Raw genomic sequence first — 60,948 nt, 5'->3', positions numbered from 1 at the left:
ACGTTATGTGGCGCGATCTGAAACTGAATATGTTTATGGTCAGTAAGTGCAGTAGCAAGACAGAGTTTTGAGATGAGCTGGCTGAAAGTTGGAGACTTAAAATAGAACCAAAACCAAAAACCAAAGAAACAAAGAGGAGAATACAAAAGAGTCCAATAAAACCAAAACCAAAACCAGAATTCTCAACATCAACCTTTGTCATGGCTGCACAGGCATAAATAAACAAGGAAGTCTGAGGTACATTTCTGTTTATTGGAATTCAGCAATATTAAAATAGAAATCTTTGGTACTGGTAATTCCTCAGACACCCTGGAGAGAAGCCAGTCTGTCGGCTTTTTTTACACTCATTATATTTACAATTTGCTAACATAGTTTCAATTTCTCCCAACGAGCACTTTGACAAATCAACAGATGTAAAACACGAGGCTACAGCTAAAGACACTTGGTGATGACAGAAGGATGACAACACAAAGGTGTTAATATCATTAGGAATAATTACACCACAGATTATGAATAAACTGTGTGCACAGGCGTTTTCTTTAAAATTCACATTTTTTCATTAAAGCGAGCCTCTGTATCTGAATCAGCCTCCTCCAGCTGATCTCAGTCAAGTTGTCAGGATTGTGGATACAGTGAAAGGCAAGACACTTGAGCCATTAGAGGGCGATTAAAAACAGGAAGAAGAGGTCTAGTTTCTAGACACAAAATGTCTTTGACACTCCTCTTTTTCACAACACAATTCCCAATTCTGTGCACAACTGCAACTGGGAAACAATTGCTGATGGTCGGACCCATGACGTACGTGCTCAAAGCTATTTCAGCCCACTTGGAAGTAATTTTGGGTCTATGAACCAGAAGGAGACATCCACCCCCTGTGAGGAGGTACTTACAATCAGAGTTGTTGCATACTTGAAAATCTAATCTGACCCCACACTCTGGAGTCATAGACTTCGATAACCCCACATAGTGTCTTTAAGGAGCCGTCACCGCTGGGGACAGGTGACCCGGGTGTGTCCTGGCGTGTGGCAGATGCCGCAGCTACGAGGTTTCTTTGCAGCTGGAGCTTTGTTCATGGTGGCGTCTCCCATTATCTTCCTTCCCTTCTTTCCTCCGTCTCCACCTCCATTCAATCCACCACCAAAGGCACCTGACACGGGGCAACACAGGTCACACACAACGTCAGACGGTTAGAGGCCACCGGATAAAAAACACCAAAGGTTTTTGCGTGTGCGCTGAGACTGACGGCACCATGTCAGCCCGGTAAGTGGATGCCTCAAGGTCTCAGTGGGAGTGTTTGTGAGTCGTGACAGCTTTTCTTTATCATTAAGTGCAGATGCAGGTGAGAAGGAAATCTTTCTCTCTGGTGCTTGATCTCGGTGTGTATCTATGGCTTTGCACGCTTATATTACAATATTCTTAGTAAACATGGTGTGTTTTAGAAAGCCTACAGGCAGCATTAGCTGACTGCAGGCTCACGGTACAAATGATTTGACAGCACATCAGTCAAATGAGTCAAATGAAATGCACTGAAAATGACTGTACTGTGTTGTTTATGTGAATGTATTTATTGGTGCATTTCCCTCTAATGTGAAACAGGGTCTGCTTGTGACGCGAGGGAAATTTCAGAGGGAGTGAACGGTGAAGAGTAAGTACCGGAGATGTACTGCAGACCAAAACAAAAAGCAAATGAAGGTGGAATTTCTTGAAGTCCCCTTTTTGGTCCAAATTAAATCCAGAAGAGAGTTACAGTGGTGAAACTCTAACTTTGAGATTTTCAAGGTCACTGTAGTCCTTTATGCAACAAAGATGTTTCAGTGATGTATTTTTAATACAGTCAGAGTGAGTAACCCTTTTTAAGTCGACCTGGCTGCTATCTGTTTCAAGAAATTAAAGAAAAACATCTCATTTAACATGAATAAGAGTCCAGAGCCACGTCCTCAAAAGCTAACGTTGACTGAGAAATGTCTCATTCACTGGATATTCATTTCAGACCTCAGGGTAAAAGCAGTGTTAAGGTTTGATGAGTGTGTGTATGAGTGTCAGTGTGTGTGTGTGTGTGTTTGTGTGTGTGTGTGTGCCTTGCCTGGTGGAGGTGCGTTCTCATCAGCCCACTGGAAGAAGCCACACTGCTGCTCTCTTGGTTTCCCGCAGGTGTGGAACATGCGGCCCTTGTTTGGACCGTCCTTCTGCACTGTGCGCGTCACCGCCGCCTCATTACAGTTACACATTATCTGACCCCCATTTCCTCCTGGACCCCCTTCCTGCCCTCTGCCTCCTCTGGGGGTGTTCCTGAACCCCACAGAAGGCCTTGGAGGCCAGGGGGTCTGCGGTGCCTGCGCTGGAGGCCCTCCACTCTGCAGCGCCCCCTGCTGACTTGGCTGATCCGCCCACAGAAAGAAGTTGCAGCTCCCGGTGTTGCACTTGTAGAACTGGCGACCTTGGTTGGGACCATCCTTGCGCACGGTCAGGAGGAGTGCATCCTGACCACAGTTACACACAATGACATCACTGCTGGCTTCTACACCACCGCCTCCACCTCCACCTGGTGGAGGTGGAGGATGCTGGGTCCACAAGGGGACAGGAGGAAGGGAAGGTCGAGGATGTGAACCTGGGGCTCTGGGTGGCTTTGGCCATGGAGCTGGTGGCTGATGGTCGTCTCCTCTTCCTCCCCCTCCTCCTCTTCCTCCCCCTCCTCCTCCTCCTCCTCCGTCTCCTCTTCCTCCCCCTCCTCCCCCATCTCCTCTTCCTCCCCCTCCCCCACCTCCTCCCACTCCCCCTGCTCGGAGGTATTTCAGGTCCAGCACCTCTCTGAGCGTCTCGTCACATCCACCAATGCAGCCAACAAACTCTAAAGGCATCATGGGAGGGAGGCTGCCCCTGCGGAACTTGAACCTCAACCTGAAGAATGAAGGACACACAGGAGACAAATGTTAGAGAAGTCAGCCTCAGTATGTGTGATGGAGCTGAACCAACAGCAGTAAAAACAGGAACCATGCTGTGCTGGGTCCGAATCCACCAGGGCTGTGACTGTTTGCTGATAAGAAAGCCAGAGAAGTTCAAATATTACTGTCTGATGCTGGGTTGTCATAAAAATCACACTCAGTATGCTACATATCCTGGTATGTGTTGTCTGACAGTACATGATGTACCAGCTAATTACAGTCTAATTACCAGCAATTCTGTGTGTTCTGTGTATTATGTAAATCAGTGACAAGTGGAACTTAAATACACTGAGTTTTGTTGGTGGTTGAGTTTGAGTGAGAACATAATTCACCAGCTTTTCAAATCCATTGTGTGTCAAAGCAAAGAAAGTCATCCAGGTTAGTCCGCATCGACTGCAGATGCGCTGGCTGGGAAAAGAGTTTTGAAAAAGTGAACTCTCTGTGTAGAGAAATGCATGAGCTCGACTGTAAAAAACCTCATCATTTCACACCGTCAGTGCTGTCAGTAAACACCGTGTCAAACAGTGGTTGAAGGAACCTGCTTTAATAATAATGATACAGTGCATCTGCTGTTAACGGCATCTGAAGTTATCCAACACGCTCAAACTGCTGGGTGAGATCTGATTAAAAAACAGTGATGCTGTTTTAGAGTAAGTGCTGAAGTTCAACTTTGAGCTCTCTACCAGATTGGTTGCTATGGTAACAGATGCTGGTGTGGAGCACTTTGGCTCGATGCTAGCGAGCGTGCCCTATATTTGGACTGAACTGAGGCACGTGCTCAAGGGGTTAACGCCCACTTGTGTAAACAAGAATTTGGAAAAGTTTCTCGCACTGCTGAGCCCACTGAGAGCTTCATCTGTGCTTGCTGTTGCATTTGCACAGCAGAGAGCAGCTACATGCACATGTACGACATGTGCTCATGGCAAAATGCATGTACTTGGTGTTGCAGTTACCATGGACAAGAACATGCTTTTAAAGTTAAATATGTGTTATTACGTTGGTTCTGAGTCATGCAGAGAGGAAATAATGTGGCCCAAGGGACTGAAGAATCTCTCACACAAAGTATTTCTAACTTCGTGCAAAGTAAAATGACCATGCAGTCTGAATGACTTCTCTATCTGGTTAATATGATAGCCAGGAACTGAAAAAAAGAAGCCTTTGTTGGGTGAATCAGTGATGGTCAACTCTGTAGGAGCATAATATTTAAATGTCCTGGTTGGAAATGTGTAATTTAATTTGGCCTCTGCTTTAAAACATTCTCAAGAGGCTATGTGACAAACAGACTGTCTGCTGTGGTTCTAAACCACTAATCTGTCAGTTTGTCATTTTATTTATTTGCTTTTTTGACAGTGACCATGCAGATAAACACTGTCTCATACAGACAAGCAATGCAGCGGATGTTATTCACTGTATATATGGGTCCAGCTAAGCCAATTTGCAGCCTCCTTTCCCAGTTAAGCTTTAACATCCAGCTTAAAATGAATGACAACACGACGTTGGAGGACTCACAAGAGACAGATAAAATACACTAAGAGTCTACTCGCAGCTTTGTGAGGCTGGACGTCATGAACCCGGTGAGGCTTTGAGCTATATGCTAATGTCTGCATGCTAACATGTTCATATTAAACAGGAATAGTGTTTACCATGTTCACCATTCTAGCTAAGTGTGCTAGCATGCTAACACTTGGTAATTAGCACTAACCTCAGAGTACAACTGTGCCTGATGGGTCGATCATAAAGTGTGCAGCTCTGTGACAGGAAATGAAGTACGGTCTACTATAAATTAAATACTTACATGTGAACGGGATGCGGCTGACAGGTGGGACAAATGCTGTCATCTCTGCTGACCTCCAGCACCATGTCAGGGAACCACACTGCTGTCTTACAGGCTGGGTATCCCGTGCAGGACAGGTACTTACTGAAAGGGGACGGGGGGGAGATGGGTGGAGCCGTGTTGTTACATTTAGCAAACATGGATATCTAAGAATAAGACCAAGAGGACTTAAGCATACAAGACATGCAGAATTAAGTTTCCAACCTGTTCCCCTCCCTCTTCTTCTTCAGCACCATGTCCCGTCCACAGTGAGGGCACTTCCTGACTGGCAGCGGGATCTCCATGTCCTGCTGCTCTACTTCAGCGATCTGCTGAGCGGCACCCAGATATGGAGACAGGGCTTCGTCTAACCTGAGGGAACAACAGAAAATGACTTCTTCCCTGGGTCACCAGCCTGCAGCCTGCAGTGGCTGACAGGTGTAACTAACACCTCATTGTAAACATGACACCATTCTGCTCATTTGGATCCAAATGAGGGCTTTTCTGCATCTTGTTCAGCTCAAGCTCTTCAGGCTTGTTCATGCCCCATCAGAAATACATAAATTTACTACAAGGCCAATGAAACTAACTTCTTTGCCTTCCTGGCAGACTCGATGAAGACAGTCTTATATTTCTGGATGTGGTGCTGCAGCACGCTCCGTTTGTCCTTCCTGCCCTCTGACACGAGCTTGAGGTCTGCCTCCAACTCAGCACGCAGGTTTGGTTTGGACATCTCGTAGCCCATGGAGTTGTAACCTAAACAAACACACACCTTGGTATGGTTGATATGCAACATACCTGATTGATAGGGACAATATAATCATCATCTATATATATGTTAAAACACACTGTGTAATGTGATTTGCAATGTGTGTGTACAGACCCTCCACCAGTCCCATGCCAAGCTCTCCAGGCAGAAACCTCTGATCAGCTGTCAGGCCCACATACATGCGACTCTTTATAGTCTCAATGTGCTCTGCGTGGGTTGCATCTGTGCCTGTAACATACACAGTTCATACAGTTTGCATCAGACACGTCTAACAGTTAATCCTGAACACACAGCAATTCTATGTTGACTTGACAAACGGGTTACAAAGTCAAAGTTGCTTTAGGTTAAGTGTTTGTGCGCTTTTAGCGAAAAAGGGACTGTAAAATCAGTTATGGCACAAACAGGTCATCAAACACACCCCAGCACACACACACACAACTGTTTCAGGTGTGTGTCGCATCCTCAGAATACTGTATACCATATGCTAAAACTGACTATATGTGCTCAGATGATTGGCAACTGGTCGAAACATTTCTGTCCCGCTTCTTTTCGTTCATACTCATGGTTGTATTTGGCTGTTGCAGGCAATGTTGCAACAACCAACGGTGCTTTATTCTAATAGTATTTTTTTGCATCAGTGTGATGAAGTTGATTTATCATGTAGTTAAATCACTAAATGAGTCCCATTTTAAATCTAAATGATTTTCTCTCTGTTATATTTTCCAGAACCTTTCATTGAGAAGTTTTAGTGAGATTTAATACATCACAATATGTGCCGACACTGTGAACTGTCTAACTACTGTCACAGCCAATTTGGTACTAAGTTTCAAGCAAATCTGCCAAAGGGAATGGGAGTCTACTGACTATTTTGGACATACACAAACTAAGACCTCATCAGTGTTCATAGATTACAGACATATGCTTTGTTTCTCTCTGTGTGTGATGTGTGTGTGTGTGTGTGTGTGCATTGTACCAATGCCGTGCTTCTCCATCAGCGATATGAGGTCGGCTTCAGTGAGCAGCTGCGGAGGACTCGTCTGCCCGTCCACCATCTCGATAGCGGAGGGCTGGAACTGAGAGCCTTGCTCATACACTGGAATCAGCTGACACGTACAAAACAGGTTTACAGTGAGAGGCAGCAGGCAACCGGAGCCACACACAACCATAAGAGCAAGGTACTTAAGCAAGTTAGCCACTTTGAAAGCTTTAGATGAGACTAGCAGTTCATTTTTTACAGTACAATAATTTCCAGTAAATGTGCTCAAATCAACAAAAACATCAGTACAGCGAGTTCACAGTCTGCCATCAGTCTTAACACAGACACCACACCTTTGTGCTCCACCTGTCGTACGGGTAAACGTCCAGGTAGTTCCTTGCAATGATCATGAGTCCCGAGGTGGAGAACTTCTCCTGTGCAATGTCTATGTCCACCACAGTCTCCTGCCCCATAGCATCCTGGGACACACAAGCCAGGAAGTGCCGGACAATGAACTCGTACAAACGTCCTTCATTGCCCTGCAAACAGAACAAACACAACATCATTATTTCACAATGTCTGTTTGTTTCCAAATCCACATGTGTGTGATGTGTGAAAATGCCCCTTCAAAGACTGGGTGCTAACACTGCTCCTTTTCATGGTTTGCCCTGATCAATGTTTATTATCTTGCATGAATACATTGTAGGTGATCTGTGAAACCTTTCAGCCGACGTTCACATTATGGCGGGAAAGAAAAGACACATTGGCACAAACTGAGCTCCAGTTGTTGCTGACCTACCTGCAGTGTATTGCTGTACTTGGTGGGGTGTATGGGCGGGTGGGCTTGGTCAGATTTCTTGCCCTGCCGTGGATTGGGACCCCCAGGCTGGTCGAGCACCCGCTGGGCGAACGTCCCCCACAACGGGCTCTGCGTCTGCTGCTCCACCAGGGGGCCGAGCGCCAGATTAGGAGGAAAAATGTTGGTCTCTGTGCGGGGGTAGCTGATATACCTGAGCAGAAAAAAAGAAATAAACATGTGATCTGAACACGGACAAACAAAGAGGGAAAGCTTTGCGAATGTGACACTGCTGGTAAACTCATTTATTAAACGGCTGAAACACACCACCCTGCCAGATGGCGTCTTTTCATGTACAAAAATAGGCTCGACTTTGAGGTGGCAAAACAACCTGGTAAAGGAAATCTACCTTTGACCGTTTCACTGAAACCACAAAGCCTCTAATAAAGTAGCTTCAAGCCAGCTATCTGAGTTCAAATGCAATCTCAAAAACACTGTGGGAGGAAAAACTGATCAGGACATCGAGCACATGTTCAGCCGAAGACAATATGCATGCACATTATCTAACATGCACTCACCCTTGGGTATAGAGTTTTTCTGCAGTTTTCATGGTCTCCTTGGCACTTATTTTTAGCTTGCGAGATGCCAGTTTCTCCAGTTCCTGTTGGTCAGATTAAGGGAGAGGACTGTTCAGAGTGGGACAAAGCAGGGAGGGGTTTCAATACAAGGACCCTGAGGACACTGAAGGGGACAAAATACAGTTTTTTTCTGTCTTGCTGAGAAAACAATTCTGCACATTTTATACCATAAACAGGTGTGTTTTAAGATGCAGTGTGTGTGGTTGTTTAACTTTATATTCTTACCACAGTGTCCAAAGGCAGCGGTCTCCACTTGCTCTTGGGTTTGCTGGTTACTGAGGTGATTGTTGCTATGGGATCCTGGAAATGAATGAAAGGATATTCTCTTGTGAACCTTTCTGCATGTGGCTTTTAGCCTGTTTTACTCGGGCAGATTGACAACACATTCAGATGGACTGCTGTGTCCTCCTGAGGTAACAGCCTCAGGCGGAGGAGAGGTTACATGTGTGGATGCACTTACACTAAAGGCACACGCACACACACACACACACACACACACACACACACACACACACACACACACACACACACACACACACACACACATACACACAGAGTTGTCCATGGTGCCTTTCTAGGTGGACAAATGGATAATTTCACTCAGTGGTAACAGGACCTGTCAACGAATACAGAAATCCAAGACTGATCAGCCCAATCTACGATTTATTCGCCAAATAAAATCAAAACCCTGAATCAGAAAGCAAAGTCAGCCCTATTGAAAAATCAGAGAAACAAACTTGCGATTGTCCGCTGCTTAAAGAACCCACAGAGTTTTTGACCATTGCTAGCATGGCGTGATGAGGCAGTGTTTTATGAGTGGGTCCCTATTTCGTCTAAAATGCTCGAGCACGCAGGTGACGTGATACACACTCCTGCCAGTGGTTTCACACAACGCCACTGATCAAATGTTTCAGCAAAGGTAGACAAGAAGAAGAATGGTAGCAAGGAAACACGGATGTAAACACAAGGGAAAAAAGTCTCACGTGTCCCTCTCTTGTGTTTTAGTCCTAATAATAATACTCATGAAGACACAGAGCTATCAGTGCCAGAGCAGCAGTAATGTCTCTGTGTAACCTGTTACCTTTTTGACAAACACCTGAACATGAATAACAGCATACATTCTGTATTTACACTGTGTCCTGCTCAGAGATGCAGGAACCATTCCTTCTTTACATTTGTATTTCTTGATCATCTGAATGTGAAATCATTGTTTAACAACCCAGACTATGAGAATATGTAGAGTAATAGGTATATTTTAACACTGGAAATCATTTATCACACTAAATGTTTCAGGATATAATGTAACTCCTATTCCCGACGCTCATCAGCCTCACGTGTGAATGGAAATGAGGATAAATGATGTAAAAGTGTTATTGGCTGACCGACAGTCTCTCCTGCTCTCTCTGACTCTACTGGTACTATCATGTAAGTGAAAAACACATTACATGTTCTGAGGAGCAACATCAGCTGACCAACAAAGCTTCCTAGTGCAGGCATCTTAGATATGCATATGCAAAACTCTATTACATTAGAGGATCTAAAGAGATTTCTCGGCCTGCTTTAATTCATCATAATGCTCAAAGGGAGCATGTGACACGGCATAGATGCACATTTGCAGACATTAATGCGCTCAGTGTAAAACGCAGACGCACAACCAGGCACATACCTCCATGCAGATCTGGTAGAGCACCAGGCAAGCTGTGTGGTTGAAGAGACGGTTTCTTTTCCAACTGAACTCGACGGTGTCCTCCTCCACCTCGTGCAGCACTGAGACAAACACAGACACAGACACAGACAACAGAAGGAATGAAGAGGAGTGAGAGTCAGTTTAAGACCTGAATACTTCTTCGTCTCTATTGGATCTTTGGGTCTGTGAAACGAGTTTGTACCTTTGATCTTATAGAAAGTTTCGGGTATGAAAGCCTGGATGGCTTTGAAGCGCTCCACCACAAAGCCCAGAGTTGGAAACTGACAGCTGCCATACGAGATCAGCTGATTGGCCAGAGACTCTGGAAAGATCTTCTGCAGGCGAAGCGTCTGGAATCGAGTGAAGGACGCACCTGAAGAAGAAGAGCACAGGAGAGAGGATGGGATCGTGACAGGGTTTTCCATTTTATGCAGCATGTGTTCTGGTAAACAAAGCCACTAGTGTTGCATCTTGGGTAAAGTCCAACCAAGGTCGTCACCTTTAAACTGTGATTATGCTGTATGAACCACGATGCCTTAATCCAAAAAGAATCTTTTTAACCTGCATTAGTGCATCCCCATGTATGATTCAGCAGACTAAGACCATACCTATCCGCAGGTCCAGCTCCTGACGGACATCGACAGCATCGCTGACGTTAGCGTCTGGCTCCGTTAGAGTCTCACAAGCTCTCCGAATGGAGTTGGGGGTGATCTCAGAAAACTTTGCTCGGAAGACTTGTAAATTGGGCTTCACTAAAAAAAGCATACATAAAAAAACAACCATACATACACACTATTAGCAGGACACAGAAACATTGCTGATTCTACGTCCTACATATGAGGATGTACATTGTTAAAGGAATAGTTTGACATTTTGGGATGAGAAGGTTAATACCACTCGTCTGTACAGTAAAATAACAAGTCTGGCACATATTCCTGGTAAAACTACAATTCTTCTCTATTTCTTAAACAATCCTCACATAGTACTATCATACCTGCTTTGCAGACATCTATGATCTCAAAGCCAATGTTTTCTCCCTCTCTGTCACAATCAGTCCAGATGACTAAGGCCTGGCACTGCCTGACCTCCTTCTCGAGTGTCCGCTAGAGAGACAGAGAGCAACGCAGAAAACAAAGAGAAAGGAAAGAAGAAGGGTTAGATGGAGCGTGAGGGAGCCATAAAACCTGCAGCCCATTTCTATTATCCATACATCCATAGGACAGGTGATAAACATACCTTGATTTGTGTCATGTTATCTGGACAATACTTCTCCACCTCAGCATCAAATAAGAGCACAGGATTGCAACTGTGCCTTTGGAGAGACAAGGTACAAATACTATCACTAACAGCGGTCATAATACTGTGTGATGCTGAATATACAAAAAAAAGAAAAGAAAAGAAAAGAAAAAGCATATCCCGTGTTAACTTACCATTTCTGGAACGGTGCTTTAAACTCCAGAGCCAGTAAATGGCCGGACACTGACGTCATCGTTACTGTGACGTTCTGGAGCGCAATGGAGACACAGTGAAACCAGAAAGATCAGAGATGTGAAGCACAGAAGAACAGACTCACAGCTGCATGCGTGCATATCTGATGAAGTCAGTCGATTCACTTACCTGACCAAAGAGATGATATTCATACTCATAGATTTTGTTAAACTTTGACATTCCTTCCCTCTAAAAAGGAAGAAGACAGTCAGTACTAAAATTAGGATTATGAAACTTCTGATCTATACACCCATTTCTGTTGGGTGTTTGGGGGAGCAGGTTAGACCAGTTTCTTTTTCAGACTTCCTGATCCATGTTGTACTTATGTTCAGCTCAAACTCCGTGCCTAACTTGGTGTTGAATAATTGATGATTTGTAAAGGTGGAAAGATTCAGGCACCATGAGGAGACAAACTGAGCTGTCATCAAAATTCAAGTCCCTGTCCAGTTCCCAGAGTCCCAGTTTAAAACCCATGGATATTTTTTTTTAATAAAAACAGGAAAGATAAGGGCAGCAAATCCCTCACATTTGAGAAACTGGAAACAGCAAATATTTGGCATTGTTGCTTGAAAGAGGATTGATGGATTATCAAAAATGAGATACATTCTCTGTCCATTGATTAGTCGTTTCAGCACTATGCTGACTAACATGTGACGGGGGCTTTGTAGTGTTAGTGAGACATGACTGACCCTCCTGGACCTGCCGCTGGACATGATCTCTGCGATGCCTTTGGCAGCATCGTTCTTCTCGGCTACGCAGAGGACCCGCTTGATCTGAGCCCGGTTGCGGATCATGTCTCCTTGCTGCGGTGTGTCTGCCACACAGAAACACCTCCGTTGGACCCCGAGGCGCTGCAGTCCCGATCGAAGCAAAGCTCTCCCGAATAGGTACACTAGCATACCTGGACGCTCTCACATGAAGCGGCCGGTTCTCCGGACAGCCCCACTGCTGCTGTCTCCACACTCTGGTAGCATGTTAACTGACGTAACACTAGCTAGCTAAAGCCATGGTATTCGCTCCCCAAAACTTTAACAAAGAACCAAAAAGTGGTCACCAGTCGACTGCCTCCACTCCTGATGAATGAAATAGTTATAATTTTGAAAAATAACGCTAATCCCATTAAGACTGTTGATTTAAAACTTAACCGAGGACCGGCATTGTCCTCTAAACACTGGTACTGTTAGCTATGTTTACAAATTCCCCGCTCGCCTGTCAGATACTGCCGTAATCAAGGTCGTACCACTGTCGTAAAAACCTGGAACTACCGAAACGTCCAAATAAAACAAGTTTATAATAATAGCACTATAAGTGTATTGACGATTGTCTACAAGCTTAACACATGCCGTATTATTAATAGTAATACTTTCTTCATTGTAATAACAATCAGGTAAATAATTGTTATATCGACGTTAAATAGGAAATCCACCCAAATTCAGAATTTGCATGTTGCCGTTTCAACATCTGCAAACCAAGGACACCATTGAGGACGCTGAGATCATATCCTGTGTTTTTTTTCTGGAAATTTTGTGTTTTACCAATATTGTACGATTAAATATATGTATGTTTGGACTAAATTTAAATTTAGGATTTTTGGATAAAGAAATTATATTACTTTACTACTTAATATTACTCCACCAAACGACAGAGAGCTCTGAAAGCCCTTCTTGTAAAGAAATAAATTTGTCACGTTTCATTTTACAAGTCCATGATTTTCTCATGATTTAGTAGGAAGACATAACATTTAATGCAAATTAAGTGGTAAAATAAAGACAATGCTGGTCTTGTAGGTGGACATTTTTGAGTTTGTGAATGTTTTTGATTCCAAGGGAGCGTCAGGACATCTTGCAAATGCTTCATCGTAGTAAAACTTGCTGCAAGCTACCAGCTACCCAAATACACATTATGTGAAAAATCTAATAATAAAAGCTGTTGAGCTGTCTGTGGGACTGAATCATGACCTTAGTTTATCTAAAATCCTGATAACCGTCCTGCTTCAATCATAAACAAATGTCGTCCTTAACTGGGAGACTAACAATAAATGAGTGAGTGACTCTAAAGGCCCATGAATCAAAAGCACTCATCGGTCATCACTGACAGAATATGTTAAATTTCCGTTTCAGGGTGGAATTCCTCCAGATGGGCAGGCGGATTGGTCACCTGACAAGACTACAACCAGCTGGGTAAACATGGCGTCTGTGTCTGGATGTGAAAATTACACATAGCGGTTCTGTCACTTAACGTAGCGTCTGTCGCACCGGCGGCCCGCAGTTCAGCCCGAAGCACAACTAGGTGATGGACAGGACGCGTGAAGGCGGGCTGAGGAGAAGCAGAGACGCGCTGCTCTGATGCCGCTCCACAATTTTTCTCTCTGCACAGCATGAATGGTCTGATGCCTGCCCGGATTCTGTGGTTGGGATAATTGCTTTTGTTAACAGATGCTCTGATTTCTGATTGATTTCTTTCTATTTTATCTGACACATATCCGGCCTCTGGTTCTGTGGACTGGCTCCTGTAGGGGTGCAGCTGAATTCTGGGCCCATTCTGCACTGGGACCCTCTTTTTTATATTACATAATCAGCTGGATTTTTTTTATTATTTTTATTTTTTTTGTGGTGGACAGTCTCTGTGTCCCTTGAATCTACAGCTCTTTTAACCTCACCCACAAATGTGCAGCAGAATGGGCGATCTGACCGCACTCTATGTGGCTGCCCTCCACCGCTGCGCTCTGACAGCTGCTTTATGACTGTGGATTGTGCTGCGTTGTGTGTTGTGTTTCTCATGCCTTGCTCGACAACACCACGATGATAGGCTCACCTGACCTGGTGGCTTTCACTAAAGAGGATGAGTATGGGGAGACAAATCCCGACCCCTGGGCTGTACCGGAGGAGTTCTCTGTCCCCCTCCATCCGCTGGCTGACTCCAACCCCTGGGCCAAAACCTCCTATGCCAAGTTCACCAAAGACTTCATCCTCATCTCTGAGTTCTCGGAGCAGGTGGGCCCTCAGCCTCTCCTCACCATCCCTGATGACCCCAAAGTCTGCGGCACCTTCGATCTCAACTACTTCTCCCTGCGCATCATGTCAGTGGACTACCAGGCCTCCTTCGTGGGCCATCCACCTGGCACTGGCTACCCAAGGCTCAGCTTTGTGGAGGACTCGAGGGTTGTGTTGGGCGACTCGAAGGAGGGTGCGTTCGCCTACGTCCATCACCTTACACTTTACGACCTGGAGGCGAGGGGCTTCGTGAGGCCATTCTGTATGGCGTACGTTTCAGCAGATGAGAGGAAAATAATGCTGCAGTTCCAGGAGCTGTCCCTCCGCTTCTCACAGGCCTCTGAGTGTCTGAAGGCCGGGAACAGGAGAGCATTTGCCAAGGAACTCCAGAGGAAGCTCCGGGACCTGGAGTAAGAACACCTTTCCTACAGTGTTCAAAGGGAGTTTCTCCAATCTAAATCTGATATTTTAATATGAATCATCTCAAATCTTTTGTTGAATCATTTTGGTGAATAGAATAGAAAATGACCAGATTATTCAGTTGGGGCAACAATTAGCTTGGCCCCTTATAGACCCCTCGTCCCCGTCCCTACCTCATACCAACTGCCATCTGTGTATTGTCCATGCACCAGTTGCCTCAGTGCGAACAGAAGACGATACATGGTAACTTGATCAAATACCCAGAGACCAGTCAGGGCTCTATACAGGAATAATACCACCACACTAGAGGGTTTTTGTATGTCAGTTCATTGGCAGAAATTTGATTAAACACAGTTTTATTTGGGGACATGCACCATGTGAGCACATTGTAAACCAAATAGTGAAGCTTTAAAAAGTAGAAGTATCTGTCTACCAGCCTGTGTCATAAAATGGGATAATAACAGTGCCGTTTCAGGAACTCTTCCCTCTGAAACTGAAATATTGTGTGATGTTATTCCTTGATGAAAATCCGTAACAAAATTACAGTTAATCAAATTACCAAAAGCAATGGACATGCAGTAAACATAAAACTTCTGAGCCCCAGTGGAAGTTATTCAGTTTCTAATCCAGCTTTGAGTAACAGTACTTATTTGTCTTTTAAAAATGTGTCCAAGCTTTTTTTCAGTGTTTTTTTTTTTTTTTTTTTTTTTTTTATCTTCAAATCACATCAACGTGTAAGAGACTTATAAATAACCAATCAGAAATTTGTTTGATCTTTGAGTTTATTGAATTAGGATATTTTGCCCAGAAACATCTGGTTGCATGAGACCAGTGCAGCCATGCTAACGGCTCTGTGATTCTGGACTTAGGCAAAGAAGTGCTTTGAGCTAAATGCCAACATGCTCACAATGACAGTACTCGCATGGTGATGAACAGAAGGTATGATGTTTAACCACTTTCACCATTTAAATTTAGTGTGTTAGCATGCTAACATTTGCTAATTAGCACTGAATGAAGAGTACAGCTGAGGCTGATGGCAGTGTTATTAGTTTCGCAGGTATTTTATTTTATGTTTCAGTTTATGGTAATCCATCCAGAGGTTGTTGGGATATTTCAGCCTTGGCCAAAGTGGTGGGGCACCCACCCAACTGACCAACATTACCACCCCTAGCATGGCTAGCAAGACTGACTAATGAACCCCAAACCTAATCTTGCAGCTCACGATGTCCCCTGTTGCAGGTTTTCAGTGTTTCTTGTGTAGTGGTTTCTCAGTTACGTTGGCGCTCCTCTTGAAGGATTTTGTCAAACTGTATTCCCTTTCCCTATATGAACACATGTGAATCAGTAACTCTGTTGTGTCCACCTCAGGTACACTCACTCTGTGCTGCAGAGGGAGGAGGGCCTGCAGAGAGAGGCAGGGCCTCAGTGCATGTACTCCGCTCATGCTGTTGAAAAGGCCAACGAGCTCGCAAACGTGGAAAAGAGCATCTATGAACACAGAGACCTGCTGAGACAGATCAGCTCCTACCATCACCGTCCCCGCCGAGATCCTCACGCTGCCACCTGCCAGAAGTGTATCACAGAGTGTTTGCGCGAGTGTGAAGAGCTGTTAGAAAAATACGGCAAGCTTGCCAACCCCTTCAGTTACAGTGACAAAGGGGAGAAGGGGGAGGAAGGGCAGGGTCAGAATGATGATGAAGGAGGAGAAGAAGAAGCAGAGGAGGAGGAGGATGAGGGTGTCAAACGAAGGCCGTCCTACACGCCACAGCTGATCAAAGCTAAGTCTCCAAAGTGTTTCGACAAGCGCCTGAAGACCCTGCAAGAGCTGTGTGACAATACTTTCTACGAGGCCACTGTGGGGCTCCTGAAGGAGACGGAGAGGAGTTTCCGGGGGGACCTGTGCTACCTGCACACACGACGCCTGGACAGGGCGCTACGCAAGAAACAGAGAGTTACCAACTTCCTGTTTGAGGAGGACCTCGGTGAAGATGATGAGGATGAAGGGGGAACACTAAGACCGTTCTGTGCTGTGAACCATGCTGTAGATAACTATACACTCTTAAATCCACCTCCTATTGTGCTAGGACCAGAACCTCTAGAGCTAGATGCTCTGGAGCCTCCAGATCTTTTAGACCTAGCCTCTGAGACCAACCATACTCAAGAGTTGTGTGACCTTGGACTTGTGGAGGCCCATCTGGAGTCCTCTCCCTCAGATCAGACTCTGGAGACCCAGGAGAGCTCGGAGGAAACCAAAGGAAGCTTCAGCAGTGATAAAAGTGGGATGGGTCAAGCAGAGAGACAACAGTACCTGGCTAATACGACATCAGAAGCTCCTGATTCTGACCTGACCCCTGACCCTGGCCATAACACTGACCTGGAGAGGGAGAGCAGCAGTGAAGAGATTGAGACCACTGCTGGGGAGGATGAGGGTGACCAGACACCTGTATCTTTGCTGGAAGTCATGTCTGAGCTGGAGGCCAGCAGGGAGGATGAGTGTGATGGAGTAACTGATGGGGCTTGTGAGTTGGAGTCTGATTTGTTGGTTCCAATAGACACTGCATGTTGCATGGCCCAAGAAGGTTTCCTCTATGAGGCTTCTGCCCCAGAGATGGCACCTTGCCTTGGCCAAAGTTCCCACCCTCAGCCCAGTCAAACCTTGGTGGTCAACCAGGAGCCCCAGGCCCTCCTTCCACTCCAGGATGAGTATGCTGTGGGTTCTCCCTGCTTAGAAAGTCCCACACCTGGTCTGGAGCTGCCTGTTGGGGATGCGGTGTCCCGTACATCAGCAGAGGATGGTTCAGACTGTACCATGAGTGCTTCCACAGGGTCTGATCGGGCTGCCTCACCTCTTGGCTACGGGGGAGTGGTGACCCTGCGTCATAGGAAGAAGGCTGGACAAGGAGCCTTGAGGTTTGTGCGACAGTACCCGTTTGCCATGCAAGCTCTGTGGTGTCTGCTGAGCGGCAGAACGCTGGTGGTGCTCGGGGCAGACGAGGGGAGGGTCCGCCGACTGGTCGCTGCTCTGGCCCTCTTTGTGCCTGGTCCTGGCAAGTGTGGAGAGAGGGTTCAAGCCTGGCTGTCCTGCCCCTTCACCCTTACCGACCTGCAGAGGTGGAAACTCATTGGATTGCAGAGGTATTTTTATTTATATTGATGATGTTACTAACACAGATTTCCTACAACACTGAGCATGATGCTACACTAAGTTCAAAAGTCTCCATTAATGTGAAGTTTCAAAATGAAAGTGCATTCAGTCTTGTAGCTTGGATCACATCTTACTCTACTGTGACTCAGTCCTCGATGACTCACACTACGCTCTATTCAACTATTAAACCTCCGGCCTCACAGCTGTCCTTGAACTTCTTTTCATTTGTACTCATCGTTGCTTACGACAGAGTGGGTTGTCAATTCCCCCGAAGCATTACGATATTTAACTTTTTTTTAAAAATTTGCCATATTGTTACATGCTAAAGGCAAGCCAGCCTCCATCAATTGAGTCTCACACATTACAGCTTAGTTAGTGGAATAACTGAGAAATGAAATGTGTGGAGAATTCTGAAGCACTTTAAACTTTACTGAATCGTGACACCACTGTGACATGAAACTGTGGATTTTCTTCATTTTTACACCCCTTCTTTATAAATGTTGAATACATTTGCGCAGACAGATCTGTGCGTTTATGATTCGCTATTAAGTTGTTGTACACTGACTGCTTTTATCTTGGTACTGCTCTCCAATGGCATTGTTGTGGACCAAATGCTAATGTTAATGTTAACATAAAGACAGAACTGGACATGCAGACTGTACGTATGGATGACTTCAAATGTGTCAATCCAACAGTTGTGGTCTTGACAATCCTACCTGGAAAAATATTCATTTCACTCTCTGTCTGTCTGTCTGTCTGTCTGTCTGTCTGTCCCCTACAGAGTAGCGTCCCCTGTGGGATCCAGCATGTTTTACTCGCTGTCCCGCTACAGTCGCTACATCTCCATCCTGGATGCCGACCAGAAGACCTTGCGCTGTCCAGCGTATCGTGGCCAACTCCTCGCCAACATTGCCGACCACCGCACCTACATCCGCCGTGGTTCCACTTACTTCCTTCACTTACAGAGCACGCTCTGTCGCCTGGCAGCCAAGGCCTTCCTGTTTACCTTCACCCACCACCTCCACCTGCCTGTCAGCTCCATGGAGGGGCCTGAGGTTGTGGAGGGCCGACGCCGCTGTTTCCTGCAGGAGCAGCTGGGGCTGGGCGAGGAGGACAGCCTGATACTGCTCTACCTCAGCCAGCTCATCACTCAGCAGTACCTGCAGCCCGCCACCGGGGGCAGTGCAGCAGCAACTTGTTTTAGTTTTAACTACACCACCAGCGTTTTTTACAAAATCTAATGTAATACTGGGAGGAGGATTTCAACACATGTTTTAGCAGAAATCATCTTGACCCTTTGGTCTCTGGACCAAAGGGGATCTTACTAAGGTCTTTTAGGTTCAGGACAAACTCTGAACTGGTTATTATTTAATCTCTCTCTGCCTTGCTGTCTTTTTCTCTGGTCTTACCTCTGTGTGCAGGGAAAAGGAGACAGAGTGAGTGGTGAATGTCAGTTAGTGTGTACTTGCGTGTATTTGGTCCAGAGCATGTAGACACTCACAAACACACATAACAGAGCAGACCGAGGTCGGCTCTGCTTATTGTCCTTTGAGTCATTTATGTGTTTTTTCACTTCCATGGAAAAAAATGTTACTTGCACACGCACGCACACACACTTCATTCTAAAAAAATCTCAATCTGTGTCTCCTAAATGCTGGTCTGAGCTCAGCCAGCTCGCTACAAGGTTCAATCACAGCTCTGTGTTAAATCCCACCAATCACTGAGCAGTTTGTCAGCTATGCTGTCATCTCCACGATACGTAAACATGTTTTTCAGGATTACTGCGACAAACTCTCGGAGAACAGACGCGTCCCTGAATCTGTCCAGGAAACCTTATTAGCAGCACGCAGGCTGGTCACAGCTGGTTTTGTGACGTGCCTCTTTGAAAACGACCACACAGCTTCCAGGGCCAACACATTTCTGAAGCTGATCCTTTTCATAATTCTGTTTCCCTTTGAGCTTTCTCTTTTATAATTTTAACACACATTCCTGCAGTATCGGATGAATCTCCGTTTTGTTCCGAATAGAGACACAATGTTGGATTTTAACTGAGTAGTATTGACCTTTGAGAGTAAACATTCCCAGAGGCTGCTTTCAGGTTGTGATGCATGAGGGAGTGTGTTTGCTGTGTGAAGTAGACCCAGTGAGCTCCACGTGATACTGCATGTCCAGAGAAATAACGTCATCACGTACGCACTCACCCAGCAGCAGCAAAAACCTGTCGATATTAACCGCCGGCGAGCATTTTCATGGATATTACTCACTCAGTCAGTTGCATTTTAAAGCTACTTAACCTAAATGTATTGAACTTCACTGTTGTCTTACAGTTGTGTGAGAGTGTTGTGGTGTTAGCATGAGGCTGTCTTGTGCCAGGGTGAATCACCGTATTGATAATATTTCTGTTTTGTTAGATTTGGATGAACAGACTTGGGCCAGATGCTGAACAGTTTGGGGAGACGTGGATGAGACAGTGATGTTGTGCTTGTATAGATTTTATTATGAGGAAAATGGATTTCCTGTGCCATCAAAAGCAAAACTCTAAGCAATGCTAAGCTTGAGACTTGATTTAGGACAGTTGCCTATTATTTATATATATATATATCTATAACAATCCTGTGCTGTGAACAAAACTCGACGGTTTTATATTTATTGCTTTAGGACAAAATTTAAATTTGACCATCATGCTGAGTACAGCCAGATTTCCGCTTCAAAGGATGCTGGAGAATTTCACAAGAACAAAGTCTTTACGTTTAAAGCTCTGTCACGTCGGCCAGCGAGACGGCACGCTGTCAAAACGTCCTTGATAGTATTTTAGATTTTACTGTTCCTAATTCTTTGGCGTCTTTGATGGGAGCTGTACTTCTGTATCTAGGATGGTAACTGTACTTGTGACTGCATGGTCAGAGTTTTAATGTGAAAGGTCAAACAATGTGGGCTCATGGCTGCTGTCCTTCCTGCTATGAACAAGGCACATTTTGATTTTAAGGCATATGCATTTTAACTGTTAACAGCAGCCTTTTTTAATTCCACCTTATGTGTTGTTTTATTTTAGTGCAGTTTGGGCTGAATTATTGTTTATTTTTTGCCACATTATGTCTTTTTATTTTTTACTGATTGGATAACACATTTCTCTGCTAATTCCTCTTTTTTTTAGTCGTTGTTCCTCTAATGCAAAAAGGTGAATGTAATCTGAATAAGCCATACCACAGTGTGCTTAACATGCCGTCACTCAGTGTCCTTATGTTGCCATATCATGTCTACCTTTTGTATCTCATCAGGAGGGGCTGTCTCGCTCCAGCCCTGTAAGACAACGATGTTGCCAGTGATTTTAATAAAGCACGTTGTGAATGTCTCGATGCCTTCATGTAATGTTGATATTCATTTATTCCATTAAATTATTTGAACCAGTTTCTTTTGTGAGTGGATGGCTGGCTAACACAGATTGTTCTGAATCTCACTGAGATACTGGAAGAAACAGACCGATGCAACTCGGAGATCAGCATTAAATGTCAAACATCACAAACTCCAACAGACTTGTGTCTGTGTGACTTGCTGTAGCGATGACGGATGTGTGAGCATTTGAGGTGTCATAAATAATAAATGCTGATCTGTGAACACGTCTAATTGCCCTGCTGGAGCAGCAGAAGGCGAAGTGGTGGACTGAAGAGAAAGCAGCTATAAATTAATGGTACAAGAACATGTTTGCAACAATACTGTTAACTCTTTACAATAACATCCATCTGCAGGGACTGAGTGGGCAGCTCTGCGTGTGTATGTGTGTGTGTGTGTGTGTGTGTGTGTGTGTGTGCGTTTCCACTTGAGTCTTTAATGATAAAAACTGAGGACATTTATGGGAGATAAGCCTGAAATGTTAAGCCAGTGTTTGTTCTCTAGCAGCTTATTTGTGATCACCCAGGGCTGCACAGAGGAGAGCTCTCATACATACTTAATCAGCTGGCCTGAGGTCAGTTTCTTTATAGGTATACAGTGACAGAGTAAGGTTTAGATAGGAGTGAAGGCCATCTGCATTGTTTGTGCCTCAGATGGAAGAATATCTGCTATTCCCCATTGGGAGGACTCGTTCCATAGTACCTCACAGTTCGTGTCAAAATGTCACCGTTATGATGAGGAACTGAGCTTGCGCAGAGGTCACCGAGAGCAAAGCAGAAATACAAACAAATAAATGAAAAGCAGAGACACTGAACTTCATGCAGTTAGAAAATATTCAATGAAGTCTTTGACCTTCTAGCAATTTATTCCAAATCAAGAAACAGAGAAGATGTTTCTTTTTTTGAATTTATAAGATGAATTACGCTCAGACATTGGAACTATAAAACCATAAATTTTGTAAAATACAGAAAGTAAGAGAGAAAGTAAATCAGAATGGTTTTATTTAAAATTACACTACAAGAACAATGATGAAGACACATTTTTAAGGTTTAAGCACGGTGGCATTTGAAGCAAAAGCCTTGTTTAAATGCAACAAAACACGTTAGAATCTAAAATGACCTTCACAGTGGGTATGACTCGCTGGAATGACAGGCCTGATGTTGAAACAACTTAACCTCAACTTCCTGCTTTCAGAGTTGAGTGCAAAAAAAAAAAAAAAAAACAGCAAAAGAAAAACAGAAAAACAAATGCACTACAATATGGCCCCTCTCAGTGTTTCCTCCTTTGTCCCCTTGTGTTAAAAAGGAGTAAATTACCCAATACTGATCCCTATTGGGGCAGCTGAGGATGACGGTGAAGCTATCAGCCATTTGTTTCTGGTGCCGGTGACTGAAATAAGACAATGTCGCTCTTGTTATTTGAAAGATGGAGGCTGGATGAGCCCCGATGGCCAACAGAAAACAGACCGGAAGTCCAAGAACTGCACTTAACCAGAACATCCTCTACATCCACAGTGAGTGCATTCAATGATCCTTCCCTGCAGAGAAGAAAAAATACAAAAACAGCCCGATTCAGACAACAAGGACACACAGAGAATGAACAAACCATCTTATGGTCCATAATGTCTCCATTTAGGACAGTAACTGGATAACTGTCACCATTTCCTTCATGAAGCACTCAGTTTCTAAACATTCTGCTCAATTAAAAATATGTATTTGTTTTTGTTCTGCTGGTGGCTGTAGAGGTGGCAATGTAGTGTTTTCTATCTCAACGAGGATTAAAGTATGGATGGATAAAATTTGAAATCCAACATTCAAGCTCTCCAGCGGATGAATTCTACTGGCTTCCTCTGGCGCCTCCAGCAGGTAAACATTTTCACTTATTCTGTGAAACATCTCAACATCTGCATGACAGATTGCACCATCATTTTGTACAGACATTCATTTAGCTCAGCCTCAAGCACGGCTTATAGTCTTGTTAAAATTTGGATTTCACTGTTGTTGAAATTAAACAGAGGGCAGGGCCTCTGAAATTAACATAAGTTGAATTGGAAGTAAGGCCTGTGGGGTCTGATTGTTGCAGGTTTTGTTTCAGTGACTTCCTGTGGGTGACACACATGGCCAATCATTAATAAATATCGACACAGCGACTGGCGAGCCCTCTGGCCTCACTCATCCAATCGAACAGCCTGAGATCCTCTCTGGTCCAGTGAGAGATCTTTGAGCGTTGCAGCATTGTGTTTACTTTATCTCACTTGGGCAATTTTCCTATTTGTACTGTCTGCACTCATGTCAGTACAACAGCAAGAATAATGCAAAGCAAAGGTGCAAACCAAGCCTTTAAGGCATATTTAGTACAAGCTCTCACTGGGACTGTTTTTCAAAAATCACTGTCAGACTTACGACTTCCAGCTTGCTCTTGGGGACTCTGCAGATGCAGTTGGTTCCAAAGTTGGTGTCTCGTGTTTGGATGCAACGCAGGCAGCACAGGTTCTCGTAGCCCTGCTTCTTCCACTTAGCAATCAGGTTCTTGTCCGCATAGCCTTCCTTTATACAGTACTCATACAACTCTGTCAGGACACAAACACAGAAAGACAACAACACTGGTTTTGCAACTACAACACAGAGTGTAACTATGAATGGGTTTCATATGTCTGATCATGTGCAAATGCAAAACTAATGCAAAAAGCTTCTTGCAATGGAGCAAAAGTGTAAACATCTGAAATAAATGCAATTGGAAAATCTAATAAACTTCATATCCTTTGGCAAGTCATCACATAAACATTATTCAAACTCACAGAACTGTATTTTAAAAATCTACTGAAGATACCAAACATGCCATGCTCGAGTACAAGGAAAGATGCTATCAAATACTAAAGTCGAGGCAGGGAGAAGAGGGAATAAATGAGAAGGTAACGGGAAACATTAGACGTTCAATAGCTAGAGTGGAAACTCTGTCTACCTCTGCTGATGGCTTTCCTTTTGTAGAAGAGATCGTAGATGTATCGACTCCGCTGATGATGCAGCCTGAAAATTGGCCAAAGAGACTCCACCTTTCGCTTTCCTTCGTGAGGCTCTGTTTCAGCTGAGAGGAGAGGAAAACGAGAAAATTTAGCTTTGGTAAGTAAAAATTAAAATCAAGGGTGCACCTTCTTGAGTACTTGAAATACCTCCCTGGGCTCCATGTGAACAGTGGCAATGACAGTGGTTTCACACTTGAGGCAACACATTAATCTGCTGTTATAATTGCTCCACTCCTTTGTGCATTCTTTCCTCAGCAGTTTGGAACCTGTCTGCAGTGTCACCCACAGAAGAATCAGTGAGGTCGGACTCTAATGTTGGGCAATAAGGCCTTGCTCTCCGGTGACCTTCCAGTACATCTCACAGGTGTTGAATGGGGTTGAGGTCATGGTTCTGTCCAGGTCAGTTCTTCCACGACAAACTGGGAAAACTATTTCTGTACTGACCTGGCTTTGTGCTTGAAGGCATTTTCTCCAGCGCTCCCAAACTGTCGCCACAAAGTTGGAAGGACACTTATGTCTACGACTGCTACTAACAATTATTTTCTTTGTTGATTGACCTTGCATTTTTTTCTAGATTAATCGATTAACTGTTTGGTCTATAAAATATCAGAAAGCAGTGAAAAATGTTAATCAGTGTTTCCAAAAGCCCAAGTTAACATCCTCAAATGTCTTGTTTTGTCCACAACCCAAAGACATTCAGTTTGCTCTCATAGAGGCGTAAATAAATTATAAAACCTTCACATTTAAAAAGATGGAATCAGACTAATGAATTGCTTATCAATATAGTTGCTGGTTACTTTAATAGTTCATAGATACTAATGGATTAATACTTCTGCCTAAAGAACAACTGTATACAGTAATATTAATATGCCCCTTAACTACGCGGTAGAGCCCAAATCAATGATAGTGTTGGACATACCATCTATTTGACATAAGACAGCCATACAGACAAAAGCCAAGTTAAAATAGGAAAAGATTAAAGATTCGCATCTGACTGAAGTACAGCCACCTCACCGGCAGACGTTTGACTGGTTGATGAACGTGAGTTTCCTGCAATCGTGTTAAGCATCCATTTACATAATGTAAAAAAGGAACTCTTTTTACCAGCAGCACCCAAAGGTTAATCATTTGTAAAAGAAAAGTGAATGTTCACCCGTCAACAGGTAAAGAAAATGCGAAGTGAGGGCTGAAATGATTTGGCCACCATAAACTGCACATTGTGTCAGATGTTACGGCCGATTGTTGTGGAGACCATCGGGATCATCATCTTCTTCTACCGGCTTACCTTCTCTCATTTTCTGATCCAGCTCGTCCAAAGTAGGCTCAATGAGCTCCCAGCCGTCTGGGGGAGGCTTCCGACTCCTCTTTACTTTGGGCATTTTTCTCTGTTTTGTACAAAATAGAACGAAACTTCACCGTGTTTTAGTCTTGTTTCGCAAAACCGTCTCAGGCGCTAAAATTTGCCGTCACAGGTTGGGGGTCCATTTCGCATCTCGTCTCTTAATGACGTCACCACTCTAAATAAACAGATATACTAAATTTATCGGCATCTAATACTTAATTATTTCTTTGATTTTTCCCTTAAACTAGCACAGTACATACGTTTATGTAAACATTTATTGTGGTCAGTATAAAGATGTTAATCGAGATTAAATCAAAGTACATGTAATTCTTTCACTTCTGGCATATTGCATCACTTTAGCACACTAGTAAATTGCCTTAAGATAAACAACATGGTTTAGGTTCATTTATTTCGTAACTCATGTCATTTAGTCAAGTCACTGGACATCATATGGCAATATGCGTACTGTTTAGTTTAAAGCAGCAACGGTGTTTAGTTAATGCTCGAAAATACTTTGTTTGGATGATTTTTTGAAAGGCAAGTATTTGGACTACTCAGAGTATTGTGTTACTCATCCCGACTGTGAGTTTAGCCAGCTGTCAGTTCGTGTTGCTGCTTTAACACTTATGCTTTGTGCCAGTATTTCCTTGTCAGTGAGTTTATAATAAAGGCTTCGTTTGACAAAATGCCCCGAGGAGGTAAGAATGATCTTAAAACCTGACAGACTTTGTTGAAGTCATTATTTGTACATCTGTTAGCCTACTGTTAGCCGACCAACAACTGTCAGCGATCCAGGCGAAACGCCTCCGTAGAGCAAGGATAGTTTCACCAACTTGCCTTTTGGATTGTTTTAAAACATTAAACAACAAGCACTGATATTATGTTTAAACGCCATTCTGCCTGTCTTTGTAAATGTTCGCTGTTTTTCTCCCCAGCAGTACAATGTGTACACAGATCTGTGTGTGATGTCATTTTTTATCATGGTCATCGTTGCAGGTAAGAGAAGTGGCCACAAGGGTCGCGTGCGAACGTACACCAGCCCCGAGGAGATAGACGCCCAGATGAAGGCAGAGAAAGAGAGGAAAAAGGTAAGTGGGCTGTCCGTCCAAAGACTGTTCAATCCTGTGTCACACGGGGTCAACTGTGTGCAGCTTTTCACCTGAGTATTGATCGATATCATAGATGCTGGACCCTGCACCTTCCAAAATGCAACACAGTGGCGTCTTTCCAACGGAAAGAGTAAATCTGTATCTGACTAAACATTGACTTTAACATTGCCCTTAAAAGACCGAAAGCACCACAACAGCTGATTGCACTCATTAGCTCTCCACCAGCCAGATGAGAGGAGCTGGTGAATCAGCTGCTGTGGTGTTTGGATGGAGTAACAACCAGCATACCTAGGTGTTAAATGTATTCCCTGTTGTAAATACATATGCTTGACCTGATGTCTAGGTTTCTAACATTTGTGTGTTTGCCTGCTTGGCTGTCATTTATATGTTCTAGCAAGAGCAGGAGGCGGAGGAGGCAGGCGCAGCTCAGAATGACATGGCAGAGGAGAAACTACCAGCATCAGGCTCAGAGGACAGCGATGATGAAAATTCCCTGGTACGGCCACACTGTCACTCCCTTCCTCTGTTACCTCACACACAGTGATATGTGATAAAGAATTTCTTATTGGTATTGTGTTTTATGCAGAACCTTTTAGCACTTCTGCTTGGCAGTTTCTTATGATCATTTCACATTCAAAGCATTCACTTTATACCCCGTTTGATGTGTTTGCAGAGGAGGAGAGCAGGCGTGGAGGGCTTGATAGAAATCGAGAACCCCAACAGAGTAGCTCAGAAGTCCAAGAAGGTGACGCAGATTGAGCTGGATGAGCCCAAGCAGTTATCGAGGAGAGAGAGGTGTGTTTGTATGTCAAAACATATCAGTCAGTCACATTTCTGTGGAATTTGAATGGGAACTTAATTTTTGAAATGTGGTATTTATTAAAAACATTTTAACAATAAAAGTGTCAGACCTGAAGGAAAGCCCTGTATGTGACAGGACATGAACACTAATGGTCTGAATGGTTGTTTCTTTTTTGTCCCTACCTTGACACACACACACACACACACACACACACTGACACAGAGAGGAAATTGAGAAGCAGAAAGCGAAGGAGCGCTACATGAAGATGCACTTGGCAGGGAAGACGGACCAGGCCAAAGCTGACCTCGCTCGCCTCGCCATCATCAGGAAACAGAGAGAAGAGGCAGCAAAAAAGAAAGATGAAGAGAAGAAAGGTAAGCAAAACATGTCATAAGGTCAATCTTAGTACATATTGAGTGTAAATATTGTGTGCTCCAAGCCAGGAAAACACTATTATTACCTCATTATAAAATAAAATAAAATCTGCCAGCGACCATTGTCATTTTCAGCCAGTGAAGCCCATGAGAAGCTGCCTGTGTCTGAAATCGAAAACCTCATTTATTAAGAAAATTGTAAAAATTTCGAGAGGTAAATTTAATCCTGTCATTATTGCAACCTGCATGTGTGCTGAAAACTTGATGACAGTGGGAAGAGGGGGACGAGGTAAAGCAAACAGTTAGTTGAGGAGTGAGGCCAGTAAAGTAGAATATGGTTTGTAATCAGCCCCTCGTACATGCAGAGCTCAAAAAGCAGCCAAAGGCTCCATAGTGCCACTGTACACATGTCCATGTCCATGCAGTGTGTTGAGATGATTGTCTCTGTCTTTTATTTCCCACTTACAGCAAAAGAAGCAGCAGCAGCAGCGGCCAAAGGAATGAACTCCCTCTCACTGAAATGATGCACATTATTTATCAGAGGCACTTTCACATGTTCATGGACTGGCGCAATATATATTTGACTATTTTTAAAGGAGGAGCTATGATGTTGACATTACTGTAACGTATGACCATTTGGAAAAATGGTCGAGGAGACGCGGTTGTGTATATTTTGGCATGGAGTCGTGACCTCGTCAATCGCTCTGGGAGGTAAAGCTACATTTGAAAATATGATGGTCCTCATGTACACTCGGAATGAACCTGTTCTAACCTATGATCTTGTACATGGTATTAATAATGGTATCTTTATCATTGTATAATTCCAACTTTGCTAACTGAGCTTTGCCACCATGTTTTTTTTTTAGGCAGGGGGGTGGGGGGGTGTGTGGGAGATCTTACATTGTATATAAAAGACTCATGCAAATATTTCAGATTAATATGATGAATCCAGTAAAATGTGTGCATTTCTTTACTTGCTCTGTTTCCCTGTGAGAACACTGTTACCAATGGTTTCGAGCAGGTTTACCAGCCTCAGGTGCAAGAGTCCAGAGAATCGACAATGAGATGAGTCAATATATCAGATGTTTATTTTGGAATAATATGAGTTGATCCCAGTGGTGCACAGAACACTTTAGAGGGATAAAACGCATACAAAAAATGGCCCTGATATCACCAGTAGATATGATCAGTGAGAACCAAAGAATGTAGAACATATGGAGATAAAGATGTTAATATGATGAAGATGATAATGATGATGATGATGATGATGATGATGAATGTATCAAGTGGTACATGAAGCAGTATTTTTGTAGATTTTATTAGCTGCATGGGATTAAAGGATGAGCTATGGTTTCTGGATCAGTATGTATGAAGCCTCTCAGAGTAAAGTTTCAACCTTAAGTGCATCAAAATTCAAAGAATGACTTAAACGTGCTTTAATTCGTACAATTAACAATAAATGCAATACATAAACATTCCTAAGTGTTAAGATTTGGTCTCAGATCGCAAATCATTTAAGAGCGGTCCACGGGTCTCTGAAGTCAGCTAAGAGTGACCAGAAGAGCCAGCAGCTACATAGTTTCTATATTTTGGAAATGTATGAGAATGTACCCACCCTCCCCATACAACATGAACACTTTGATGGATTCCATTGATACAACAAAGTTTTCAAATTTGTCATCTCTATCAGTTATGAAATGTGCAGTATGTAGTACATCGGCTTGCCTACAAGAACAGAGGTTGGTCAGAACAACAATGAATTAAAAAAGGTCTCAATATATAAACCTGCCAGTAAACCTTTTTATGTAAACATTTCGACCCTTGAGTTAATAATCAAACATACCATCCAGAGATTGTTCTCACGTGAATGTTATGTCATTCTTTAACTATAAATGAATAAATATCAATATATTAAAGCATGCACGCATTTGGTGAATAATGGGTATAGTCTGAATGACAATCCTTGTTATAAAGAATTATTTGACTCATAAGTCAATGTTCAGAGCCATTCTCAAGACCAGAATGAAGAAATTCAGCTTTATCATACTTTTGATAGACGTTACCAAAAATGGTGCCCCCTGGTACTCTGATAAGGTTACAAATCATATTACCTGTGTATCAAAGTCACTACAGGGTCATGAAGAAAAAGAGAGAGTGGGCTCTGGTCATGAAGGTAGTAATGGAGCAAAAAAAAAAAAAAAGACTGAGCACCTGTTACAGTGGAGTATTTTTTTCGTCTAATAATACCTTCTTACCTGGTCCACACGCTGAGCAGAGTGTGGCGGTAATGCACCGATCATGCTGTTTAACACACTCAAAAGGCCGCAGAAGAAGAAGAAAATAAAGTGATTTGATTGGTGGAAAGTTTGGCGGACTTTATCCTTCGTAGAAAGGCTTTTTTTTTTTATTCGCCGTGGTCTGATTTCAGTCCAGTCTCAGTACTGACAGTGGTGGACAGAGTCTCGTGTCGAGTGGTGAGTTAAATAATTAGTTCATGTTTAATGGGAGCAAGGAAACTTGAATGCAATGGAAGCTAATGTCTGTGTTTTCACAACTTGTCAAGAGGAAAGTATCTACTAACTTTAAACTAACAGTTTAAATTATTTGCCACTTCTTTGTTTTCCCGCGGTGTTGTAAGCACAAATTTGCTATTTATGCTAGCGGTTTACCAGCTTGCAACTTCCTGTCAAAAGTAGAAAGCTAGGTAAGGTTTTAGTTGTGCTGATTGTTTACACGTGGATAATTTTAACGCTTCTTGTACGGTCAATTTTCCTAAGCTCACCTCTGTAAAGGTTTATCGAACGTTTCCACCTTTGCAATCGTTGTTTTCCTCCATTGCGTCTAACTTTCTGGGTCAGTCGTCCACAGCAGGTTATGAGTAGGTTAATCAAAGTCATGCGCTCGGCGCGGCGAGCTGTTGAGCAGCACTGACAGATGCGTGACTGACCTGCGGTGACTTCTGACTTTGCAGACGGGGCAGAGCGGCCTCGTAAAGATTTGACAAGTGTAAACACAGCTGTAAGCTTCACGGAGTTGTGAATGTGTTACGTGAATTGCCTAATAACATGCGTTATGAGTTTCCACCTCTTATCAGTCTGGTTCAAAGTTCAACTTCTAAGACCATGTCACGCCATAGTTGAGAGTTGCAACACTGCTGCAGACAGCACAGGTGGTGCTGCAGGACTCCTCCACTGTGTGAGGCTTAGGACTTAAAGAACAACACATCTGTCATCATGCATCTGTATGGCACAAGCTAGTTTGTCTGCAGCGCTCACTCGGATATTGTTTTTATGGTTTTCTTTCTTTCTGATTCATCTTCCTCTGTAGATTTCCACTTTGCCTGACCAGAGAAACAGCGATCATGTCTTTAACAAATGACCACAGTGTAAGCAAAGAAACATGGGATTCGCACAACAAGATGATGCTGGAGCCTCTGTCCGTCAGCGACTCTGAGGTTTGTATTCGTGGGATTTTGCAAACAGGGTCTTAATTTTATCCATGTTCTGGAGACTGATGTGGTGTTTCAGTGGGATCAGCAGTACCAACAACCCTCTAAAAAATTCTTAAAGGACAGTTATTTTTGGTTATTTTGTGCACGAGGTTGGTGATGACACTGTAGTTCATAGAGTTGCGGCTGAAGATTATTTCATTGTGTTTCAGGTGTTTACCATCATAAAAAACGAGAAGCACAGACAGACGTATGGTCTGGAGCTCATAGCGTCGGAGAACTTTGCCAGCAGAGCTGTTCTTGAAGCTCTGGGCTCCTGTATGAACAACAAATACTCTGAGGGATATCCCGGTCAGAGGTACAATAATTAATCAAGTTTGTTTCTGAAAATGTCTGAGAACATGCTGTACGTGATGCATTCTGCTTTATTTTATTTATCTATTAACATCTTTACAGCAGTAGTCATCAGTATGATCCATGTCCTCAGGTACTACGGTGGTACGGAGTGTGTTGATGAGCTGGAGAGACTCTGTCAGAAGAGGGCACTGGAGACCTATTGTCTGGACTCAGACAAATGGGGCGTCAACGTGCAGCCTTACTCAGGTAATGAATAGAGATTCAACATCTTAAAATCCTCTTAATGTTTTCTTTAGTCTAGAGCCTGACTGATGTGATCAATATTTTCACTTTTCACTCCTCAAACTCTTCTTTTGTACTCTTGCTTTTTCCATTTCCTCTCATCATGTTGTCCCTCTTCTTCCTCATTCCTCTGTCTAACTTTGTTTCCTCTGTTTTTATGCTTCTTTTCAAGGTTCACCTGCTAACTTTGCTGTGTACACGGCCATCGTGGAGCCCCATGGCAGGATCATGGGACTGGACCTTCCTGACGGAGGTCACCTGACACACGGATTCATGACAGAGAAGAAGAAAATCTCTGCAACATCCATCTTCTTTGAGTCCATGCCGTATAAGGTAGCAAACAATCACATGCATTTGACCACCAGAGTCCTGGGCTCAGGCTATGTCTCAGACTAGAGGTCAGAGTTTAGACTTCTACATTTCAACCACAATCGTCTGATGTTTCCTCGACTATTTTAAGTTGCCTAAACATAACCTTTCCTTTTTCATGCTTTCGTTGCCATGTGTACATGTTCTGGAGCAAAAAGATCTGTTGAGAGTTAACATTTTGCAGATTAAGTCAATATGAACATTCTTCAGTATTAACATGTCTGCAAAATGTCTTAGTTAAGAGCATTTTGCAGGTTGTGAACAATATGTCTGATATGTTGAAATAAAATAAAATGTAATCATCCAAACACCTTTCTTAAAAATATAAAGTGGTGAATGTAAATGCAGTGGCTGGATGGTGGTGGTCAGATTACACCTTGGGGAGATGAAAATTAATGGACCTTTTGTGGTCATGCTTCATTACCTTATTGTAATTGGATTCCAGATGAGTGTTCAAACAGTAATGAGTAAGAAGATAGCTACTGGATAGATGCAGTAGATGAAGAAAATAGATTTTAATAGAGACTATCCATGAAGTTGTGTACAAAATAAACAGGAAACATAAGATTGAAAACAAAACCAAATAATATTGTTTTTATTCAAATTGATTTCAGGTTGTTTCAGTCAGTAATGGGCTTTAAGTATTTCTGTGTTGTGCTCATGTTCTGTATATCAGATGCAGCTGGTTTGATGTTTTCGATATTATCTTCTGCTTTTTAGGTGAATCCAGAAACTGGCTACATTGACTACGACAGACTGGAAGAAAACGCTCGGCTGTTCCACCCCAAACTCATCATCGCAGGTCCTTTGATATACACACACTCACACGCACAGTGTATGCTGACTTGCGTGTATGTCCAAAGAACCTGAAAACATCACATTCACCTCTGTTTGTCTGTCCGCTCTAGGAACAAGCTGCTATTCCCGCAACATTGACTACGCCCGGATGAAGCAGATTGCTAATGAGAACGGTGCCTATCTGATGGGAGACATGGCTCACATCAGTGGGTTGGTGGCTGCTGGAGTGGTGCCCTCACCCTTTGAGTACTGTGACATTGTTTCCACAACCACACACAAGACGCTGCGTGGCTGCCGCGCTGGCCTCATCTTCTACAGAAAAGGTAGGACACTCTTTTTTAAATTTTTTTTCTGCATTGGTACTCTGTGATTTCACTAGTTTTCTGATTTTCTTCCCTCTGTCTTTCTATTTTCCTTCTCCAGGCGTGCGGAGTGTGGATGCCAAGGGGAAGGAGACTCTGTACAACTTGGAGTCGTTGATCAATCAGGCTGTGTTTCCAGGCCTGCAGGGAGGACCACACAACCACGCTATTGCAGGTACATCCCATCATCTCATGTTAACTTTGCGGACTCAGTTTCTTCTCCACTGTCAGTCAATTATCTCAGCATCTGCCTTATTTTGGTTGTTTTCCACTGGCAGGTGTTGCTGTAGCTCTGAAACAAGCCATGTCACCAGAGTTCAGGGCCTACCAGATGCAGGTTCTCGCTAACTGCAAATCTCTATCCAGTGCCCTTATTGACCGAGGCTACAAGATTGTCACTGGTAAGTGTCACAGTGCCACCACGTGTCTGTAATGTCAGTTGCCACTGTAGACAAGCTAATTGCATTTACCACAGAGAAAGTTATGACAATAATTGATTAGACCTATCTTTATTTGCTGCTTAATTTTCGGCATGTTGTGACAATTATCTAGTGGTCAGACTAATTGTGTTAGCACTGATAATCAAAAGATCCTTTAGTTAGTTTTCCTCAAAATTATTCAGTGTGTTTCTCATAATTACAAAATAAAGATTGTGAATGTTTTATTATAACTACAAGATGCCAAGTTCAATTATAAAATACTTTTCTTTCTTTAATGAATGCCTTGAAAATAACCCTGACATTAACTTTAATCACACATCCTCATTGAGTCTGTTTGCATGTTGTTTCATATGACAGCAGTTAAAATACTTGTAACAATACATCCTGTTAAAAAACAAGGAGCGATGACAAACCGTGGTTGATGTTAAGAATGGAAATTCTTACAGCTGTTAAATGCTTCATAGTCCCTGTTTTGTCTTCTGAAACCCTTTTTCCTCTGCTGTGAAGGCGGCTCTGATAACCACCTGATCCTGTTGGACCTGCGCAGCAAAGGAACCGACGGAGGACGAGCTGAGAAGGTTCTGGAAGCCTGCGCCATTGCTTGTAATAAGAACACCTGTCCAGGTAGTGTGTGTGTGTGTTTTAGTACAGATAAGCAATGGCACATGCAGCTTTGTTTGCATACCAGTGTAACCCCTAGTGTGTGTGATCTCTGTCTATTTTTTCTACAGTGACTTTATTCATTTTTCCACGTACATGTTTTTGTTTAGGGGATAAGAGTGCTTTGCGTCCTAGCGGTCTCAGGTTTGGCTCTCCAGCTCTGACCTCCAGAGGCTTGGTGGAGGAAGACTTCAGGAAGGTGGCTGAGTTCATTCACAGAGGTAATCCTTTTTTTTTTTTTTTTTTTTTAATTGCCAAGATATGCTCTGAGGAGTGTGTTTCAGCTGAGGTAAAATGTTATTGGTGTATAAAGTCAGACTACACCCTAAAATCTATCAAAGACCGTCTTTGTGCCGCTGACCGAAGGTAACACCCTGTAAAAGCACAATTTATCATTTTATTTCAGGCACTTTATGCTTGTGAGTGTTGCAGTTGATAAAGGCGTCCACCAAACTAAAATGGCGAGGGGAAAAAAAAAGAAAATTCAAAACATGATTCTCCATAAATGACATTGCTCTTAAAGCCGTCCCTGCTCTCCTGTGTCCTGCAGGTATCATGCTGACCTTGGAGGTGCAGACAAGCCTGGATCCCAAGGCCCCTCTGAAGGAGTTCGTTCAGGCACTGGCTCAGGGAGAGAAGTTCAAGCAGCGAGTAGCAGAAATCAGGACAGAAGTCGAGGCTTTCGCCGGTCAGTTCCCCATGCCTGGCCTTCCTGAGCTGTAGAGGGCGCCACTTCAGACACTGATGGCTTCTGGACTGATGATTGTAACAAACATTATGGCAGTCTTGATGGTGTGTTGTTTTGTGTTTGTTTTTGGACACCTCAAATCTGTCACTGCTGAAATCCAGATACTTCCTCATTAATTCACAACAGGCACAGATTTTCTTTTCTTGAAAGATACATTTGCAGACGTCATTGTCTCCTTGTTTAGTGTTGCTGCAGTGCTTTTTTTTTAGATTTGGTTTTCTTTCCTCCTTCAGATTTGGTCTAAAATCTTCCATTCACGTTTCAGCTTTAATCTTGTCACAAGACACTGTTTCTTTTGTTTTTAATTTCCAATCCCGGTTTACCGTGAAGTAATCTGAAGACTGAAGCACAAAGCGTGACTGCTACTTTATGTGCGCATTTTATATCATATACTGTGTACATATACAGTATAAGAAGTACAACTTGATAAATGATAAAACCACAATTGTCACATTTAATTGAAGTAAACATAATGAATGAAACAACAGCTACTATGTATGACCTTTCAACTTGACTGAACTGGTGCAGAGACTGCATCCTGAGAAAAAGTTAGGGGATCTCTATGTTCCATTTCATCCTGAGGCCAACATGAATTTCATGCAGGTCCATCCAATAGTTGAGACATTTCACTCAAAACCACAAAGGCGACCCTCATGGTGGCACTCGAGGAAACTTCAGGGGATCACCAAAGCCATTAGATTCATCCTCTGGCAGTTCATTCAGAAATTGTTTGGATATTTTAGTCTCCACCAAAGTAGTGGATGACTGAAAACTGTCCCATGTGAACTTGTTCAACCATATGAGTACTTACTACCTGTAGTCGCCAAAATGTGAAGCTGCGTGCACTTAAACCACAGAACTGCTGCCTATAAAAATAAAAATGATGAAGTACCATTTCATAATGATTCTATTGTAATGATTTCTTACATTGTTTCACTTGTTACTTCATTTCTGATCTAACTTTATTCACGTAATTGTGTGTTTTATTGTCTTATTAAATACTGAGCAGTTTTCATCCACTGTTGAGTTCTTCTGTGAGGAAAAGAGAGTGAGTTCCTGAAGGTGAGTCAGTCAAACTGAACTGAACCCAGACTGACCATCAGAGCACCAGGAGGACTTCACTGAGGTCAACTGGTGGTCTGGAAGAGTCAGGACAGTGTCTAAACTCAAACAGCATGTGGGGCACCACTAGTTTCAGTTTTAAGCACACTTACATGAAATTTTAGTGAAATCTTTAAAAAAAGATTGCTGTCTGGTTCCGTACACCTCAATCTAAGGTTGTTATGGAATGAAGGAAAGTTCTGAGTTCAGAGCAAATTGTTAATTAAGGAGCATCAAGTCCTAAACATGTACATAAGTTATAGGAGTGCAAATTATTAAATGGAGCAGACAAACTCTTTTTCCCTCAATGATGCCTCCTCGGCTCCTTGCATTTATTCTAACAAACTATCAGAATCAGAATTCCTTTATTGATCCCTGAGGGGAAATTGTTTTTGTTGCAGGTTTCCTCTTACAAGAATGAAGTAGAAAAGAAAGAAAATATAAATAAAAAAGCAAATATAAAAACAAAATATTTATACTGAGAAAAAAAAAAATTATATATATATATGTATTTTTAAAATCCTGGCCACGGTCCTGAGTTTTATCCTTAAAAATCTGTTATTATAAGTTACTTTGACATTTTTAATTTAGCCCAGAAATTAATGAGGAGTTAATTCAAATCACAAGTAAGGCCACCATAACCATATGCGGCGCAACTCTCCCAAAGCACTCGGGGATCGTTTAGTCTTGCCTTATTTGATCGGGTCAGAGGTCGGTGTGCGCGCTCCCAGTCAATCCAGAGAGAAGAAGGAGCTGTTCCGGACAAACTAAAAGTTACAGATCGATCAATATTTAAGGCTTGTATTTAAAACAGTCCCGTAAAGGTACAAAGAGCTGCAGCTGTTGTGGTTTCTCATCAGAGAGCTCGGTGATTCTTTTTGTATAAGGTTATCGGTTAGCCTAGCTAGCCTCGTTAGCCCCTTTAGCTGGCTGATGAAGAAATTACCAGCTAACTAGCTCAACTTCAAGCTAGCTAACTGAAACTTACATTTGTTTGATTGTCGGACACTAAACCAACGCAGCCATGCAGGACATACTGGCTAACGTGGATCATATCAAGTTTGACCTGGAAATCGCTGTGCAGCAGCAGCTCGGAGCACAGCCTCTGCCTTTCCCCGGCATGGACAGTAAGTGCCTGAAAGCTACCTGGTTCTTAGCCGTTGAAGTGTCGTCAGAGCTAACGGTAAAACTGATGCTCACTAACGGCACCTGAGCGGTGGTGACTTCGTGTTAGCTTTGTGGACGCTCAATCCCATTTCTTTACTAGGGTTGTATTTTCTTTGCTAACGTTGTATTAATGTGTGTGTCCGCAGAGTCCGGATCTGCAGTGTGTGAGTTCTTCATGAGAGCAGCCTGTATTAAAGGTAAAATCACAACAATACATCTCAACACCTGGCATGAATGATTATGTGTGTATATATTGTATATATACACACATAATCATTTCAGTATATATACATGGGATTTAGGAGAGATGATGATTTAGGAGAGACGGATTGAACGGTCAAATCTGAAGGAATTATCCTGACTTTTAGTCTCCAGTATGGGTCAAGCTTCAAAAACACTGGATCCTACATTTCCCATAATGCAGCCACAATCATCTTTATCATGATCAATAACATTGTCACATCGTGACAAACAGATACTTCTTTGGCAAGTGCACAGTTGAACTGTCAGCAGTGCAGCTTCCTCGTATGGGTGGGTCTCAGGAAAGAGGTCAGTCATAGTGTTTCTCATTGGTCTGGGACACTCACTGTCACTGAACAACTATCTTCCCTGTGATTTGTTAGTGGAAAGCTCTATGTAGCAAGAGCAAAAGGAGGTGACCATTTTGAAGTAACTGAAGACACTATTTGTGGGAAAAAGATCAGCAATCAGCAAGACACTGGCTGCTCTGTGGGTATGAATTAGGAACATTATGCCATGGTCCGTATTATATCTTTGTTTTTTTTGTTTCCTGCTCCACAGGTGGGATGTGTCCGTTCCGTCACATCAGCGGAGAGAAGACAGTGGTGTGTAAGCACTGGCTCAGAGGGCTGTGTAAGAAGGGAGACCAGTGCGAGTTTCTCCACGAGTACGACATGACCAAGATGCCTGAATGCTACTTCTACTCCAAGTTTGGTTAGTGCACCCGATGTTTCGTAGAATCACACGGAGGATCTCAATGACTGTACTCGCCCAGGGAATCTAATGTTAACATTTTGTCACTGTGTTGACCCTCGCAGGTGAGTGTAGCAACAAGGAATGTCCATTCCTGCACATTGATCCCGAGTCCAAGATCAAAGACTGTCCGTGGTATGACCGAGGCTTCTGCAAACACGGTGAGTCCTCCTCTGTGCTGGACGTAGACATTCCAGCAGCAATGACATTAACAGCTAAACTTACTGTCTTCTGTCTGCTTCGGATCTTCCTCCATCGCCCCGTCTCAGGTCCTGACTGCAGACACAGACACACAAGAAGGGTGATCTGTGTGAATTACCTGGTGGGCTTCTGTCCAGAAGGAAAATCCTGTAAATTTATGCAGTATGTAATCCTTTTTATTTGATTCCAAGAATAAAAACCACCACGTTTGACTTGTTTAGCATTTGGTTTTGTAAACAGGGATAACTCTCTCCCTGCCTTATTTACATGGCATGAATTATGACTTCTAGTAAAAGAGCTGAAAGATTAAGGCAGCAGTAGAATAAACATAATTGGAGACTTCGCCTCATAGTGCTGTAGATTTCACGGTGAAATGTTCTTCTGCAGCCCTCGTTTTGAATTGCCAATGGGAGCTTCTGAGCAGCCTCCTCTTCCACAGCAAACCCAGAACCAGACAAAGGTAAGAGGATACACACAAACCCCCAAATACACACAGCTGTTGACATAAAAGATGTGTGGATCCCTCTCATTCATTCAGGTGGTTCAAAATTGAAGGATAAACACTTTCTCTTTGTTTGTTTCCTGCTGCAGCCTGTGCCCACCATCGGCCGCTCGTCGCTCTCTCTAATCCAGCTGACCAACTCCAGTCCAGGCCAGCGGCCACAGAACCACGTGCCGATGGCTGCTGCTCAGCAAAATAACATGACTGGCAACAGAGGGCCTCGGCCACTGGACCAGGTCACCTGCTACAAGGCAAGTCATCTGAACAGCTAATGTGCCCTTGTGTTCAAAGTCTGTTTTAGACACCAGTCCCTCACTGTAGTCCTACATATCACAGCTGGCATTAGTTCCCTTAAAGCAACAGTTTTGATGAGATCATTCAAGCAGCTGTTTTACAGGGTATTTTGTTTTCACACATGCAGCGTTGCTGTTTCTAAATGTAACTCATGATATAGAAGCTTTTTAAGGAGTCATTAACATCTTCCTTCTTCTGTCTTCCCTGTGTCTGCAGTGTGGTGAGAAGGGCCACTATGCCAACAAATGTACTAAAGGCCATCTCGCCTTCCTGAGTGGACAGTAGCCTTCGTCCTTGAGGTCACAGCAGTGCTGTAGCTCAGCCCCATGTGAGCAGAGGAGATGAGAGGAGGAGCAGCAGCAGAGGAGAGGAAGCCCCTTTGCTCCACAGGCTCAAAGACTTTAACTGCCACTGCTGTGTGTGCCTGTCACTGCAGACACTGGCAGTAGGAAAGATAAACAAAGCTTCGATTTCTAATTTCTTCCCTCTGTGGATTCATAAAAATAAGGAGGAACAGAAAAGAGGTCACAGTGTGTGTGGCTGCGGATCAACGGCTTGTGGGTTAGTCTACAGTTTTCTACTATGTTTGTACTGTTCATCACACTGAATATTTAAATGCTCATCACACCCAGAGTCCAGCAGAGGTGCAGAGCTGGAACATGGTGCTGCTTCTTTCAGGATATTCACATTTCCTCTGGTCATCTGACTGCATCAGTGACACCAGACCAGTGCTTCTTCTGCTAATTCTAGTAAGTCTGACAGTGAAAATAATAACAAAACAAGTGATGAATGCCAGTGAAAATGTAAATTAATGCTGCCTGTCCTCAAACTGCTGGAATTAATCAGAACTCAAATCCACCCTGCGATAGTTTGTATTCTACTTGAAACACCACCTACAATATCACACCTGTCAGTTTAGACTTTTAAACCACACATTTGTGGTTTTTTGCCAACATTTTAAATCTTGGAAGTTGTTCATTACCAGCTGTGTGCGGAGGCCCTGGACTAAATCTCAATACACAGATGATTCATATTTTACTGAAGACGATGTGAGGGGGTGCAGGAGTTTCGCTAGGAGGAAGCATCTCATTGTTTTGGGACAGTCAGTGGAAACAGTCTGAACATCATCTCATTCTGCACAGTGTGTACAAATAAATGTTCTTGTTAGAGATTTGCCTGATTCTTTCATGTCACTACAAGAGCAAGCTAGCTACACACCTGATAGCTGAGAATTGTAAGTGAACAGCTGAATTTTACACTAAACACACAATATCCAACAGTAAATCTTTATATTGTTTATTGGTCACAACAGTCACATATTCAACACAACAGAGAGCTGAGAGTAGAAAGAGCAGGGAGAACAAAGAGGTTCAAGTTCAACCCCTGAAGGTCTGATGGCTGCTGAAGGGGCTTAGTGGTACTTCCTCCAGCGATCATGTTCTGGAAGAGAAGATGGAGAAAAGGATCGTAACTAAAATATCAGATGGGACATTTATGCTTTGAAAAACTTTACAGGACAAGGTGGAACATTGAAACAAGGCGTGTATGCATTTCTTACTGAGGTGGTCGTAGCTCCATATGTAGCTGATGGTAATGTAGCCAGCCAGCAGCATAGCTATGCCACCAATGCCTCCCTTCTTCACATTGATGTACTTGTTGTAGTATCTATCATGGCCTGGAAGAGAAGGAGGCAAAAAAGAAAACTGCATAAACCACAACAGAACAACGGCGTGCTGTGCAGCATCATCTTCATATTATGAAAGATGTGAGTGAGCTGAATAAAACACTACAGCACTGATTGTCACAGCATGTGAGCCAACATGGCGAAAGGTCTAAAGGTTTTTTGGGGATCCAAAACAAAGTGTTAGAACAGGTTTCCTCACCCCTGCGGATGGATGAGATGATACCATTGGGACTGAAGTCTCGACCTCCAATCCAGGTTCCCAGCTCTCCCAGTTTCACATCCATCAGTCGCTTCTCGATTATGGGAACTGGCCACAGGTGGGGAGACAGTTTGATTACATGTTGTCCATAATGAGCCACGCAGGCTGCAGCTCTGGTAATGTGCTTTGAATTTGGCAGGGGGGTCATTTAACACTTTTAATTTGCCACAGCTCATAAAACAGTATGTGCAGCTAAAGATGACTGATCACTTAACTGATTAGCTGATTAACAGCTTCGATCAACGATTAGCTTATTGTTACTGAAGATATTTGACTTTTAAACAGGCAGTGTTTAGATGTCACCTTGAACTCTGAACACTTCACGATTTTTTAAACAACACTATTATTCCAAAATCAGTAGACTAATGAATACTGAAAATAATCAGCAATTGAAGCCCTACATCCTGTAACAACAACTCCAGCTCTGAAATGTCAGAAAGCAAAAGTATTGAGTCTATAAAATGAAGTTGCAGCTGCTCATATTGTCTCTCAAATAGTTTGTCAGTTTCCACCTAAACTGTGGGGCCACATTTCACATCCATCAGGTGTGGAGCTGCTTTACAGCAACTACGTATTCTTGGCCTTCCGTTCAAAACACACCGTAAAACAAAGCAGGGTCTTGGGTGTTTTCACTTTTTTCAGGCTAATTTGTTTTAGGATTCAAATTAACACGATGATATCAGCGGTTGAAGTTGACAACCGGCTGAAGTAGCTAAAGCTACAGTGCAAGCTCGCTAAGAGATAACAAAACTTAGCAATGCAAAGACAACGTTTTAAAAAGCTTCATTCACTCTGCAAAACATATCGAAAGTCTCTGATTGCTGCTTATGACAATGATTTGTTCAGCTGCGGCTCGTAGATTCATTTTAACTGTAAAACTAGCAATGACACACAAAGTCCTTGACGTGACTCAAAGGATTAAATGCGGCCTTCGGTCACACAAAGATCTTCAGGTGACTCAGTAACGGCCTGTCTGACAGAAACAAACAAACCGCCTTCGAAAACGTAAAAGTTTACCAAAAACAAAATACATAACGGAGTACATTTGCATTTATTTGTGACAGATGACACGCTATTTTACCTGGTCTGTCCGCCATCTTGACTGGTGCAGAGAGCTCGCAGGAAGGGATGATGGGAATTAAACGGACGAGGTGCATTATGGGAGGAGGTGTAGTTTTTAAATCTCTCCGCTTGAGGGCAGCAGAAGAAATGAAACCACACGTCTAATAATTAGACCGAGAGGCTTTTCAGACACAACACAACACAGAGAACGACGACAATCATGAAAGCGCAGACAATCTGCGTTTTAAGACCGTGCTTTCAGACAAGCCCTGAGGAGCACTTAGCTGAAGCCAGCTAAAGACAGTCCTGCCATGAATCCTTCATGAAGGTTGAAATGTTCAGTTTTGTTGAAACTATAAGCGTGTAGTGCAAAATGACAGAAAAAATAGCTGGAATGAGCATTTTCAACATTTTATCAAATAAACAGTAATCAGTAAAGAAAGTATTTTTTGATTGCAGCCGTTGGTCTAACCTATAGACATACTGCATGTTACGAGAAATAACACTAAGGGCAAACACTAACTCTATCCCTCACCCCTACAGGGTTACAGGAATAAAACTAAACAACCCCTCTGCTCCTGGTCTACCAGGGGTTGGATGGCGGGTTAACAAGGGGGGTGATATCCCCACTCAAATCACCCACTGGCTACAAGCAGACTCAAAATGTATGCTTTTTCTTTTTTTTTTGCACAGCCTTGCTTTTTGTATTTGTGTGTCCAGAAGTCATTGATGACAGATACAAATGTTTGTTTCAGCGTTACAGTTTCCACAGTAAATTTCCACTAAATCAGAGTAAATTTTGCATTTATACATTGATACAATCCCTAATCCAAAACAGTAGGGACACTGTGTAAACTATAAATTAAAAGAGAACGCAGTCATTTGCAAAGAAACTGTGTTTACCAACAGTTTTACAGAGAGTGTCCCAACTTTATTGGAATCAGGGTTGCGTATGTTCAACATCATAATATAATCTGAAAAAACTTTAACCTTGGTATCTAAATAGGTAAAGCTATCTAAATATATCATGCTCTCATTCCTCAGATTTGTTTGCACCACCTCCTGTTAAACCTCTCCCTCCTTTAAAAAACACAGCAGCATGACCTGAAGGGTTTACCACACTGGTGTCTCCTGACACTCTATCAGAAGCATCATTTTTTTCAAGGGAAGCAGCCGATCAATGAGCAACGCAACAGCCAGTAGCACTGCTGTGCATAATATACCTAAAGATATACTTCAGACCTTATCCAGCCGACTGTGTGTGTGTGTGTGTGTTTGTTTGTGTGTGTGTGTGTGTGTGTGTGTGTGTGTGTGAGTGAGTGAGTGAGTGAGTGGTTGAGGTGGTGCTGTGGTAGTTCAGGTCCCTTCTCAACACGCCCACTGATCAATACACCCCTCTCTATCTCATCTCTCTCTCTCGCTCTCTGCACACACACACACACACACACACACACACACACACACACACACACACACACACACACACACACACAGCCTGAGTGAATTAGGGTGTGTAGTGGTGGTTTTGGCCTTCATCCAAGACTAAGCAGCAACCTCTTTCCTTTATTAGACTGATTTTTCCTGCTTCACTCTAATGACTTTCATTAGATGGAGGACTCATATAGATGTCCAGCACCCACTCTGTTTTTTTCCCCTGTTCATCTCTTTCTCTGCTTCTCTCTCACACTCGCCCCCCACACACACACACACACACACACACACACACACACACACACACACACACACACACACACACACTTTTGATTACTGTTCAACATCTCTCTAATTTGGATAATTTTTATCGTTACGGTAGAGTACATGCAGTTTATGTTGCATGGCAGAGACAGCCAGTGTGTGTGTGTGTGTGTGTGTGTGTGTGTGTGTGTGTGTGTGTGTGTGTGTGTGTGTGTGTGTGAGAGAGAGTGTGTGGGGGGAGGGTGACGTAGGCGGATACATAATTGTGTGTGCGTGGAACATGGGTGAATCTTTACCAGGTTTCGTCTTTGATGTTGATGATTCAGCTCTCTTTCCTACGTGTTGACCCAAATGTTTCTCTTCTTCTCTTCGCTGTTGCCAGATCTGAATGACACCAAATAGCCCAATCAGAGTCTCCAACGCACTCAGTTATCTCTAAATGGAGCCCAGTGTTTGTGTTTCTATTCTTCACAGTGTCCTGTTAATCCTCTGTACGGAGAATTTGAGCTCCAAACCTCCAGATGATAGACAACCAAGGGCCTGGTCTAACAGGTTGTATAACTTTTTTATTTCTCAGGCCACCAAACTGTTAAATGGTCATGATGCTAATGATAAGTTCTCCATTCAACTAGTGCAGGCTGACAATGGTCTTGGCAATGGCTAAATATACTTTAGGTTTCTGGTTGTCATTTGATGTATTCATGTATTGTATGTTTTATTGTACATGAGTCTGTCCGTTCTGTGTTTAACACCTGACAATAAAATTGAAGTAGAAGGGTTCACACTTAACCGAACTAACCATAACCACTACCTGCCTAACTCTAAGCTTCGCCCTGAAATTTAGTGATTTACATTATAGGCGACCTGTATTTTGTCCCCATAGATGAGGCCAGTCCCCACTATGTGACTGTGTAAACAGATTTATGTCCCCACAACATGAGTAAGACATGGCCTCACACCCACACAACCACGTACCTGCATCTAGACGACATACTTGTCGGGTTCATCCCAGTGAGCTGGCAGGGAGTTTGGCCCCTCAGATCCTCTTTATGCTCTGTGGCTGAATGAAGATCGTTGTGAAGGTACACCTCCACCTGTGTTTTTTATTTGTAGGCTATACATTTAAGTGAACCTGAATCTACAGCTGCTGCTTTGGAAAATGATCACCAAGAAGTCTGATGGATAATGTGACATTAAACAGAAAATTGTTTTATTTATATGAACAGATGGAAGCTTCTATGTAAAAAGCTTTTATTATAGAGTTATGATGTAGGAGCTGAATATAATTTAAAGACATTCAGCCGAGAGTGAATGAACTGAAGTGACATTTGTTTTTGAATGTTGAGCCTAACCAGCTTTCTTTTCTTCTGCTTAAACCTGGAATAATATAGTGTAATGTAAGCCAAATATTCACCCTCTTCTAGACTTAGACTGCTTCTTTATTGATCCCTATTTGGGAAATTATTTTGTTGCAGTAGCAATTAATCATACAGACAGAACACAGAATGTATACAGGAATAGCTCTGTTCTTGGTCTCTACTCAGCTCTGTAGCTGCTAAATGCTCCACAGACACAGAGTCCCTGTCAGTCTCTGTATTCATTTGAAAGTAGCCAAATGTCCAAATGCTGCAAAAAGCAGACCAACTATTACAAGCTGCCCAAAATCAAATATAAAGTCATACAACTGGACAGAAGACAGCCCAGTCTGGCAACACTACTCCTCTCATCTTCTCCTCATGAAGGTCACTCAGTCACACACTTGGTCAAACCAACAACTCACATCTGTCTGATTTACACACAGCACGGACCAGAAACTCTAATCCAATCTCAGTCTGTGCTGCTGAGAAGCCCTCCAGATCCTCAGATACACTTATTGAACACCTACACGCACATACACATACATACATGCACGCACACACACACACACTGGCACACTCAGCAACTGTGCAGAGACAGACAGACACACAAACACAAGTGCACACACATGCGCACAGATTTCATTTGGGATGTAAAGGTTAGAAACAACATTGTAACACAATCTCATTTTGGGAGTTACCCATAAGCTGGAATGACCCTGTGGTCAAGGCTCACCTGCTTGTTTATTGGTTTGGTTTGTTTGTTATAAAGCTGCCTAGGGCCTCACTGCACCTTAGTCTGCAGCAGCTACACACACACACACACACACACACACACACACACACACACACACATTTGTTCTTCTATACTTGTGAGGACCCTCTTGGACCTAATGCAGTGTCTACCCCCTGACCCTAACCTTAATCATCACAACTAATCACCTAAGCCCAACTTTTACCCTGACACTAACTAACCTAATTCTAACCTGATCATTAAAACCAAGTCTGATCTCACAAAGATAGATGTACAAGTACACACACACACACACACACACACACACACACAGACAAAAGCACTAGGGGATGGATGATTTTATTCCACCTCAAGAGGCAGGTGCCCTCGAGGTCTGCCACAGAGACAGCTCTTTGAAGCTGATGGAGGGAGATAGAGAGAGAAAGAACGAGAGATGGGGAAGGAGGGTGGGGGCTATAGAGAGAGGTGGTTTGTGCAAGAGGGGGGGGGGTAGTCAGACAGGGAGAGGAGACAGGGATGAAAGAGGATGAGGGAAGCAAAGACATGAAGACTGTAAGTACAAAAGGGGAAACTGGCAGCGGAAAGAGAACGATAGAAAGAGATGAAAGATAAAGGAGAGAAAAGAGGAGGGGATGGAGCCCATGTCTCTGCACACGGCTCTCTAATACACATGACCTTTAAACAGCCACTCTCCACAGTCACTCCCTGTTCATCCATCCTTCATGCGCTTTTTCATTTCATTTTTTAGACTTCCCCCCTGTGTTTTCTTTATAATTGACACTTTTTTTCTCTGCCCTTGTCAGTGATTTCTCCTTTCCCTTAATCTGTAACTGTCTGACACTTCCTGTATCCTCTCTCCCACACTGATCTCTCTCCTCCCTATTCCTGCTCTTTTGGCCTCTCTAGTTCTTTCCTCTTACCATGCTCCTTGTCGGGAATGTCATCTCCTCCTCTTCCTCTCAGTGACCTGAATATTTACTTGTCGTCCTCTCTGTCCTGGTCAAGAGCTCAGTGGTGGACAGACGGGCAAGAATGAGAGAAACAGATAGACAAGCAGGCAGGCAGGAGGGATGGTTGTGGGTAATGAGTTTATCAACTCTCCTATTACTACCATAATCTCATTAGAGATATGGAGATCACCAGGGGAGCTGCTAAAAGGAGCTCGCTGGCCTGATGAGGGTCCCAGAGGAAACGTGTGCGTGTATGTGTGTGTCAGACAGACATAGAGGAATAACGAGAGAGAGAAAGAGGATACTACATGTGTGGAAAGGCTCCACAGGGACCATTTCATTCCTCAGCGATAATGGCTTTAGCCACTAAATCAAACTTTCCCATTCACTTTCACTCACACACTTAAATGTAATGGGCACTAATGGCACGTCGACTGATCGTAGCTACACTTCTGCAGAATACGAAACAGCACAATGAAAAACAGTCCTGCAGTGATTATCCGACTTTGCTTAAAATTGGTTTGGAATTAATGCTAGAATTAATATTTGAAGAAAAAGATGATGGTGATCTGAACAAGCAGCAGCCTGAATACAGTCCAACGGGCTGGTTTCTCTCTTTGTTTGATGGCACCCAGCTGAATCCTCACTTAACCTTGACAAATCGTACATTGTTTGAAAGCACAAAGCCTCATAATTCTATCTGTGCGATACATTTTATGGCTCTGTCAAATTTAGCCAAGAATGAGCTTTGATGCATAACATTCATCTTTCTACTTGAAAGGAATAGTTTGACATTTATTTCTTACTTTCTTTCTTTGCGAGACTTAGATGAGAGGATCGATATCCCTTGTGTGTACATTAATGTGTGTGCGCAGCTACAGCCAGGAGACAATTTGGTTAGCTTAGCTTAGCATAAAGACTGGAAGACTCCAATATTCGATGTTTTTGGTCTCAATTATCGCTGGTTTAATTTACAAATTGATAGATAAGCTGCTTTATCCAAGGAAGCTCTTCATGGCCACAGACTTTATTTAGTTATTTAATGTTATCATTTCTTCTTCACAGTCATTGAATTACTGTACACATAACCTGCGTTGTTCAAGAGCACCTCAGAGGAGCTGATGCTTCCTTCACTGCAGACTGGAGACCGATATATCAAGATTCATGATTTGACCAAAGCCCCAAATTGGCTATGAGAGCCTCTTTAATACTCAATTATTCTGTAGCCTTGTAGTTTTAAACATGCATAAAGAAACCTGTCACCACTGCCCTTTTGTCCTACAGCTAAAGACAAAAGCAGACATCCTTTTATTCCAACGTGATCTATCACCTTATTTTTGTTTTGATGTGAAAGACTTCTAATTCTCTTAGATCTCAGAAGAAGTATCAACACCATAAATTACAGCAGTTTGTGTGATAACGTGATCATCCTCATCCCGAGCACAAACTGTCTGCAGCGCCTCTCCTCCACTTAGCCGGCTTATTTCACCAACATAAATTTTCATTGCCACTGCAATGACACAGTAACATCTGTCTATAAAATGTAACAGCACAACCCATTAAAGAGCTGGATGCACTGTAGCTATTTTTATGGTACATATATCTCTAATATGATCATTATTATTATTACAGACATTCATTTTGAAACAGCTGTGGATGCCTAAAAGAAAAGATGGAACCACTTTCTACCCAGTTTTCATCAGCTTTCATACTTTTTTTGAGCCACAGTAGCGTTGTAGCTCTAGAGAAGGCGATGCTACTCAGCCATGAAATTTGGTACTCACATTCATGGTCCCCAAAATTTCAAGTCGTCCCACATTTTGGTTTATGACCAATTACCTTCAAAATGACATTCCCATCAGCCTCAGCTGACTTCATGTTTAGCGCTAACTGGCATCAGCATGTTGGCATTGTCATTGTGAGCATTTAGCTATATATACTGCATATATACTGATGTTAGCATTTATCCTGAGGCACTGTGTTTAAGTGCAGCCTCACAGAGCTGCCAGCATGGCCGTAAACTCGTAGTCTCATTTCATTCTAATTCTAATAAAATATTGTAGAGGTGTTACTTGATTCTTAACTGGCCACTGCAGGACAAAATGAACTGGGAGACGGTGCTGTCTGTATGGCAGGGGAAGGTGAAGTCGACCCGGCCTTAAGCCTCCGCAGCAGATTAGACACAGACTGGTGCCATTGCTTTACTGTGAAATACTGCAGCTGAGGACAGAGAACAATAAAATTACAGTACACACAGACACTAAAACACACACTAAAACACACACCGAGGACACAAATGTGGGAGCGCACACAAACAAACAGAGTTGTGTAACTGAATTGGTGAGGCGGCTGCTGGTTACATAGCAACCTTTAATAAACAACGGCTGTAAGATGGAGACACTGATAATGAGAGACACAGAGCGAGAGAGAGGAGTAATTGAACTCTGGCTTTCTGAGCGTCTCTGAGCTTTGGTTACGTGGTGTTGAGTTTCAGAGCAGGGATTTGTTATGGATGGGTGTGTGTGTGTGTGTGTGTGTGTGTGTGTGTGTGTGTGTGTGCGTGTGCGCATGTGAGTGTACAGTGTGTTAAACAAAGCTGTAAAATCTTGAACTGACTGAGAGAGAAAGCACACACATGCACACTAGCAGAACTACACAACAGCGACAAACCGCTGATTTGAAAAGGAAACAGCAAAAGAGAGCAGCAGAGCTATGAATAGAAGGATCTCAGCCACGAAAGAAGATTTCTCTCCTTGCACCTTTTCTCTATCTGTCTATCTATCTATCTATTGGATGGATGGATGCACTCATTCACTGTCTTGTCACTTAAATATAAGGCTACAGTCAGCAAATGGTTAGTTTAGCTTATCATACAGCATAATTCACACGTTATATATCAATATTATGAGGAAAGGAAATTTCTATATAAAGTGTTAATAGGTAAGCTTTAGAGGTGCTGGTAGGTCCACTGTGTAGGATTTATGGGGATATGTTGGCAGAAATGGAACATAATGTTCATTATTGTATTTTCATTAGTGGATAATTGACTGAAAATAAGAACTGTTGTGTTTTTGTTACCTTCGAATGAGCTATTTATATCTACAGAGGAAGCGTCTCCTCCGCCACAGAGTCTGCCATGTTGCACCGCCATGTTTCTACAGCAGCCTACTGATGTCACTGCTTGATCCACGCTGAAAACCTGCCTGTAAAGAAGTCAGCCTGCAACCTCACCGATAGATGCCACTAAATCCAAAACACTGGACCTTTAACGTACAAGTAAGACAGTTGGACCAATCTTCTCACCTTACCGTCAGGAAATTGCAGGAAATTTAATTTGAAGTGTCTTTCCAAAATATTGCTTTGAGAAACATTTAAGGTGAAGCGTAGTTTTGGATTTAGCAACAGTGTAACTTGATGGGAAAAAGTGCTGAGGGATAATGTGTAAAGGAAGAATGTAGACAGTAGATGGTCCTATAAGAATACATGACCAATATGTGTTGCTTGGATGCACCTAAATATGTGTGTGTGTGTGTGTGTGTGTGTGTGTGTCTGTGTGTGTGTAGGTGTGTGTCCCAGAGACAGAGAAAAAGACAGACGTTGAGCTACGCCGGTGTTGTCATGTAATTGCAGCCCAGAACAGATCACAGCCAAACATAACAATAGTGTGGATTTACAGCAAGTGCTTTCCAAGTGCTTCAGGCGCTTTCCAGTTTTCACAGCTACTTCAAGTGTGTGAGTGTGTGTGTGTGTGTGTACTCTGTTTGAGTGTGTTTGCATTTTTATGTCTACAGTCCTGGATGAGGAAAAAGATACAGAGATAATTTGTGCATGAGAGAGATTATGTGCCTTGTGTGAGTGTGTGTCTGTGCAGCCTACTGTACAGAAATAGAAAGAACACAATGTGTGTGTGTTTGCGTGCGTATGTCTGTGTGTGTGTGTCTGTGTGTGTAGACACTATTATATTACATTTTGAGAGCTGTGTAGCCACAGTCACTTCATGGGGATAAAAGCTAGTCCCCATCAGATTCTGTGACCCAATTAGAAATTTCAACCACATTACAGCTGAAAATACTCTTACACTTGATTTTAAACGTACTTTACTTTTATAGCAGCCACTTTACTGACTGTGCAGATGCTTAGCTAGCTCGCAACATACACACCAACCATATGTGGATACTATGCAGGAATTGTAGCTTCCTCTTGGATGCATGCTGCTTACAGTTGGCACCTGTTTGCCACCTTTTCATAAAGTCCTGATCTCACCTGTGCACTTGGCTGGGGGCTCCACACCCACTGCCCAAAGGTTGCTGCCCAGAAACTTTCCGAACTTGGCAAAAGAACAAGAAGTCATGAAAATACAGGCAGAGGGCAGAGACCTCCTCAGTGACGAGTGGGAGGGATTACTTTTTCATTTCAAGTCCATACATTGTCTTTTAGGAAAATCCTGCATAGTATAACTTTAAATGCGATGGAGGCACCGTGCTTGGTAACAGCTATCAAAATAAAATATATGATAAAGTAATAAAAGAAACCCTTCAGGCTAAATTCCTAATCAGGTCACAGATTCTGATGGGTCACAGAATTTGGTGTAAGACCGGCCATCGGGGACTCAGCTCTGACCTCTCCCTCCGGTCGACAGTGTTTCACGTCCTGTCTCTGTTACTCTTGCCGTCTCTCATTTTCACATCTCAGCAGAGTCAATATACTCTTTTTCTCTCTGGCTCTTTCTTCCTCAGTGTACCTGTTCCCGCCTCCTACGCCTCTTTACTTTCATTTCCCTTCAAATCCGCTCGGCTACATCGCACACCAATAGAGCTCGCTCTGCTCTTTCGGTGTGGAAAACGCTGCAGTCTGTTACATCTTTCTCTGCTTGCTCTTGTGTGAACTTTATGCTTTTTCCTCCGTTGGACTCTCTTTCTCCCTGCCTTTGCTCCGTTCCTCCATCTGTAAGAAACTCATTTCTCGCTGTTAGTCTTTCCACAGATCCTATTCTCCTCCTCTCTCTCTTTCTCTTTCTGTGTCTTCATCTCTGCCGGTGTGAACTCTCCACCTCCTCTCCCTTCTTCATCCCTCTGTCACATCCCTTTCCATCTGTCTCCGTCCCTCGATCCCCCTGCCTTTGCATTTACACCTGTCTCTTTCCTCACATCCCTTTTCTTCTTCCTCACCTGCCTGCCTTGCACATATTTACCTCCTCCTTTTCTTCCTCCCAGTGCCTATTTCTCTTGCTCTTTTCTGTCTTCCTCTAACCATGTGATGGGATTAAGGCCCCATCTGTCTCTCTCTCTCTCTCTCTTTGGATTTTTTGTTGTTTTATGGTGGCTTTGGCCTCATTTTCTTGTCATAATTTCTTTAATTTGCCTATTTCCCTGCCTCCCTCTCTCTCTTTCTCTCTCTGTCTTTCTTTATCTCTTTCTCCAGAGGTGAGCGGAGGTGGTGATGGGCGGTAGTACTATCAGTATGCAGAGTCATGGTGCTGTGGCTCTGCCGTCATTGATTGAACCAGCGGCTAAATATAGACACTGTTGAGGCTCAGCATCTTTACCAGGCTGGAAGGAGGGATGGATGAGGGGACGGACGGGAAAGACACACAAACACACACATCTGTAAGGTAGTGTTACAGAGTAAATGGAGGATACACACACAATAATTCATACATAAAACAAATGCACACACACAGCAGCACACACATAAAAAGGTTGAAAGGAAGCATTTTCACACACACAGACTTACAGACACTTCGTCAGTACAGTCCCGCAGGGTGTTGGTTGTACAGAAAAATAATTCCATTTGAGTGAAGGAGGCGTAACACGGCCTGACCTTTTTACACATTCATAACACAGAGCTGCTGGAAAAATATTTATGGGACACACACGCACACAGACACACACACGCCAGTAAATCGACAGTAACTCATTCTTTTGTGGACAGATTGCTGTAGGCTAAAACAACATGACAAACTATTACTATTCAACACGCAGCATAAATCCAGGGCTGCAAGCCTCCCCACAAGCCGAGCAGAGAGGAAGAAAAAAACAGAAAGAGAGAGAGAGAGAGAGAGAGAGAGAGAGAGAGAAAGGAAGGCACACAGCCAAATGGAGGGCTAGACCTGCAGGATGACAGACAGATAGAAAGACAGAGATTTGGCAAGTCAATTATAACCCAGACAGACAGGTAAAGTGAGAGGCAGACAGGTAAACAAACAGCCAAGCTAAAGAGATAAGCAGGCAGACAACCAGAAAACAACGCCCCCGTGATCCAGAGGATTTTACGCAGATTAAATTCATCTCAAGAACGTGTTTCTGGTCCATCGTCAAAACGCCTGCTGCGTAACAGGATATGGTTGTGTGTCTGACAAAGAATAGCTCGGTTGATAACTCGCAGATTAGTGTTGCTTCATTGTCCGGACAGCACTGTTGGCATTTCTTCATATTTCTTTGGCATTCATTGCTGCAGTTTTGTATCTTTTTGTCACTCTTGTCATTTGTGTTTTGTTTAATTGGATCGCCGTAGGGAATAGAAAAGGATTTGGAAATAAAGTATGTGTTAATATATACCTATTATGAGTATTTAGACCTGATTATAACCAAAGATGAGCCGAGTGAGTGATAGTATTTCAATTCCACGCTCACTTTTTCACATTCTTCCCACAGCAGAACTTTTTTTTTTAAGGTCTGTGGAGTTTAGACCTCTGGTGCCATCGCATGCCAGCCTTCTTTATCTGACATGAAACTGTTTCTTCTGATGTTATATTATTGGTGTTTTTATGTTGTTGTAGCACAGGTATCTGATTTTAACTTGTATGCAGGACTTCGGTTGTTTTGGTTAATTCTGTGCAGAGTCACACGTGGTGAAAAAGAACACAGTGAAAACAGAAAACAGTGAAAACTGCTTGTTTTTGCAGTTTCAGTTTGCATTGAGAAAACAACTATCTTTGCATGGGCATAAGTGTTATGTACATAATTGCTGTTTTTCAGTCAAAGGTATAGTATAATACCACAAGTATGTGCAGTAAAGTAATACAGCAAGATCAATACACTGAATGAATTCCATTGCAGTTGTTACACATTTTGAATATTTCTATGTGTGTTTCAGGCCTCTGTAGTTTCTCTTCAATTTATGAGTCTTCTCCCATCATGATATTCATCACTGGATTCATGTGCCAGTATGCGGGATGTTGGAAATCAAGAATATCAAAGGGAATACTCTCTGCACATAATCTTTACAAGATCAGCATGACATTATTTGTAAAAGCCCAAATTCCACAAAGAACAGCTCCAGCACAGCTCTGATGCACTACATCATCTGACACAGTGCTTCTTTGATGCCATCAGTGGCGTAAAGTCAAAAGTTAGGTGAACTGAATTTTGCATTAGCGGAGTCAAACCATCTTAACTGTGTTTTTTATTAGACAGCAAAGACATGCGGAGACACTGAGAATGAGATTCATATTCACATCCTCACACCCTGTGATGCAGCTGCAGCAGCAGCAGATCCTGGGTCTGTTGTGCTGCACTGACAGCACACCTAAAAAGACAGCTATACCATTTAGCTAATTCCTAACTGGCGCTGCTCCTGTATGGCAGCAGTGGGGGTGTGCAATATGACTGAGCTCCTGCCAATAACAAAGAATTAGCATATTGAACTGAACTGATAAAGCTGTCAATCACACAGAGGTTCCACACAGACGGATTTTCACCCTCTATTGTTCTTTTCTCTCCTTTCCACTGTTTTGTTTCCATGCTCTGGCAGCACACAGGTACTTCGCATATCATGCCAATAAAGCCACGGAAAGACAAAGTTTAGAATCTTCCTGCAGGATATTTTTTTAATCTAACATTCATACTTGACGTATTGCTTTGACGTAGAAGAAGCTTTTGATTATAATGTAAAGAGAATATTCCTCTCTGTGGTGTATGGTGTGAATTAGCTGCCGGTCATAAATATCTTATTTTAAAAATGCGTTTTGTCTTTTTCTCCTCCAGTGAAATAAACATTTGAAGCCCAGCTTGATAACACTCTCTGTGATGTGCAGCCTGCAAAAAAAAAACAAACACTTAATAATTTAATGCACGTCTAAAACTGTATTCTGCATGAAAAGAAAGTTGTTTAACATGCATTTCGGTGGTTTCATCTTCCACTCTAATTGTGCCTTTGCAAAGACTGATTGCAAAAGATGAGCAGCCAGAGGCAACACCCCCTCCTCCTCTTCCTCCTCCTCCTCTTCCTCCATCCCCCCTCGCTCTCCTCATCCATCCATCCACGCTGCCTGTGCTCTGCTGCTGGATGGTACGCTCAGAGCGCACGCAGGACGGTACCGGGGCTTCCCTTATGTCTGATGGAGACGGGCTGATGAGGGTCCGGCCGGCAGAGACCACCTCGAGGACCCTGCGGGAAGGACCCCCGCTCCCGCTGCTGTGAGAGCCGGCGGAGCGGACGCGAAACAGGGGAGCGACAGGGGGAGACACAGGAGGTAAAGGGTCCATTAATAACCTGTTGTCTGTGTGTTTTTGTTTTTCATTTGAGGGAGAAAACGCGGTGGTCGCTGGCGCTGCAGACAAACACGCAACAATGGACATAAAAGCGACATCGCAGCCTTGTTGGACTTGGTTGGGGTCGTTTTAATGATGATAACTGAGAAAGCGTCTCTGTGTGTGTCCTCCACCGCTCCGCCGTCGTGTTCTTGCCTGTAATGAATTACAATCTTTAACGCTCACGCGCGCCTGTGTAGTAACACGTGAGCTTAATTGATTCGAAGTTAACGCTTTTAACCCAAAGATTCATTTCCCACATGTGTGTGGTCCGCTAGAGGGGTGAGATGAAGTGCTTTTGCCCACTCTCGCTGTTCATTTTTATTATTATATAAGTAGACGGCAGAAGCTGCAGCGTGATGTTAGACTGCAATTCAATTATGGTTCGCTGGCTGGAGCCTTTTAATTGAAACGAGGAGGGGGCTGAGAGCGCCGCCTCAAGTCTGGAGACGGAACCTCTGCAGATGGCTCTGTGGGAACAGGCATCATGATTAGATTTCAAACAACCACACGACCTTTACTCAATAAGCAGCGCTCTCACTGCGCCCTCTGTTTAATCACCTGTTCCCCTGCTGGGGGCCAAAGCACGGTAACCTCCTCACATCATCTGATCCTCATCTGATCCTCTGGACCTCCGCCTGAAAACAAAGCAGAGCTCCTCACTCAGTCGCTTCACGGTGTAGAACAGAGCTGAAATGGAGCTGCGGGTCAGCAGAGGCCACAGACAGGGTGGATGCGTAGTGACGGAGCTGGATGTGTGGCCGTCCTCTGCATCTGCACCGTGCAAGCGTCCGTGTGAGCACACAGGTCGACACAATAGATGAGCTTTGTGTGTGTGTGTGTGTGTGTGTGTGTGTGTGTGTGTGTGTGTGTTTGCATACGGAGCAGTGTCAATACCCATTCATATTGATCTAGCTTGTAACAATAACGTTTTTCCCCCAACAGTCGCCTGTTGACTGGAGCTAATGAAAGCAGGTTATTGAGCCGCGTTTCAGCTGCTCATGAAAGAAGACAGACCTCAGGAGAAGTGTTTGAATACACGCTCAGTCATGTTTGATAGTGGGTCAAGATGACACAGCTAAATGTTCACTGATCTGCAGAGAATTAATCAGAAACTACTGATAGTCGATTCAGCCGTTTTTCAGTTATATGACTGTAAACAGGATATCTTTGGGTTTGGACTCGTTGATCAGAAAAAAACAAGTGATCAGAAGACTTTAGAAATTTGCAGTGTTCATCTTCTGATGATTTCTGATGTTTTATAGATGAAATGCTTCATCAGTTAATAACACAATCATCAGATTAAGTGATAAGATGAAAATCATCCTTAATTGCAGCCATATCGATAAATGGATGAAGACAAATGTTGGTTTTTATTGGTTACCTTCACTTTGAATGGCCCATGACTAAATAGCTAATTAAGAAGCTTTATGTCAGCTGATTTATTAAAAAAGACTTTATTGTTTACTGTTCTGGCTCATTATCCTGTTAAACAGCAAGTCTTAGTCAAAGAGATATCTTATCTTTATACACTGTTATATGTACTGTAGGACTACAGCTGACAATTATTTTGATTATTGATGAATCTGACTTTTCTAGTAGTGAAAAGGGCCAATCACAATTTCTCTAAGCCCAAAATGAAACATTCGGGTTGCTTGTTTTGTGGAATTTGAAAAACATTCAATACACAAAGTTATTACACAGAAAATCCTCACATTTGAGCAGCTTGAATCATTGATCGATCATCAGAACAGCGGTTGATGAATTTCTCTGTCAGTCGATGAAGTGATGTTCTCTGTTTGTCTGGGCTGAACGGTGATATAATGCAGGGGCTGTTCATTGAATGCAGAGCTGCATTTTCTCTCACCTTCTCAGTCACCCAGTCATGCATCCTTTGTCACTCTGTTTCTCTTATTTAATATGCCTCTCACACACAAACACTCACACAGCAAACTACGTTTCTTTGGGGTGTCTACCCTTGACTCTCGTCACTTTCAGCGAGGCACTGACAGATTGTTTTTTTGTATTCTACCTCTGCCTCCTCTTTTACATTTTAATTCTGCTTCTGTTTCCCCCTGCAGATCCTCCATCATTTGAAGGTCTCCTGCCTCTCTTCCAGTGTGTGCTGCAGTGATTGTGTTTAACATGCACGCTCCCAAGTGTGTATAGCTCGTAGTGTCAAGAGAGAGTGTTTAGTGTGTGTGTGTTTGTGTGTGTGTGTGTGTATACTTCAAGCGTGGAGATGGGCTCAGTGGGAGCGGAGCGCCGCAGGCCCACACCGGTCCAGACGCCTGAGGAGAGGGATGTGTGGAGGGATGGAGGAAGAGCTGGATGGAGGGATGCAGGGAGGGAGGGCTGGAGGGAGGGAAGAGAGAGCGGCGTGGTGCAGAGCTACAGCTTCGACTCGTACCAGCTGGAGGAGGAGGAGATCAGTAAAGATGCCCCAGAGCGAGGAGTGCTGGCTCTGTCCGAGCCCGGTGAGGGAGTTTCTATTCTGACTCTCTGAGTGTGTGTGTGTGTGTGTGTGTGTGTGTGTGTGTGTGTGTGTCTATACTGATTTTATAAATAGATAAACAAAGAACAAGGAACGAAGGAAAGAAAAAGATAATGTATCAACATCAACAGTTCATCAATTATATATTGATAAATTATTATATATATATAATGTATATATGTATATGTGTGTGTGTGTGTGTGTGTGTGTGTATATATATATAATGTATATATACAGGAGGTGGACAGAATGTTATCCACAGTAACTGCAAGGGTCTCCCAGCAATGTCAGAAATCAGACGTACTTTATTGATCCCGGGGGAAATTGTTTTTGTTCCAGTGCTCCTTAAAAGAATAGAAGAAATAGAAGAGATGAAGAAGAGATAAACACGTAAGAAGAGAAAGAAGAAAGAATAGAGCAAAAAAAATTGTAAAACTAAGAAAACAAACAGGAGCGACTGCAACAGGCTGCATGCACGGTCAGCGCATAATTTCAGTTTCAAATTCAACATTATCAGTGTGTTGTATATATTTAACACACGGCTTACCTTGTTATACACAGATAACACCCTTTGGTCTACGATGGAGTCTGATGGTGCACCACCATCTTTCCATTCGTCAGCAACAAGAGATAGATTCTTTACACTATAGTGCAGGAGTATTATTGGAGCAATCTTATCCAGTCTTGTGTCATTTCCATTATTACACATTATATATTCTTTTATTATAAATGTTCAAGTCAAACAGGAATTGAAAACTGTCTGTGCTGGTGTAATATCTGCGTGGGTGGGGACTAAAATAGTTCGTACTATCACTTCAGGCAGTTTTCCACATGGCGGACCGAGGTTGTTAGTGCCATGTGTGATCTGAGCGCTCCCTGCGTTACTCTGTGACCATGTTGTGATTTGACATTTGACAGGGTACATAAACAAAGTTATGTGTTGTTGTTGATAAAGATGTGCCTAAATGTCAGTCAACCACCGCCATGGGAAACACCCACCAAGACACTTCAAGCCAATTTTTCCACAAATATATCCAAAAATGGTTTTATCCTCTGTTGAAAAACGTACAGTTTTAGCTGCAGCATCATTATTTCTTTACACTGAAAGTGAGAAGAATTCAAATTTTAGTTCTACTTTAGAAAATATTCCTGGAACAAACATCAAGGAACAATTCACCACATTGGCATGTTTTTGTTTTTTTGTTTTTTTTCATTTTTTACATTTTGGAGAAGAAATAAGTCAGGCTGAACTGAATGAAAGGCGTGTCTTTGCAGACTGTGTGCGTGTCTTTGCAGACGATGGAGGAGGGTGAGAAGATAAAAACAGTGACACAGAGAGAGAGCGAGGGAGGTGTATGTAAGAATAAGGAGGCAAATTGATGTGTTGCCTGGTTACTCAGGTTGCACAAAGGGCGCGTTAATCAGATCACAAGTGACCAAGGATGCACAGCGAGGGTCCAAGATTGTCTCCTCCCTCAGTCTTTTCATCCTTCGCCTATGTCTCTCTTTCTCCTGCTGCTGTCAGTCTCCATATTTCGGTGTACAACCAACCAAATAGAAGGAGTTGCAATCTCCACAGAGACCGAGTCTGCCTTTTCCCTTAAAGGAAAAAAGAGATGTGGAAAGGCAGACTCAGAGACTGAATCCATCCTGTCAATACAGCCCTGCACCGAGGGACTGTGTGGAAATTACTAGAGGGAGAGGGGCCTCAGGAAATGGAGATACTGGTGTGCTTTTTATTTTGGCTGAAAGTAGAGTAGTCAGACTTGTTTTGGAGTGCAGGAGAGGGTCTTTTATATTTTTTCTCGTCCTAAATTTAGATTTTATTCAAATCTTCCTTTGCATTATAGTTACTGTTAGCATCAAAAAGATGCTTTCACTTGTGCCACGTGTCATAGAGGTGCTTTGCCACATGCAGAGGACAACAATCTGCGTCTGGGTGTTATTAATGTGTTCATTGGTGGCACACATTAAAAGTTCCATTAATGTATTACTTGAAATTGGATGGGCTACACTGATAAAGTTTAATTTTTTCCACATTGTGGGGAGGGTGGTGCAGTTTTTGTCTCAGTTAAGTGTTATTTTTTCCAAGAAAATTTGAATAATCCTGGAGGTGATCTTGGTTTTGTGAAACAAAGTCTACTCCTCCTCATCACCCAAAATCATTTTCATACAGTCCCTAACATGAACATAAGAAAGGCAAAAGCCACTAAACACCTCCATATTGTCAGTTTCTGCACTGAAACGTCAGTCACACAGTGTGGGCAGTGCTGCGGCGTCTTCCTCATTGGATTTTCAGTTAATGAGGTTTGAGTTTCTGCAGACGGTGGTCTTTTCTTCTGCCTGTGCAGCGCTCATGCTAACCACACAGTTTGCTTTATTCTTAACAAATCTGCTTCTGTCAGCTTGTACTGCTTCGGCTCCTTTACTTTACCCCAGAAACAACAAACCAAGAGGAGCAACAAACATGGAACGAATGCCAGGAGCTTTAATTTGTGTATGCATTTCAGTTGCATTTATGGTTATTCAAATCAGCATTTATTTATAAGGAATTGATCCTGCATTACTGAGGAGCTATGTGCAGGTTATCACCCAGCAGCAGATGAATAATAAAATAATTCATCATTCCAGTTACCGTAATAATAAATTACATGAAACATCAAGAAGTGAAATAAACAGCCTCAAATTCATGTTTTTTTCCCCTTCAGTCAGCTGTGAAATACACATATTGCTCAA

At 43.0% G+C, this 60,948-nt stretch overlaps 8 protein-coding genes across 9 annotated transcripts in view; 5 read left to right on the top strand and 3 right to left on the bottom strand.

Moving 5' to 3' along the window:
• Positions 1-238: 238 nt before the first annotated feature.
• Positions 239-12,274, bottom strand: top3a (DNA topoisomerase III alpha). The gene is given in 21 exon segments (XM_076751497.1): positions 239-1,147; positions 2,084-2,588; positions 2,591-2,689; positions 2,772-2,898; positions 4,738-4,860; positions 4,981-5,127; positions 5,346-5,511; positions 5,639-5,752; positions 6,498-6,627; positions 6,854-7,039; positions 7,300-7,510; positions 7,875-7,957; positions 8,160-8,234; positions 9,601-9,701; positions 9,824-9,994; positions 10,230-10,373; positions 10,616-10,724; positions 10,858-10,933; positions 11,052-11,125; positions 11,239-11,298; positions 11,799-12,274. Coding segments are annotated over 21 exon segments (3,075 nt in total). The 5' UTR covers positions 12,009-12,274; the 3' UTR covers positions 239-983.
• A 1,017-nt stretch (positions 12,275-13,291) lies between these two features.
• On the top strand, positions 13,292-21,077 carry smcr8a (Smith-Magenis syndrome chromosome region, candidate 8a). Its single transcript, XM_076753490.1, has 3 exons — positions 13,292-14,512; positions 15,891-17,657; positions 18,449-21,077. The coding sequence occupies exons 1-3, from the start codon at positions 13,911-13,913 to the stop codon at positions 18,906-18,908; spliced, it is 2,829 nt and encodes a 942-aa protein (XP_076609605.1). The 5' UTR covers positions 13,292-13,910; the 3' UTR covers positions 18,909-21,077.
• Positions 21,078-22,041: 964 nt separating this feature from the next.
• Positions 22,042-25,554, bottom strand: bud31 (BUD31 spliceosome associated protein). Its single transcript, XM_076751570.1, has 4 exons — positions 25,365-25,554; positions 24,019-24,141; positions 23,460-23,626; positions 22,042-22,594 (listed from the first exon to the last, which is right to left on the bottom strand). Exons 1-4 carry the CDS (start codon positions 25,456-25,458, stop codon positions 22,544-22,546), a joined length of 435 nt encoding a protein of 144 aa, XP_076607685.1. The 5' UTR covers positions 25,459-25,554; the 3' UTR covers positions 22,042-22,543.
• A 410-nt stretch (positions 25,555-25,964) lies between these two features.
• On the top strand, positions 25,965-29,622 carry pdap1b (pdgfa associated protein 1b). Its single transcript, XM_076753681.1, has 6 exons — positions 25,965-26,119; positions 26,418-26,509; positions 26,925-27,026; positions 27,204-27,325; positions 27,555-27,706; positions 28,175-29,622. Exons 1-6 carry the CDS (start codon positions 26,107-26,109, stop codon positions 28,228-28,230), a joined length of 537 nt encoding a protein of 178 aa, XP_076609796.1. The 5' UTR covers positions 25,965-26,106; the 3' UTR covers positions 28,231-29,622.
• A 484-nt stretch (positions 29,623-30,106) lies between these two features.
• On the top strand, positions 30,107-36,068 carry shmt1 (serine hydroxymethyltransferase 1 (soluble)). Its single transcript, XM_076752677.1, has 12 exons — positions 30,107-30,180; positions 31,034-31,160; positions 31,367-31,512; positions 31,642-31,757; positions 31,966-32,126; positions 32,883-32,964; positions 33,071-33,283; positions 33,384-33,497; positions 33,601-33,723; positions 34,270-34,386; positions 34,533-34,643; positions 34,973-36,068. The coding sequence occupies exons 2-12, from the start codon at positions 31,068-31,070 to the stop codon at positions 35,143-35,145; spliced, it is 1,449 nt and encodes a 482-aa protein (XP_076608792.1). The 5' UTR covers positions 30,107-30,180; positions 31,034-31,067; the 3' UTR covers positions 35,146-36,068.
• Positions 36,069-36,960: 892 nt separating this feature from the next.
• cpsf4 (cleavage and polyadenylation specific factor 4) lies at positions 36,961-40,597 on the top strand. The gene is made up of 8 exons (XM_076751505.1): positions 36,961-37,398; positions 37,585-37,635; positions 38,240-38,392; positions 38,497-38,592; positions 38,701-38,794; positions 39,020-39,092; positions 39,224-39,385; positions 39,645-40,597. Exons 1-8 carry the CDS (start codon positions 37,296-37,298, stop codon positions 39,711-39,713), a joined length of 801 nt encoding a protein of 266 aa, XP_076607620.1. The 5' UTR covers positions 36,961-37,295; the 3' UTR covers positions 39,714-40,597.
• A 111-nt stretch (positions 40,598-40,708) lies between these two features.
• atp5mf (ATP synthase membrane subunit f) lies at positions 40,709-42,527 on the bottom strand. Its single transcript, XM_076752413.1, has 4 exons — positions 42,453-42,527; positions 41,312-41,419; positions 40,987-41,103; positions 40,709-40,868 (listed from the first exon to the last, which is right to left on the bottom strand). Exons 1-4 carry the CDS (start codon positions 42,466-42,468, stop codon positions 40,840-40,842), a joined length of 270 nt encoding a protein of 89 aa, XP_076608528.1. The 5' UTR covers positions 42,469-42,527; the 3' UTR covers positions 40,709-40,839.
• Positions 42,528-55,460: 12,933 nt separating this feature from the next.
• Positions 55,461-60,948, top strand: part of slc29a4a (solute carrier family 29 member 4a) — a 17,826-nt gene continuing 12,338 nt past the window's right edge. The window contains exons 1-2 of one of the 2 annotated variants that reach the window (XM_076752411.1): positions 55,461-55,660; positions 57,800-58,195. In XM_076752411.1, the coding sequence (XP_076608526.1) occupies positions 57,961-58,195 (235 nt within the window). In that variant the 5' untranslated portion in view covers positions 55,461-55,660; positions 57,800-57,960. Of the gene's footprint in view, positions 55,661-57,799; positions 58,196-60,948 lie in introns of those variants that run through there. The other variant, XM_076752412.1, reaches the window with a different exon arrangement.

This window comes from Chaetodon auriga, chromosome 16 (genome assembly GCF_051107435.1).
Source record: "Chaetodon auriga isolate fChaAug3 chromosome 16, fChaAug3.hap1, whole genome shotgun sequence".
NCBI classification, from domain to species: Eukaryota; Metazoa; Chordata; class Actinopteri; order Chaetodontiformes; family Chaetodontidae; genus Chaetodon; species Chaetodon auriga.
Note: the sequence above shows the minus strand (reverse complement) of the source record. Positions and strands in the feature narration are given on the sequence as shown.

Bases quoted from the DNA above. Each gene is read 5' to 3' on its own strand.
- shmt1 (XM_076752677.1), top strand. From the start codon at position 31,068: ATGTCTTTAACAAATGACCACAGTGTAAGCAAAGAAACATGGGATTCG. The intron at 33,724-34,269 runs GTAAGTGTCACA...TCTGCTGTGAAG, and splicing joins AGGCTACAAGATTGTCACTG to GCGGCTCTGATAACCACCTG. The intron at 34,387-34,532 runs GTAGTGTGTGTG...GTTTTTGTTTAG, and splicing joins TAATAAGAACACCTGTCCAG to GGGATAAGAGTGCTTTGCGT.
- atp5mf (XM_076752413.1), bottom strand. The intron at 41,104-41,311 runs GTGAGGAAACCT...CTTCTCTTCCAG, and splicing joins CATCTCATCCATCCGCAGGG to GCCATGATAGATACTACAAC. The intron at 40,869-40,986 runs GTAAGAAATGCA...CTTCTCTTCCAG, and splicing joins ATGGAGCTACGACCACCTCA to AACATGATCGCTGGAGGAAG.
- smcr8a (XM_076753490.1), top strand. From the start codon at position 13,911: ATGATAGGCTCACCTGACCTGGTGGCTTTCACTAAAGAGGATGAGTAT. The intron at 14,513-15,890 runs GTAAGAACACCT...TGTCCACCTCAG, and splicing joins AGGAAGCTCCGGGACCTGGA to GTACACTCACTCTGTGCTGC. The intron at 17,658-18,448 runs GTATTTTTATTT...TGTCCCCTACAG, and splicing joins AAACTCATTGGATTGCAGAG to AGTAGCGTCCCCTGTGGGAT.
- cpsf4 (XM_076751505.1), top strand. From the start codon at position 37,296: ATGCAGGACATACTGGCTAACGTGGATCATATCAAGTTTGACCTGGAA. The intron at 37,399-37,584 runs GTAAGTGCCTGA...GTGTGTCCGCAG, and splicing joins GCCTTTCCCCGGCATGGACA to AGTCCGGATCTGCAGTGTGT. The intron at 39,386-39,644 runs GCAAGTCATCTG...CTGTGTCTGCAG, and splicing joins ACCAGGTCACCTGCTACAAG to TGTGGTGAGAAGGGCCACTA.
- bud31 (XM_076751570.1), bottom strand. From the start codon at position 25,458: ATGCCCAAAGTAAAGAGGAGTCGGAAGCCTCCCCCAGACGGCTGGGAG. The intron at 24,142-25,364 runs GTAAGCCGGTAG...CTCTCCTCTCAG, and splicing joins GGATCAGAAAATGAGAGAAG to CTGAAACAGAGCCTCACGAA. The intron at 23,627-24,018 runs GTAGACAGAGTT...GTGTCCTGACAG, and splicing joins AAGGAAAGCCATCAGCAGAG to AGTTGTATGAGTACTGTATA.
- pdap1b (XM_076753681.1), top strand. The intron at 27,326-27,554 runs GTGTGTTTGTAT...ACACTGACACAG, and splicing joins CAGTTATCGAGGAGAGAGAG to AGAGGAAATTGAGAAGCAGA. The intron at 27,707-28,174 runs GTAAGCAAAACA...TCCCACTTACAG, and splicing joins GAAAGATGAAGAGAAGAAAG to CAAAAGAAGCAGCAGCAGCA.